The 72,089-nt window shown below is 42.8% G+C and overlaps 3 protein-coding genes across 3 annotated transcripts in view; all 3 read left to right on the top strand.

Annotated features, from left to right (window-relative positions):
- The window catches only part of nrp2a (neuropilin 2a), a 66,323-nt gene extending 62,770 nt beyond the window's left edge, over window positions 1-3,553 (top strand). The window contains exons 16-17 of the mRNA XM_090240536.1: window positions 819-878; window positions 1,111-3,553. Coding sequence (XP_090096662.1) covers window positions 819-878; window positions 1,111-1,427 — 377 coding nt within the window. The 3' untranslated portion in view covers window positions 1,428-3,553. The remainder of the gene's footprint in view (window positions 1-818; window positions 879-1,110) is intronic.
- Window positions 3,554-18,928: 15,375 nt separating this feature from the next.
- Window positions 18,929-62,605, top strand: abcb6a (ATP binding cassette subfamily B member 6 (LAN blood group) a). The gene is given in 21 exon segments (XM_036983062.2): window positions 18,929-19,094; window positions 33,786-34,313; window positions 39,948-40,091; window positions 42,822-43,011; window positions 43,253-43,345; window positions 45,100-45,292; window positions 46,069-46,190; window positions 46,441-46,550; window positions 46,786-46,851; window positions 49,914-50,039; window positions 50,807-50,883; window positions 51,121-51,184; window positions 51,823-51,908; window positions 54,964-55,021; window positions 55,182-55,286; window positions 55,560-55,734; window positions 56,126-56,238; window positions 59,805-59,899; window positions 60,199-60,267; window positions 60,539-60,650; window positions 60,652-62,605. Coding segments are annotated over 20 exon segments (2,562 nt in total). The 5' UTR covers window positions 18,929-19,094; window positions 33,786-33,797; the 3' UTR covers window positions 60,700-62,605.
- A 116-nt stretch (window positions 62,606-62,721) lies between these two features.
- On the top strand, window positions 62,722-71,348 carry cnppd1 (cyclin Pas1/PHO80 domain containing 1). Its single transcript, XM_021608940.3, has 8 exons — window positions 62,722-62,958; window positions 63,441-63,543; window positions 63,640-63,721; window positions 63,809-63,929; window positions 64,612-64,740; window positions 67,026-67,087; window positions 67,712-67,829; window positions 68,628-71,348. Exons 1-8 carry the CDS (start codon window positions 62,896-62,898, stop codon window positions 69,279-69,281), a joined length of 1,332 nt encoding a protein of 443 aa, XP_021464615.3. The 5' UTR covers window positions 62,722-62,895; the 3' UTR covers window positions 69,282-71,348.
- Window positions 71,349-72,089: the final 741 nt, after the last annotated feature.

Genomic DNA, 72,089 nt, shown 5'->3' with positions numbered 1-72,089 from the left:
ACACACACACAGGCGCACATACACCCCTCCCCCGGCACACACACACACTGTAACCCCCTTCCCACACACACACACACACACACACACACACACACACACCAGCAGCCAATAGCCGTTGCCCCTGGAGACCACATTAATGATTCTCGTTGAGGGCTCCAGTTAAGGTGTTTCTTGCCAAGCAATTACTCCCACCTCTGTCCACATGCCAAGTGTTGCACACACACACACCTCGCGTGATGACAACAAACCTGAAGTTAAAGTGCCGTTTTCAAAAAACAGCGCCCCGGGGGAGGGCGGGGGGGGGGTTGGGCACTTCTTAGCACCACTCTCAGTGCTGACACTCGTTGGTGTCTCGTGATGATCACACCACATCACAACGCAGTGGGTGGAAGCCAGGAGGGAACTGATTATATCTTCATCTGTTTAGAGCTCAGTGCATAATCTATTTGTAGGATGATGATGATGATGAGGAGGAGGAGGAGGATGATGATGACGATGGTCAAATTGTTTGCTGATACTTCACTTGGGCTCCGGAACCTCTTTGTGAGCAATGTGAAAAGTGTGATTTGAAATAGTTCAATGAATGTGAATATGGTCTGTGGTAATAAAGTGGTATTTTTCTACGTTGTGGTACGTGTCTGTATGCCATTGGACTTGAGCAGCCCCAACACATATTATAGTCATTAATTAGTCATTACAGTGAAGGAAGATTGACGTAGACAGCTTACATTATTGCACGAAACCAACATGTACTGTATGGATACTTGGCATTGTACATACGTTGTACAATCGTTCTGTTGTATCTTCTTCTCTCATAGATAAGAGGCCAGAGTTTGGAGACAGCAGACTTTTTAATGGCAGGGACCAGTTAGATGGAGGTAAGTGTTTCCACCGACTACAATGTATTTTAAGTGTCCATTACGGCAAAATGTTTTTCCAAATGTCCTCTCTCTCTCCTCTCTCTCTCTCGCTCCCTCTCCCCTCCTCTCTCTCCTCTCCCCTGTCTCTTCTCTCTCTCTCACTCGCTCCCTCTCCCCTCCTCTCTCTCATCTCCCCTGTCTCTTCTCTTCTCTCTCTCTCCTCCATCTCTCTCTTTCTCCTCTCGTCCAGGCTGGGCGTTCCCCAAGGAGTTGCATACGGCGGCCCCGTCCTCCGAGCAGCCGGAGACGCTCGTCTCCTCCTCGGCAGAGAAGGACAACTCGTGGCTGTACACGCTGGACCCCATCCTGGTCACCATCATCGTTATGAGCTCCCTGGGTGTGCTGATGGGAGCTGTGTGTGCCGGCCTGCTGCTCTACTGCACGTGCTCCTACAGTGGCCTGTCTTCGCGTAGTTCTACCACGCTGGAGAACTACAACTTTGAGCTGTACGACGGCCTCAAGCACAAGGTGAAGCTCAACCAGCAGCGCTGCTGCACCGAGGCATGAGGCGAAAGAGTAGAGAGGGGTAGAGGAAAGGAGAGAGGCGGCCATTTTGAGGAGATTATCTCCTCTTTTGTTTTCTCTGCGTAGCTTGGACTGTGAATTTCCTTTCTGAGATGAAGGACAACACCTGCCAGATGGAAGAGCATTTTGGGGAAAAGCCACTTTTTAGACTGATCTTGAGACCCCTCCCCCTACTTCAATCAAAGTGGTGCAGTCCAGTGTGGGGTTTTCTGGACCGAAGCCAATGAGGGAAGGATTGGGTATTTCCCAGAGTGGTCCCTATAGCGGACTGTTCCATTGACAGGGGAGTTCAAATATCAACACATATCAATGGGCAAATACCTACTACCCCCCCCCCCCCCCCCAAAAAAAAAAAAAAAAAAAAAAAAATCATTCAGAACTCCATATAAATACACCATAGTTTTCTTGGTCTAGTTTATAAACTGGAAAGATGTTAGGCTATAAACTCCTTGACACTGAAAACGCCTTAGACAGGTGCTTAGATAGTGTTTCTCTATCACCTGGACACAGTGGCTTAGACATGTGGACACAGTGGCCTAGAACCTAGTGAAGTGAATTCTTTCTGAAGCGTTTTTTTTTTGTTGTTGTTTTTTTTGTGTTAGACTCTTGCGTCTCTGTAACACATCAGCCTCAGTTCTCCACCCCATTTTCTGACAGGCCTGTGGTATTTTTAAACTAATCGCCATCTTTGGTGTGTGTCTTTTTGTTATTTGTTCAAGCCTTCTCTGTTTTATTGCTTGTTTTATCTCGCTGCCAGCCTGTAAATGCTGATAAAATAAGGAGGGAGGAGGAGGGGGTTCTAATCACGTTCTCTTCTAAACGTGTTCTGTTGAAGATCGAAAGCAAGGGAGTTTATTGTCAGATTTAGTTTCAGGCTGTTGTTGCCAGTGGGTTGCTTCGAAAAGTAGGTTGACGGTCGTGTTTACAGTAAACTGTGGCTAGGTGAAGTAAAAACGTCAAGGTTGAAGATGGTTTTGGTCAGTGCAGCGTATGGATTGCTGGGAAATCCAGGCAGAGACTGAATAGCCGTCGACAAATGAGAACTGATGAAGAGAGAAGAAAAAAAGTAATCAATGGATCACTAAATCCTAAAATCAACCTCTCCGGGGACAATGTACTCTGAACGAATCGACAATAAAACGCAAAGTGGGATACAAAAAAAAAAATATATATATATTCTAGACCATTGCTTGACAGTGGACACACATCTGAGCTTGAAGTCAGCGATTGGTAGAGGAAGCACCAGTTGGAAGGACACCATTCCCTCAGAGTGGACTGATGTGGTCTTGGTGTCATGATTTGTGCTCTCCTCGTCTGATGTTTGTTGCTCTTTTTTCCCACACTTTGACTCCATTTTGCATTGTCACGGCCAGGCTGGCGTTTTAACAGGAAACGGGTTCACGGGGAGAGGTAAAACCAGGAGGATTTAAACACACAATCTGCTCCCTCTGGACTATCTAGCCTTGCGAAGGAGGAGAGGGAAAGAGAGCAGTAAATATTTCCACTGCACCTCAGACTTCTCACTTTCACACACACACTGATCACACACACGCATACACAGCGTGCACCATGCTAGCGCGCACACACACACACACACACACACACACACACACACACACACACACACACACCGAAGAAATAGTATCCTGGTCATTCTGATGCGATGCTGGGCATGTATATGTCTGTGTGCGTCTGGAGGCACTGGAGTGGACCCAGGCTAGTTGGGGGGGTTGCTGGGCAATGAGGTGGAGCCTATCCCCTTCTCCCTTCTGCCCTCCACCCCACCAAACCCACATTCCCTCTCCTATCCCAGAGGCTCCCATCACTGGACCCCACTGACTCTCTTCCAGGTGCCTTGGAGCTTCTGTGGCCCAGCTTGCCTTTGTAGCCCGTATCAGATTACAGATACAGGACCGCAGCCCAGTCTGTCTGGGCAAGGAGGGGCCAAAACACACCTCCCTGGGCAAGAGAGGGGCTAAACCTCACAAAGGACCACTCTGACTCTGGTCAGACCTAATTGTTGCTTGGGGGCTTTGTACAGAAATGCTCTTTTTATGATTGTTATTAATATTGTTATTCTGATTATTTAATAAAGGATTTATACCATACACTGGGGTTTGGTGGCCATCGCTGGATGTGCTCATTTGTCTTGCTTTGTGTGAGTTTCAGATGGGTTGTTAGTAGGAGGAGACTGAGGTAACCTCGGCTTATACACGCACACACAGTACATTGTGTTGTCTATAGCCATGTACACACTTAAACACTCAGGACAAACACCCTCACAGGCACATTTCTATTCACACACTGTACACCGTTTGTATTCACAAACACTCTGTATAGGTCACACGCGCACAGGCTTTCAAACATGAACACAGACATGCATACACACAGTGTCAGCCAGCCATAGTTTTCCTCTCATCTCTCCATGGCCTCCCGTTAGCCCAGACCTCTAGTCGCCCTTGTTTAGGAGCTCCAACATTAAAGCTTTTGAAGTGCCCGACGTCTCATACACACAGAGCACACACACACATATGATTACTCTGCTTCCTCCATTTACATGGCTCCCCATCTCCTACACATGGTTTTGTTTGGCCATGTCAGCCCTCATACCTAAACACTTAACACAACGGGAAAGTATGGCCTGTAACATATCCGTGACTGCAAGGATTTCTCTGGTTGGTATTGATAAGAGGGAGGAAATGGCTACAGTCTTAACATGAACAGACTGTGAATTTAATTTAAAGGGAAAGTTTAATGAAATGACATAGTTGAGCGAATTATCACTTGAGGTGGGAAATTTGGCTCCCAACCAACCCAAAAAAAAGGTAATCGTCACAACTTTTCATGTCCCTCACAATGGATTGACAACACTCGCTGTTCGATACTTCCTGGGGAACCGTGGCTCAGCTTTGAGTGGGCTCTTTACTGAGGTAGCAACACCCACTGCTCTACAACCAGTGATTCAGAGCTTTGACACGATGTTACCCAGCCAAAGTGGGTGCGGCTGTTAGCACGCTCTGCGGTGCAACATAACAGCCCAATTATGGTCCCTAAACACAACACCCGAACCAACAGAGGAGCGCACTACCATCTGTTAGTAAGTGTGATTGATCCCAGCAGAAACGAGCTAGCACACCAGACACAAACCATGACCGAACCATCAACAGGAAATTACCAAAGAAGCCTGAATGTCGTTGTTCTGTCCGGGGGGGGGATCCCTCTGTTCTTACAACTAAAATTATTTAAAAAATCAAAAACGTTTTTCCAAATGATGTTTTTTCCCTTTTCTCTATCAGTTGGAAATGAAATACGCTACAGGAGCTTTGTCCTTTCCTGACATCAGAGAGACGTCTCGTCTTCTAACGTTGCACCCGGCCAGACCAGCCTTCAAAGCATCTGTAAACTGATAGGGCCAGATTAAGAGAGGCCCCGTTCGAGGGTCACAGCAGGAAATGTATCCAACACTACTGCTAATTCATCTCTACTGTTATGCAATGGAGATGAAGGCAGGGCCGGTAGTGGACGCACAGCTCCCAGCTCATTACTCATTCTGTAATCACTGTGTCTGTGTGAGGGCTAGCTCCAACCATTTATTTGTGTCTTGATTATATGTAGAGAGTGTTGTGTGGTGAGATTGGGCGTTGCTGTATATTTTGTTGGTTGTTGGTACATTTGTTGAATGTAGGCTAGTTGGTTTTAGTGGATTTTCTCTGTGACTGAACCGACAGATCAGCGAGAGACCTACTGACACTCTTAGCGAGTTGGATCAGAACGAGACAGAGTGACAGTCCATTCCCCCTATCAGTGATGAACAGGTGCGGACCCCAGAGAAGCACCGAGATACTGACCCAGTATCCCTTTCAGCAGCATCCAGACCCCTCACATCACTCCCTCCCACCCCCACACACACTCCTTCTCCCTTCCACTGAGCCGCCCCCCTGTCCCACAAGGCACGCTGGGAAGTTGGCCCAGTCACATCCCGTCCTGTCCTGTGTGCCAATGGTTCAAAGCTTATATGTGGGTCAGAGGAGGGGTGTACAGGGGATCTGGGCTGCTGCTGCCATAGAAATGGAATTAGCTTCTAGAATAGAATATCCCATTCAAGTCAATGTTTTGTGATAGGTGGACCGGCGGCCACATTGAGTGTACCCATAGGAGTATTTCCATGGACTAACCATGGACTAATTACTTCCCTTCTAGTAATTCTATTTCTAGGACCGCTACCGCCCAAACACATCCACAGCCACCTACCTAAACATTTACAGAAAGACAGGCTGTCAATAAAACAGAGTGATGGCCGCTAATAAAAAGAAGAGGATCCCATCAGCTTTCTATAGGCTAGGCCAAATATATTTATTTCTCAACTTTCCTAATATTAAGCACATTGCTTCTCTTCACAACAGGAGTATAGCCTACCTGGCTGGCATGAAAATGAACCATGGGAAACGCATCCTCCATTCGCTATTTAAGTGCACAGATCACAGGTATTTTTTCCCGCTGACCCTGTTTCGAGACGGGTGCATGATAATGGTCCGTTCGAAATCAAAACAAATTTCACACATATATATATGTATTTAGTATATGTAAAGATGAGATTAAATCAAGAATAGTGAGATGGTTGACAATATTAGCCTGTCACTTGTGAATGATATATTATCACGTGTGAATGAAGCCCAGCTTGTGTGCAGTAAGGCAAGAAACAGCGCATGCTTTTTTTTGGCGACTTTTTCAAATCATAGTCAAACACGTCATGTAGCCAGCCCAAAGGCCTATATGTTTTGATGGGGTTTGTATCACAACTAAAGTGGCCAAATAACTTGTTAAAATGAAGCACATTAATTTGCCTTACAACAGGTGTAGAGCCTAACTGACATACATACGCAGCGTGTAAGTTTGGGGAAGATAATTTTCACCATAAAAATGCACCTTTATAATAAAAGCATCACATGCATAATTGCATTTGTGGTCACTTTTGAGAATGGTGGTTTCCTGCTAGTGGAACATTCACGTTGATAGCCTGTGTGTGCATTGGTGTGCTTATAATGTAAAGAAATAGCCTACTAGTTTATCAACATTTTAATCTAAATGTTCTCATCTGTTGAGTCAGGCTCATTGCGTAACACAGGCGTGTTGAGGCTAATGGTTGTATTAATTTGGGATCTATTGCATCCCACAACTGTCCCAGACTTTGTTTGGAAGATTTATTTCTCGCACAGAATAAAATAGGTCTACTTTTGAACTATGAGGGATAGTAGATTGACATAGGCTAGTGATTTTGCTGTTTGTAAGGCCTACTCATCTTGTTGGCTGACGAAAAATAAATATGGACAGTTCTTCCAATATCTTCAATATGCGCCTCGGAATTGGATAAGGACACGCGCAGTTGCATCTACGATGTCTGTCTTCACTTGTAGCCTATGAGAAAGACCCAATCATGTGAAGAGAGCCATGTAAGTGAGAGGTGCTTCGGCATGCAGCCAGGTGAAGGGAATTATATTTATTATATTTAGCCCAAGGGCACAACGACCACTGGCCGCTTGTCGAACTACTAAAGTTACATTAATAACTCTAAATTTTGTGAACCACTCAACACAGAATAGCCCCATGTGCGCACTCCCTCAAATCTTTTTGAGGAAATGTGCTTTCTATTTTATTCAGCTACCTTCTTTATACTATAAAATAATATAAAATAATGCCACGGAATTCTAAGAAAATCTTGTCTGCTCAATGAACTAGTGTAGCACACAGCCATATGACATAGCCAGATCAGGACCTAACATAAGGACAACTCAGAGGATGCTATTCTGTTCTTCTGAAATAGAAAACATTTTCTTCATATCATGTTTCTTTAGAACTGTCTAAAATAAATAATTTATTGTGAAGGTGTAGGCTATATTAAATGGATTTATTAGACTTTTTAAAAATGTAGATATTCCAAAGGTCTACATCAGTGGCTTGTAGGTTATGCATGGAAGCTAGGAGATGCTAAATCAATTACCATGAGACAGCCAGTTATTTGCTTGACAATCACCGGCTGGAAAAAAAATGAATGACTTCCACAGCCCTAGTTGTGATACAATAGATATTTTTGTGATTCAACTGAGAGTTTGTCTGCACAAAACTGTTGGCACACACAACCATTGTGCGTGGTGTCTCAACAACCATTGTGTGAACATTTTGCGCAGAAAAACGTCCATTATATCAAAACGGTCTCAAATGTATTGTTCATCCGTTGTACAAACGGAGTGTATACAGTGCCACCACAGACAATACATGAGACAAGCACATCAGAACACATCGATGTGGCCACCTAGGATAACTGTAGTTTTAACTAAGCTTTGAAGAAAGTAACTATTGTTTCAGGGGAACAAAAAGTTTATTTCGAGATGACTATAACTATTTGTGTGTATTTAAAAATAATGACTTTTTTTTTTTTTACTATTTGAAACAGATCTCATAAAGTGACCATGTTTTCAAAACGACTTGAATCAGGGATTGGAACCGAAATTATCTTCGACTCGTTTAGTTGTGAACAGAACGATTATTTGTTTCATTCTGTTCCACTGTTCCCGACCCAACAAAATAAAGTTCTGAACTGGTTAGATCCAAAAGAAAATAACGGTTTATATCGTTCCTTCATGTTCCTTTTTAAACCTCTGAAATAATTTGGTTTTTTACATTTAGCTCGACATTAAATTACTTAACCAATCAGTAAGGACAGAGCAGCTTGCTATGGCGCAGGCAAACTATTGACATGCATTGGACAAGACGAGTGTAGCGCGATGCAAAATGCATTTTGCGGGTGGGGAGAGAGAAAGTGGAGGAGGCTTGGCTTTAAGCGCTGGGGGCCTTGTTGTTAGGGCATTGATTATCTTAAATCATTGGGTAATAATACGGCAACCAGACCTGGACAGAAAATAGTTGTATTTTGTAGTTCATTTAAAAATTCCAACTTTTCAAAACTCAATGTATTCAAATATACAGCACCAGTCAAAACCTAAGACACACCGACTTTGATTTATTTTTATTATTTTCGACATTGTAGAATAATTGTAATAGTGAAGACATCAAAACTATGAAATAACACATATGGAATCATGTAGTAACCAAAAAAGTGTTACACAAATCAAAATATATATTTATCTTTGAGATTCTTCAAAGTAGCTTTGCACATTCTTGGCATTCCCTCAACCAGCTTCACCTGGAATGCTTTTCAAACAGCCTTGAAGGAGTTCCCACATGTACTGAGCACTTGATGGCTGCTTTTCTTCACTCTTTCTTCACTCTGCGGTCCAACATGTGGAGATCATCTGTTAATCTATTCTGCGTCTCACAAAGGCACGGCGGTTGAAACCAAAAATCTCAAATTTGGACTCATCAGACCAAAGGACAGATTTCCACCGGTCTAATGTCCATTGCTCGTGTTTCTTGGCTCAATCAAGTGTCTTCTTCTTATTGGTGTCCTTTTGTAGTGGTTTCTTTGCAGTAATTCATCCATGAAGGCCTGAATCACGCAGTCCCCTCTGAACAGTTGATGTTGAGATGCGTCTGTTACTTGAACTCTGAAGCATTTATTTGGGCTGCAATCTGAGGTGCAGTTAACTCTAATGAACGTATCCTCTGCAGCTGAGGTAACTCTGGGTCTTCCTTTCTTGTGGTGGTCCTCATGAGAGTCAGTTTCATCATAGAGCTTGATGGTTTTTGTGACTACACTTTTTATTTATTTATTTATTTACTTTACCTTTATTTAACTAGGTAAGTCAGTTCAAAGTTATTGAAGTTTTCCGCATTGCTTGACCTTCATGTCTTAAAGTAATGATGGACTATCGTTTCTCTTTGCTTATTTGAGCATTTCTTGCCATAATATGGACTTGGTCGTTTACCAAATAGGACTATATTCTGTATACCACCCCTACCATGTCACAACACAACACAACTGATTGGCTCAAAGGAAGGAAATTCCACAAATTAACTTTTAACAAGGCACACCTGTTATTTGAAATGCATTCTAGTTGACTACCTCGATAAATTGGTTGAGAGAATGCCAAGAGTTTGCAAAGCGGTCATCAAGGCAAAGGGTGCCTAATTTGAACAATCTCAAATATGAAACATATTTTGATTCCATATGTGTTATTTCATAGTTTTGATGTCTTCACTATTAGTCTACAAAGTAGAAAATAGTCCAATTAAAGAAAAACCCTTGAATGAGTAGGTGTGTCCAAACTTTTGGCTAGTACTATACATACTGTAGTTTATATGGAACTATTTGATTTGATATTCAAATACAGGTCTCAGAAAAACAAATAATATTTGATAGTATTTTGAAGACCTCTGAAAGAAGGTATTTGAATATATGCCACATGATTTGAAGGCTGCCAAATGTTTGAAGAACCAAAAACCTCAACAGTTAGTTGAATTAGTCTAAATATATGATCATAAGCACATGGTTTGGAGGGCTCTTAGATATGAATATTGATATGATATACATGAAGGACATGGAATCACCTCAACGTAAGAGTAGACCACTTTTGCTGCATCAACATTACTGTCAAGTATTTTTCTTAATGAGTAAGACACAAGGTAATACAGTAAGACTTGACATCAAGTTCTTACACGTGTAGTAACTAACTGAATTGCCTAGTTAAATAAAGGTTAAATAAAAAACAAGGAAAAAAAACATCTCTTTTTTTTTCAAGATTGCATAGCAGTTGGACATGTTTTTGTTTTGTCCCGAGTAAACAGTCTGTTTCTTCTGTTTGTTTCGTATATATTTTAATCTCACTTTCTATCTACGAACTAAATATACTTTCCTGCAACCCGCCTCACCCAATGTGGTATGGATCTGCTATTTTTATATGTTATAACTGGATCCTCCACCAGGAGCTAGGCAGAGAACTAGCTACTAGTCTTTGTTAGCCACGTTTAGCGGTCCTCGCCTTTAGCTCGGAAACCAGCCTGCTTTAGCTCGGTCAATACCTGCCAGTCTGCACAGCGCTATATCAACCCAGAGCATATCGGACTGCTTTTCTCTACCACATCACCGGATTCCTGCCGCTCTGGATCATTACACTGGATCATTGCAGCTAGCTAGCTACAACCGAGTGGCCAAGCACCAATTAACCTTGAACTAGCCTCGAGCTAGGCCCATTTCCCGGCTGGCAAACAAAGTATACCAGCTAATTCTAGGGCTACAATTGGCCTGGACCCTTTATTGTCGACACGGAGCCCGCCAATCCATCACGACTGGTCTGCCGACGTAATCGTCCGATGTGGTTTCAACAGGCTTTTCTGTTGAGATGTCGCCAAAGACCCATCTGCTATCCCTGGCCCGCTAGCTTTCTGAACACCGTGTCTCATTGGACCTTATGATCACTCGGCTACACAGCTGATCCCTGCTGGGCTGTTCACTAACACGGTACCTCATTTTGTTTATCTGTCGGCACCAGCCTCAAACTCAGGTCCTGAGTTAGGTATGTACCTAACTGACCCTCTCTGCCCATTCATCGCCATTTACCTGTTGTTGTCTTAGCCCTCCCGATCAACACCGGTGATTGCTTTACACCTCTCTCTAATGTCAATATGCCTTCTCTACTGCTGTCTTGGCTAGTTTTTACTGTTTTATTTCACTGTAGAGCATTCACTCCCACACAAAATGTCTTAGATAGCTTAGATAGACCTCAACTTGCTTAACTGGTGCCTCCAGAGATGCAACCTCTCTCATCGTCACTCAATGCCTAGGTTTCCCTCCCCTGTACTCACATCCTACCATAACCTTGTCTGTATATTATGCCCTGAATCTATTCTACCACGCCCAGAAATATGCTCCTTTTATTCTCTGTTCCAAATGCACTAGATGACCAGTCCTCCTCCTCTGTTCCTCTAGTGATGTAGCGGTTAACACAGGCCCTGTAGCCATCAGTACTACACCTATTCCCCAGGCGCTCTCATTTGTTGACTTCTGTAACCGTAAAAGCCTTGGTTTCATGCGTGTTAACATCAGAAGCCTCCCCCCTAAGTTTGTTTTATTCACTGCTTTAGCACACTCCGCCAACCCTGATGTCCTTGCAATGTCTAAATCCTGGCTTAGGAAGGCCACCAAAAATTCGGAAATTTCCATCCCCAACTACAACATTTTCTGTCAAGATAGAACTGCCAAAGGGGGCGGAGTTGCAATCTACTACAGAGTTCTGTCATACTATCCAGGTCTGTGCCCAAACAGTTTGAGCTTCTACTTTTAAAAATCCACGTTTCCAGAAATAAGTCTCTCACTGTTGCCGCTTGTTATATACCCCCCTCTGCCCCCAGCTGTGCCCTCGATACCATATGTGAATTGATTGCCCCCATCTATCTTCAGAGTTCGTACTGTTAGGTGACCTAAACTGGGATAGCCTTAACACCCCGGCCTTCCTACAATCTAAGATAGATGCCCTCAATCTCACACAAATTATCATGGAACCTACCAGGTACAACCCTAAATCCGTAAACATGGGCACCCTCATAGATATCATCCTGACCAACTTGCACTCTAAATACACCTCTGCTGTCTTCAACCAGGATCTCAGCGATCACTGCCTCATTGCCTGCGTCCGTAATGGGTCCGCGGTCAAATGACCACCCCTCATCACTGTCAGACGTTCCCTAAAACATTTCAGCGAGCAGGCCTTTCTAATCGACCTGGCCCGGGTATCCTGGAAGGACATTAACCTCATCCTGTCAGTAGAGGATTCCTGGTTGTTCTTTAAAAGTGCTTTCCTCACCATCTTAAATAAGCATGCCACAAAAATGTAGAACTAAGAACAGATATAGCCCTTGGTTCACTCAAGACTTGACAGCCCTTGACCAGCACAAAAACATCCTATGGCGTATTGCATTAGCATCGAATATGCAACTTTTCAGGGAAGTCAGGAACCAATATACACAGTCAGTTAGGAAAGCAAAAGGCTAGCTTTTTCAAACAGAAATTTGTGTCATGTAGCACTTATTCCAAAAGGTTTTGGGACACTGTAAAGTCTATGGAGAATAAGAACACCTCCTCCCAGCTGCCCAAAGCACTGAGGCTAGGAAACACTGTCGCTACCGATAAATCCAAGATAATTGAGAATTTCAAAAAGCATTTTTCTACGGCAGGTCATGCTTTCCACCTGGCTACCCCTACCCCGGCCAAGATCTCTGCACCCCCCGCAGCAATTTGCCCAAGCCCCCCCCCCCCCCCCCCCCCCCCGTTCTCCTTCACCCATATCAAGATAGCTGATGTTCTGAAAGAGCTGCAAAATCTGGACCCCTACAAAACAGCTGGGCTAGACAATCTTTACCCTCTTTCTAAAATTATCAGTCTAAATTGTTGCAACTCCTATTTACTAGCCTGTTCAACCTCTCTTTCGTATCGTCTGAGATCCCTAAAGATTGGTTAGCTGCCGCGGTCATCCCCCTCTTCAAAGGGGGAGACACTCTAGACCCAAACTGTTACAGACCTATATCCATCTTGCCCTGCCTTTCTAGAGTCTTCGAAAGCCAAGTTAACAAACAGATCACAGACCATTTAGAATTCCACCGTACCTTCTCCACTATGCAATCTGGTTTCCGAGCTGGTCATGGGTGCACCTCAGCCATGCTCAATGTCCTAAACAATATCATAACAGCCATCAATAAAAGACAGTACTGTGCAGTCGTCTTCATTGACCTGGCTAAGGCTTTCGACCCTGTCAATCACTGCATTCTTATCGGGAGACTCAATAGCCTTGGTTTCTCAAATGACTGCCTCGCCTGGTTCATCAACTACTTCTCAGATAGAGTTCAGTTTGTCAAATCGGAGGGCTTGTTGTCCGGACCTCTGGCAGTCTCTATGGGGGTGCCACAGGGTTCAATTCTCAGGCTGACTCTTTTCTCTGTATATACAGTGCCTTGCGAAAGTATTCGGCCCCCTTGAACTTTGCGACCTTTTGCCACATTTCAGGCTTCAAACATAAAGATATAAAACTGTATTTTTTTGTGAAGAATCAACAACAAGTGGGACACAATGAAGTGGAACGACATTTATTGGATATGTCAAACTTTTTTAACAAATCAAAAACTGAAAAATTGGGCGTGCAAAATTATTCAGGTCCATTAAAAGCGCAGAGAGCATCATGAAGAACAAGGAACACACCAGGCAGGCCCGAGATACTGTTGTGAAGAAGTTTAAAGCCGGATTTGGATACAAAAAGATTTCCCAAGCTTTAAACATCCCAAGGAGCACTGTGCAAGCGATAATATTGAAATGGAAGGAGTATCAGACCACTGCAAATCTACCAAGACCTGGCCGTCCCTCTAAACTTTCAGCTCATACAAGGAGAAGACTGATCAGAGATGCAGCCAAGAGGCCCATGATCACTCTGGATGAACTGCAGAGATCTACAGCTGAGGTGGGAGACTCTGTCCATAGGACAACAATCAGTCGTATATTGCACAAATCTGGCCTTTATAGAAGAGTGGCAAGAAGAAAGCCATTTCTTAAAGATATCCATAAAAAGTGTCGTTTAAAGTTTGCCACAAGCCACCTGGGAGACACACCAAACATGTGGAAGAAGGTGCTCTGGTCAGATGAAACCAAAATTGAACTTTTTGGCAACAATGCAAAACGTTATGTTTGGCGTAAAACACACCATCCCCACTGTCAAACATGGTGGTGGCAGCATCATGGTTTGGGCCTGCTTTTCTTCAGCAGGGACAGGGAAGATGGTTAAAATTGATGGGAAGATGGATGGAGCCAAATACAGGACCATTCTGGAAGAAAACCTGATGGAGTCTGCAAAAGACCTGAGACTGGGACGGAGATTTGTCTTCCAACAAGACAATAATCCAAAACATAAAGCAAAATCTACAATGGAATGGTTCAAAAATAAACATATCCAGGTGTTAGAATGGCCAAGTCAAAGTCCAGACCTGAATCCAATCGAGAATCTGTGGAAATAACTGAAAACTGCTGTTCACAAATGCTCTCCATCCAACCTCACTGAGCTCGAGCTGTTTTGCAAGGAGGAATGGGAATAAATGTCAGTCTCTCGATGTGCAAAACTGATAGAGACATACCCCAAGCGACTTACAGCTGTAATCGCAGCAAAAGGTGGCGCTACAAAGTATTAACTTAAGGGGGCTGAATAATTTTGCACGCCCAATTTTTCAGTTTTTGATTTGTTAAAAAAGTTTGAAATATCCAATAAATGTCGTTCCACTTCATGATTGTGTCCCACTTGTTGTTGATTCTTCACAAAAAAATAAAGTTTTATATCTTTATGTTTGAAGCCTGAAATGTGGCAAAAGGTCGCAAAGTTCAAGGGGGCCGAATACTTCGAATCGCAAGGCACTGTATCAATGATGTTGCTCATGCAGCCGGTTATTCTTTGACCCACCTCTATGCAGACGACTCCATTCTGTATACATCTGGCCCTTCTTTGGATACTATGTTAACAACCCTCCAAACGAGCTTCAATGCCATACAACACTCCTTCCGTGGCCTCCAACTGCTCTTAAATGCTAGTAAAACTAAATACATGCTCTTCAACTGATTGCTGCCCGCACCCGCCCGCCTAGCATCACTACTCTGGACGGTTCTGACTTAGAATATGTGGACAACTATAAATACCTAGGTGTCTGGCTAGACTGTAAACTCTCCTTCCAGACTCACATTAAGCATCTCTAATCCAAAATTAAATCTAAAATCGGCTTCCTATTTCATAACAAAGCCTCCTTCGCTCATGCTGCCAAACATACCCTTGTAAAACTGACTATCCTACCAATCCTTGACTTCGGCGATGTCATTTACAAAATAGCCTCCAACACTCTACTCAACAATTGGATGCAGTCTATCACAGTGCCGTTTGTTTTGTCACCAAAGCCCCATATACTACCCACCAATGCGACCTGTATGCTCTCGTTGGCTGGTCCTCGCTACATATTAATCACCAAACCCATCTATAAGTATTTTCTAGGTAAAGCCCAGCCTTATCTCAGCTCACTTGTCACCATAGCAACACCCACCCGTAGCATGCACTCCGGCAGGTATATTTCACTGGTCATCATTGCAAGAATTGCAAAAATCACTGAAGCTGGAGACATATCTCCCTCACTAACTTTAAGCATCAGCTGTCAGAGCAGCTTACCGATCACTGCACCTGTACACACCCCATCTGTAAACAGCCCACCCAACTACTTCATCCCCATATTGTTTTTGCTCTTTTGCACCCCATTATCTCTACTTGCACATCATCTGCACATCTATCACTCCAGTGTTAATGCTAAATTGTAATTATCTCGCCATATGGCCTATTTATTGCCTTACATCCCTAATCTTACTACGTTTGCACACAATGTACATAGATTTTTTCTGTTGTGTTATTACATTTGTTTATCCCATGTGTAACTCTGTGTTGTTGTTTTTGTCGAACTGCTTCGCTTTATCTTGGTCAGGTCGCAGTTGTAAATGAGAACTTGTTCTCACTGGTTAAATAAAGGTGAAATAAATAAAAAATATAAAAAAAGAGATGCACTGCAGTACTTAATGCGGCTGGTGGCCACACCAGATACTGACTGTGTCTTTTGATTTTGACTCCCCCTTTGTTCAGGAACACATTATTCCATTTCTGGCCTCCATTTCTGGCCTGCCTGGTTAATTAAAGGTGAAATAAAAAAAAGTGTTACTGAGACTGCTAACAGTAACAAAATATGGCTATTAAATGTCTAAAGGAAATCAAATATCTGAAAACTGCATTCTTGAATCAACTACAGCCAAGGTAGTTGGAAAATCATGTTAGTTTGTATTCTGGGTTCCTTATCCCTTTAAATATAGTATAGTGTGTGTTTGAAACAAGAACACTTACCCTCAGATGGAAAAAGCTTTCAACCTTTTCAGTGGCATGTTGAAAGAGTCATACAGTACTTGACTGTAAAAACATATTTATACTTATCTGTACAAAATATCATTGGTTAATTGTTTTGATTTTATAATGTACACCTGAGACAATGGACATTTACAGAATGTTTCAATAGAAATGTCCTATTGTGTTTTTATTTGTGTTCTTATTTGAATTCTGGTGCCTCTCTGCTCACACAAGCTTGCTAGCTAGCTAGGTAGTCCAATGTTAAGCCAACTCAAGTTCAAAGACATTCAGAGTTCTTTCATAGAACCCGCTCCTCCGTAGGTATAATTCTGTGGGCCTGAGTCAATAGGGAGTGAGTCAATATGAATCTGGGGGAAAAACAAAGTGACATACTGTATTTCATATTGAAAACCAGCAATGAAGTATGTCAAAAATGAAAATCATTTACTTTCAATAGAAATGAGTCAGCCTAAACAACGGGGGGGATTTACTGAGCGCAACTTGAGGCCCATCATGCAGCCGATTGTTCTCAAGAGCTTTCTTTTGTTTTTATTATGTGTCAGGCAGACGTTTGTCTTTTGTTTTGTGAATAATAATTCTCATAATTTCCCTCAAATTACTTCTCTTTCCTTACAGACTCCATTCAATGGCACTTCAATCTGTTTCGGGAATAATTTACAATTTTGTTACCAAAAAAAAAACTTTGAGCCTATAAAGTTTGCCCATAAATAAACTGCATCTGAATTCACTCTTCTTCAAACAAATTATTTAGCCAATCTAGTCATATTCCAACTGTTTAATCATTTTTGAAGTGCAAAGCTTGGGTGACTCGTACCTTAGGTGTACTATTTGTTTGCAGTATAAAGGGGCTGGTACGGGTATGTTAACTTTATGCACTCTTTTAATTGTTGACTGATGGTTTGTTCTGTTCATTTTCACTCACTGAGTGAGCAGGGGGTTTGTTGACGGTACGCTCCCATGCCTTGTAGGAGGTATGTTCCCAGACATTGTGTGTGTTTGTGAGCCTGCATGCGTGCGACACACATAAACACACACACATTTGTCCACGTGGGCAAATGTGTGTGTGTGTGTGTGGACTTTATGTAATGACTGTGATGATACCCCTCTCTCTCTGACTGATTCTGTGCTTCTCTAAGTAACAGCACCCAGGGGAGAGGGTATTTACAACCCCAGTCAGCTGCTCAGACTCAGTTTAGCATCATTCAAACCACTGCCTCCTAAATGCACACACCTGAACTTAAACCCACTCAGGTACGCACACACACATGAAAGCATGCACACACACACACGTGCACTCGCACAGGTAAGCATACGCACACACACACGTGCACTCGCACAGGTAAGCATACGCACACACACACGTGCACCCAAATCAGAACCTCTTTCAATCACTTGAATGAATGATATGGAAGTGTGCATGAGGAATTTGAGGAAGACATTTGGAATGTAGAATTTATCTTTGCAAATCCCGGGAATGTTCCTGCATGCGGTATTGTTTAAGCGAGAAGATGATAATAACCCAGTAAGGAGATAGGAATCTCTAGGCACAGTGTGGCGAGACTCCATACACACACACACAAGTACGTACAAGCGTACGCACACACTGAGAGAGGAGGGGGTTTAAGATAGCTAGAAGATGGTGCAAGGATGAAAAGAATAGCTGGGGATGAAGGTAACGGAGAGAGAAGACAAAGGAAAGGTCTGTTTGTGATAAGGTCTTGTTTCATTTTTGTTATACCTACAGTAAAATAGAATTGATAGGAAATAGGGCCCAATGCTGTTATCAGTCTCTCTCAAGATTTTATTTTGCAGTGCCTCAGAGGCAGTCTAAATCCCAAATGGCACCTTATTCAATATTGGCCCTAGTAAAAAAGTGCACTATATGCAACAACAAAAAAGTGATATCTAGAACCTAAAAGTGTTCTTCAGCTGTCCCCATAGGAGAACCCTTTGAAGAACCCTTTTCTGTTTCGGGTAGAACCCTTTTCGGTTCAATGTAGAACCATTTCCACAGAGGGTTCTACATGGAACCCAAAAGGGTTCTACATAGAATCAAAAAGGGCTCTACCTGGAACCAAAAAGTGATTTCCTATGGGTACTTCCGAAGAACCCTTTTGAAACCCTTTTTTTCTAAGAGTGTAGGGAATAGGGTGCCATTTGGGACAAAGACAAAACAGAACTGGGACAGTGGGACGCTAGCTGTAAACAGTTCTCTGTAGGATAAGCAGGCCTCACAAAAGGCCTTCCTCTCATGAATAGACCGCACACAAACAGGCAGCACTGCACTTTCCATAAATACACGACACAAAACAACAAACACCCCAGAGTCGCCGGGCAAAATCTATCTCTCCAAATACCACGTAATGCATCAATATCCAGTCTTTTATTTTTTAAACTGTATAAAAAGGCGTCACCCGAGGCGTATTTGTGTGAATGCCCAGTGGAGGGACCCTTGGAGCTCGCCACCACGTGCCTGGCCTGTCCTGCAAACAAAGTTGGGGAGGAAACACAGACTTCACACGTGTGTGTTTGAATGGGAGTTGTGTGTGTGGGAGGAGGCTGTATGTGTGTGCACGTGCATTTGCTCACACACACGTGTATACATTCGTGCATATTCAGTGCTCTCCTGAGCTCTGTATTTTGAACGGGAGCCGCCCAACCTGTACTTGTTGAAACAACAATGGCTGTCAAAATGAATGCAGTTGTACAGCAGGCAAAAAGGGACACAACGTGATTTACTATGAACAAAAGAACATAAGGACAGAGGTCAGTGGTGAGTCAAACTTAACATTCAGTATCACGTTTAAAGGAGAAATGTGTGCCCAGAAATGGCCCATCTGGCATGCAACATTAGCACAAAAAAATTCAGCTACGGAGTGATATTTTTTCCAGATGTTCCTACTCTTTGAATACACAAATTGTAACGGCTGAGTTAAATATGTGCATATTTGTGTAAAACATCAATGGCTCTTTGAGCTATTCAAGGTGATTTTCACATAGTAGTGGAAACAACAGATCATTCCCCACTGTACGCCAGACTTGGAAAGAAACTCAGCTTCGCTCTACTCAAGACACTGGCTCCCCGCTGGGCTGAGTCTGGGCGAGGTTGTCGAAAACTCAGAGACGTACCATAAAAGAATTTGCCCTACGAATATGACTCGTGAAATCTGCTGCATTCAATGTTTGTACGAAAGAGTATGGGCAGATAAGATCCGTGTGTGTACATGCCTGTGCGTGTGACATCATGTATGTACTGCGTGACTATGTGTTAGTGTACATGTACTTGCGTGGTTCAATGTAGGTTTGTGTGGTAACGTAACATGAAACATATTGGCAGGGGAACATGCCGGCCGGGCACACACCGTTATTCATAAAAAAAGTAGATGTTTCCTGAATTCCCATGCCCCCAACCAAATAAATAACCGGCCCTGTTTGACAGAGTGAGAGCCCCTTGTCTCCAGATGCTCTGACCTGGAGTGTCTGCCTGCACGCACTGACACACACAACCCCCTGACACTCACACACACACACGCCTGCCTGTCTGTCTTGTATCCATCTGCACTACCCAAGGCCTCCCCATCCCCACCAACCCCACAGACAGACAGAGGATCGCATTGCCTGCAAACGATCACACACCAACATGATGGATGGCTATCCCTTCTCGGTAATGCATAAATGCATTATCTGTCACAGCCTGCCCGAGGCAGAGGGAGTAGCTCTTTTTTGACGCTTAGGTGGCCTGGCGTGGCCTAGCGGTATGCCAGCATGGGTTTAAATCCAGCCTCTACTCTTTCAGCAATCCCTCTATCTCCCTTCCACCTCTGTCTTTATCCCTAAAACATACAAAAACAAACAATATATGTAACAACGTTTTACACTTACAGTACACTCAGGCAGTTTCTCCAGCCACCTGTCAGACCGGGAGTAGAACCCACTCTTGCGGAAAGAAGATACCCCTCTTCCAAGTGCCAGATCACAACCCTCACACTCAATTGAACAAATCCTATACTTCTTATAGATCATTATTCATACGGTAGTTGCTATTATAGGGACTATAAATGCATAGGACCCTTAAGAACCCACTGTTCACTTTGGGGACCCTGAACTGTGTGACTCAGTTGGTAGAGCATGACTCTTCAATGTCAGGATTGTGCGTCAAATCCCCTCATATGACAATGTAAGCAGGCGCCACTGTACATTCCTTTGGATAAAAGCATCCTCCAAAATGGCATATATTATTACATTCTGTACTGTTACTAGATGTAGGCTGCATCTGTAAAAGTGCATGATGATAGAAATGAAAGCAATGTCCAAAGGTGACCCAGGACATCACGGCGAAGTCAGACACTGTAGCAATGTGCCATGCTAGCTCACACGTTAGCCTTCTTGACAGAGGGGTGGGAGAGGCCACCGATGTGATCATCAAGATGCTGCAGCCTATACATGTACACAGAACAAAAATATAAACTCAACAAGCAACCATTTCAAAGATCTTACAATTACAGCTCTTATCAGTCCATTGAAATACATTCATTAGGCCCTAATCTATGGATTTCACATGACTGGGAATACAGATGTGCATCGGTTGGTCACAGATACCTTTAAAAAAATGTAGGGATGAGGATCAGAAACCCGGTCAGTATCTGGTCTGACCAGCCTTTGTCTCATGCAGTGCGACACATCTCCTTCGAATAAAGTTGATCAGGCTGTTGATTGTGGCCTGTGGAATGCTGTCCGATTCCTCTTCAATGGCTATGCGAAGTTGCCGGATATTGGCGGGGAACTGGAACATGTTGTCCAAAGCAGCCTAAAAATGCTTAATGGGTGACATGTCTGGTGAGTATGCAGGTCATGGATTAACTGGGGACATTTTCAGCTTCCAGGAATTATGTACAGATCCTTGCAACATGGGGCCTTGCATTACCTCATGCTGAAACATGAGGTGATGGCAGATGAATGACACGACAATAGGTCTCAGGATTTTGTCACGGTATCTCTGTGCATTCAAATTGCCATCGATAAAATGCAAATTGCCATCGTTGTCCCTAGCTTATGCCTGCCCATACCATAACCTCACCGCCACCATGGGGCACTCTGTTCACAATGTTGACATCAGCAAACCGCTCGCGCACACAACACCATACACGCTGTCTACCATCTGCATTAGTACAGTTGAAACCTGGATTCATCCGTGAAGAGCACTTCTCCAGCGTGCCAGTGGCCATCGAAGGTGAGCATTTGCCAACTGAAATCGGTTACGACGGCGAACTGCAGTAAGGTCAAGACCCTGATGAGGACGACGAGAACGCAGATGAGCTTCCCTGAGACGGTTTCTGACAGTTTGTGCAGGAATTCTTTGGTGGAGCAAACCCACAGTTTCATCAGTTGTTGGGGTGGCTGGTCTCAAACCATCCCGTAGGTGAAGAAGCCGGATGTGGAAGTCCTGGGCTGGCGTGGTTACACGTGGTCTGCAGTTGTGAGGCCGGTCGGACGTACTGCCAAATTCTCTAAAACCAGAGCTGGGTTATGGTAGAAAAACAAACAGTCAGTTCTCTGGCAACAGCTCTGGTGGGAATTCATGCAGTCGGCATGCCAATTGCACGCTCCCTCAAAATTTGAGACATCTGTGGCATTGTGTTGTGTGAAAAAACTGCACATTTGGCCTTTTATTGTCCTCAGCACAAGGTGCAACTGTGTAATGATCATGCTGTTTAATCAGCTTCTTGGTATGCCACACCTGTCAGGTGGATGGGTTATCTTGGCAAAGGAGAAAAGCTGACTAACAGGAACACCCAAGATGACCGTCAACAATGCAGTATAGTGACCACGGCTGCTTGTCATACAACATTGTATTCAAAACGTTTATGTTCAATTAGTTACAGTGTAGGAGTATCACTGTATTATTATTTAAAGGGACATCCCACCAAAATCACTACCAACAGAATACAGTGCCTTCAGAAAGTATTAAAAACTATAAGGGCATAGCAGGTCAATGGCAGGCAGACAAGACAGGCTGTTATTCTGACAGAGGAGACCTGCAAACTGACTTCTGTTTTCTACAATAAAATGACATGTTCTTTCCTTTGCCAGTTGCCAATGCTTTCAGACCCTTGGTTACTGTCACTCTAGCTATGATACGAGATTGCCCCTAGTGACCAAAACGAACTATAGCATGGTAGTCAGGGTAATCAAATGAGTAAAGATGTACGAAAGCTGCTGCTTGTCAAGAAGAAGTCCATGGCATACTACCTTACTGTGCTACCCACCATCTCATTTACAGTGGAGTTAATCGATCCCTCGTTCAAGCTACCTCTCTTTTTTGTCTCTCTCACAGCCACTCTCACTGACGTGTTCATTAAGCTTATCTTAACTTTGGCACTATCTCTCTCTTCCTTTCCACTCTCTCTTCATATCTCCCTTTCTGGCTCTTTGTGTACGCAAATCTCCCTCCAACTCCCCCTTCTATCTCTCTCTTCCTGTCACTCTCTCTTGAGGAGTGTGGTAAAGGTTCAGTGTTTGCAGAACATGTCTATTTGTGTTTGCCAGCGGCAGCCTGACGGAGCGAGAGAGATCTTCTTCCACTTCCCTCTTCTCCTTTCCCTTCCTCTTCTCCCCTTTTCGCCCCATCTTTTCCTCTTTCATCTCCATTTCTCACCCCTCCTCTTTCTTCCTCTCCTCTCTCCTCCTTTCCCTTCCTCTCCCACTCCTCATTTAAGAGGACAGTGCTTACAGGGACCAACAACATGTCCTTCTAAACCCCTTCACCTGTGTGTAAAGTGTATTGACTACCTAAAGGCTGTGGTATAGTGGTTAGTGGTCATACCTACAGCCCTCATGTATCAGTGTCTACGATTCACGTTCCGACCCACTTCCTATGGCACACTATTCCTATTATTCCCTTTCTCTCCTGTCCAATAAAAATATGAACTAATACTTTATGAATTTTAGGCAGGTTATTGTGTTTAAAACGAGATAAAAGATTACCCTCACAGTGGAAACCGACATGATCAAAGTTGGTTTCTCAAGGCAGTGTTGTTCATTATGATCTTACACAGAGTTGATATTGGCAGACTGGCTTGTCTCTTCGGGGGGAGTTCCAGAAAATATGAAGAAAGACCACCTTTGGCGTGCTCTCCTACTTATTCAAAGATACAGTAGAAGTAGAAAATGATTTCCCCATATTTTCCGGGTAGATTTATAAAAGCCTGCGGCATTTGTGGTGCTAAACATGATGTCCTGCTCGTTCTGGGTTTCTGAAATTTGACACCGGCATTTTGTCATGTCATGGGGATGGAACATCTACACAAACTGCGTCCAATGTGGACAACCAAAGGTGTTAAGATCACAATCTCAACTGATTCAACCGAGGATATGAGCTGAAAACAAAACAACCCTCCCCTCCAAAAGAAAGTTAAACCTTTTTGGTCTCTGTTGAGATCTGAATGGAACATTTCTCCATACTCCAAAGTGCAACAATATAGGCCCATCATTTTATCTCTGTGCCAAAGCTTTAGATTGATACACCCCCTATCCTTCTCTCACTCTGCCCATCAAACTGTGTCAGTCAGCCACTTTAGTTCAGATGGAAAACAAAGACATGGGGGGGAGAAGAATGAAAGAAATAAAATATGTACCTAAAAGAGGCCTTTACGATCCTGCTGTGCTGCACAGTGGAGGTTGAGCCAGGCCCCACAATGAACGGGAGATATGAGCGCTGTGAGTCTTGTGTCCCAAATGGCACCTTATTCCCCATGTAGCGCACTGCTTTTGACCGGAGCCCATAAGTTGACATTTTTTGGACGCACATTGTGACAGACAGGCCACGGCAGCCATCGAATTCACTGGGGACAATGGAGACGTGTGAGCGGTAGCTGACTGACAGAGGGCCCATTTCCACTCAACACAAAAGACCGGAGAGATGAAGCAGATAAGCCACTCTCTAGACCTTATGCGAGCGGGCCAAATGATAAGATTTCCCTTTCTCGATTCCTACTTACGTGCGCATGCTGCACAGCGATGGACCCAGGACTATAGTCTCAGCTTCTTTTTTTTTAAAGGTTCTTTTATCCCCCTTCTTTTTAAGCAGCTCAGATGTGACAGCTGCCTTTTCAGTCCATCTCTGGTCTCCTTTGTCCCACGGGCTGAATTGAAAGCAGGATAGTGGTGATAGGCTATAGGGCTTAAAGAGTGGCTCTCGTCATGAAAAAGTCGATATACTGCGATTTCCTCTCCAGGATTAGGCCTGCTGCATTCTGTAGAATATAAAGCATACTTACACAACAGAAGTATCTAATTGAAGGTATCTTCTTAGAAAGCGTATAACTGCCATTTATTGTAATATCAGGTGTTGTTCTATACCACATTGCATTTACTTTTTTTTCTCTAAATACTCAACACCACTGACAGTAAATTGTTGACACCTCATGGACCTAACCTAGTGATCTGCAGCAGTACCCATAGATTTTTGGAGAATATAACTACTGCTAAATGCCTTATGAATCTATTACATCTGTCTTCTCCTATCATAAACCTAAATATAAGGTTACTCTTTTCTATTGTAAATTATTACAGGTATCGGTGAAGAGAGATTGTATAATTTCACTCCTGGGCTACTGGGTGTGCAGGCTTTAGGTCCAGGCCTGCAGTAACACACCTGATTTTGTTTTATGGTCCAGAGAGAAGACTTTGCTTAGTTCAACTCCTGTTCAATTCCTGAATCAGGTGTGTTCGTGATGGGCCAGAACCTAAGCCTGCACACCCAGTTATTGTAAATCGGTCGGGATGAGAGCATCTGCTAAATGATGAATTGTGAATGCACAAAAACATGTGTTGGTACAATGATGTCTCTGTGACAGGGATAGAGTGGATAAAGCAGCACCTAGTCAGGTTAGAAGTAAGAAAGAGCATTTTCAGATTCGAACATTAAAAAAATGTATGTGGAAACCTTCAGTTGTCAAGAAGCAAGAAACAGGCCCATGACGCAATCATGGTTCACATCAGTATTTTCAATCTGTTATGTGTTGACCCATCAGTGACCTTTACCACTGCACTCTGCTCTCTCTTCACCGACATCTCAGGCACTCAGCATTTCACAGAAAGAAATGAGTCGATTTTGGGCTCAACATCACAGGGTCACAAGTATTGTAACATCAAGGCATAAGCTATATTAAAAAAAAAAGGAATATCAATGTTTTTGCTATATTAAAAGAAGAGTTCAATTCACGTAATAGGGTTGATCTTTAATGTAATCACTAATCACCTAAAATAAATAATCATCTTCAGAAATGACTTTGTCAAAGCAACAGAGTAACTAGCGAGACTTTACAATGATGGTGAAAACTTGGATACCTTTTTGAGTTCAAATCTACATGATTTTTGGTACTTTAGCAAGTCTTTATTAATATAAGGGATCTGATGTGTTACATTTTCCATGTGGTCTTTATTAAAGGGAGCTTCATTTAATGTAACAGGCTTTTAAAAGTTCTACTTTCAATAACAAAGGGACACAAAAGTGACTCTGTTCGTTGAACAACCCGAAAGAAGATATCAAAAGTGCTACTGGTTGTTTAAGATATGTAAATGAAACGCGCTACTGAAGCAAGAAACAGGCCCACGGTGCAATCATAGTTCACATCAGCATTTTCAATCTGTGTTCTTTTAACCTATCAGTGACCTTTTCGCTGCACTCTGCACTCTCCTCTCTGACATGTCAAGGCCCTCAGAGACAGAGTTGAGTAGATATCATGCTCAACATCACAGGGCCACCAGTATCGCAACATCGAGGCATAAGATAACTGAGCAAAAGCAGATATATAGCAAATGGTTTGTCACAACACATTAGCAGAGACCGAGTGTGTTTAATGGATTCTGTCACAAAGCTTAGCATTCTTCTGGCTGGTCTGATGGGAACCATCCATGCTGTCTAAGAAATATATTAGATTAAAGGAGGAGAAAATGATGCTTTTTACAACAATGTCAAATCAAATCAGATGTTATTGGTCACATACACGTGTTTCGCAGATGGTATTGTGGGTCTAGTGAAATGCTTGTGCTTCTATCACTGACAGTGGAGTAATATCTAACACGTACTATCTAACAGTTTCACAACATATACCCAAAATACACGTAAATCTAAGTAAGGTATGGATTAAATCATTTATTTACTAACTAAGTAATTCACAGAAATGCATTAACAAACAGTTTATAGTTACAAGGAAATGATAACGGAGTTTCCCTAGTGGTATCACGGCTTGGTGTACAAAGGGAAGTGGGGGTCGACTGAGATGACAACACACAGTTGATAATTATAACAATTGAAATGATAATCCTTTGAACAATTGCAATCAATGTATATATTTACGCTCAGTGTGTCGTCGGGGTCTCTGTTGAAAAGTTTGTTTCTGTTGGAGAGTTTGTCCGCCGTCTCTGTCGTGGTTAGAATGGATAGTTCAGAGTGACATTCATTCATGTTGTTATGGATAGATGTTTCGGCGGTTGTCGGTCTTCGCGTTCAATGGTAGCTACAGACTAGTAATTAATGTCAAAGACTTGTTCTTATTCTGTCGGTATCGATAGTCTAAGAGTTTAAGAACAAGTGTATCTTTAATTATATGTAAAACATGTATCTTTCGTCAAAGTTTATTATGAGTATTTCTGTTATATGACGTAGCTCTCTGTAATTACTCCGGATGTTTTGGAGGCATTGGGGGGGGGTCAGATGGGTCCGCAAGCACTTTTGGGACATGAACGAATCCGCAAAGCCCTTCATGGAGGAAGTAAGGGGCCGGGTGCTGCTGGCTGACAACGGATCCTCTCTCCATATGACCAGCCTCAGTCAGCATGATATGGGAGAGAAGGCTGTGCTTCCCTGTTTCAACCCTGACCCCAATGGGACAAAGACATGGTGGGGGAGAATCCTCAGTCATCAAGGGAAGCAGACATCGTACGTTGTGGATGGAAATGTTGTCAGGAAATGACTCCCTAGTCATCCCATCACCGATGCTCAACCACTCAGGGTTTTATGATTGCCAGCAGAAGCCGCCATCAAGAGTCATCATATCATATGGTCTAATGGTGTGCCCTAAGTCTTAGCCCCTCAAAGAGTTTTGAGGCGAGGTTGCCCTTACATGCAGCTGATGTCCCAGAATATGACCGGGTGGAGTGGTAGAGAAAGACTACAAAGGTGGGCAATGTTATTCTGGAAACAAGATGTATGGATAAGTATAAACAATTCCCTAAAGATTTGGAGGGCAGAATGAATATATTTCGCCCTTACATCTCTCTGGTCCTCTCTAACCTCTCACCGGAGGACAGTGGGGATACTGGTGTGCTCTCATCTCTGACCAGAAGAACATGGTCTGTTTATCAATAACTACAACCCTTTTGATTGAATGGTAGAGAGACCCGTTTGGTATCGACGCCACAACCTATGCTGTGTACTCTTCACTGCCTGTGCTCTGCTGCGGAGGGAATTTGCTGTGATCACTGTGGACCTTAAGAACAGGAGAAGAGACCAGGCTTCCCCGAAGACCAGGAGAGGTTACCAGGCTTCCCCGAAGACCAGGAGAGGTTACCAGGTTTCCCCGAAGACCAGGAAGGGTTACCAGGCTTCCCTGCAGAACATGATGTCTGCAGCCAAGACGCTTGCCAGCAGAACAGCAGAGTGGAAGAGGAGAGCGAACAAAGGGGAGAGAGAGAGGATAGTGAAGAGAAAAGAAAGTGAAGAATAAAGAGAAGACTAACATTTTAATCTATTTTTTCACTTGCTCAAATTATCCAAATCGGTTTAATGTACACATGTTTCTATTTAATTTAATAATGTGTTACTTCCATGTAAAATTTGCTTTGAATGATTCTTGTTAATAGTTTGTTACTTACATGTAAAATTGCTTTCAAGGATTTTGTTAATACCTATATGTTAAGTTTATTTTAAGGAATTTTGCTAAAGCCACAATCTCGAAGAAGTCCTGCACTTCATTTGATTTGTCATTTCAATTAATGATATATACCCAGCTAATTGAATATAATGCCTCGTGAGCTTAATACAACTTTCTTACCCTATCATCATAACCCAAACTACAAGGTTATTAAAGACAAAAAAACGGCCTAATTCACAATAATGTGATTTGTACCTCATACAAATGGATTCTTCACACACCACACTAAGATATTATCCAATTCCACTACATTTCCCCCCCCAAAAAAAATTATAACATGAAAGTAGACCATCAGGTTTGTTTAAGTGAGCTGTTTTGTCTTGTGGTAATGTGGTGCTTGCCTGTATTTCCTTAAACCTTTATTTTAGCAATTACATGTCATTGAGATTTTTCTCTTTGTAATAGTGTCCTTTTTTTTGTCTTTCTACGTTACACCCAGGGACACACTGCTTAATGGCAGGGTGGCGGATTGTGTTCCCTTGTCACCGAGAAATGCGTACGCCAGCTGATTGACGGAGCTCTGGGCCCCCTCTATGCATTTGTTTATATTCTGGTCCCAATGGAACATCCAGCTTCTCCGCTGCATGATGTCAGCTGGCGCAGAACACCGAGCAGTTTGTGCCACTTCATGCCTTGCTCTCAGAGCCACCTAATGTGACAGTCAAATCATGTATGTAAATAGTTCATTTCTAATGTTTGGAACGAGGTGTCGCTGAACAACCACAACGTTCGTCTTTGCACAGCAGAGACGTGAAAGATATGAAATGCTGGCCTATGTTTCCCAATCAGAGTTTCATTCAGATTATTAGCTAAATCTGATCAGATTGTATTGCTTGCAAGGTCGCGTGCTTCAGGTATCGTGTGGATGCTAGTTGAATTGGTTTGAAAGATATTCCGACCTCTCCAACATATTAACCCATGTATTTAATTGAAACCGCTGTTACAGATGTAGATTTATTTTACATATATACCACCGCTGTGTTATGAACATGTGATTTAAAGAATGGCGCTGCAATGGATAACTGACGTTTTATGGTCTCCTGATCAAATCTTCTATTTCGTGGGGGGGTTCTGTGCTGATTGTAACTTTTTTTTTATACATAATGTTTTCGACATCGTTTTTGTGATGTATACGCTGGGAGTCGGAAAGCAAGTGCAGGTGGGGAGTTTAATAATAAACAGAACGTTGAATAATATATCAAACACGAGTAGCGTATAGACAGGAAACACATAAACAGTACTGACTGGGGAAAGTACCTAAGGGGGTGCCAGATATAGGGGATGATGATGTGTAGTTGTGCGTAATGATCGATACCAGCTGTGCGTAATGATGGATCCCAGGACCGATGATTAGTATACCGGCGACGTCGAGGAGGACAGCATCAGCTAGGGAACCAGGAACCACCGACCTGAGAAGGGAGATATGAAAAGAAGTTGAAATACGGTAGTCACTGGGAAGCTGTAACCTATACGTCACCTCGTTGAGCCTCTGGAGAACCTTGAACGGCCCCACAAACCGGGGGCTCAGCTTCTTCCAGGGCAGGCGGAGTGGGAGGTTCTTGGTTCTTGATCCCCAGGCTGCTACACAGGGGTCTCACTGCAGTGCCGGTCTGCCAGGTCCTTTTGATGGTGGAGAGACCGCTGGAGTCTCACGTGAGCATTGCTCCACACTTCTTTTGTGCACCTCATCAACCCCAGGAGCTTCAGTCTGGGACGGGGTCCACGGAGCCAGGGACGGCTCAAAATCCAGAACACACTGGAAGGGGGTCAACCCAGTGTAGGACTACTGTAGCAAGTTATGGGAGTACTCCGCCAAAAGGAATCGAGCCCACTCTCCCTGCCGGTCCTAACAGTGACTCCTCAGGAACCTCCCCAGCTCTTGGAACATCTTCTCCACCTGCCTGTAGGACTGAGGTCTATACCTGGAAGTGAGGCTGGCTGTGAACCCGAGCTTCTCCATGAAGACTCTCCATACACGTGATGTGAATTGGGGGCCACGGTCGGAGACGATGTCCTCCAGAAGGCCAGAATGCCGGAAGACCTGCTGGAATAGTTCCTCAGCAACCTGGAGTGCAGTAGGGAGACCAGAAAGAGGGATTAAATGACAGGATTTAGAAAATCTATCCACAGAGGAGGGGAGATAAGAAACCGTCAGAGGAGGGGAGATCAGTATCAAAGTCAATGGATAGATGAGACCAGGGACGCTGAGGCACGGGAAGGGGAAGGAGTTTCCATGCTGGAGCCTTCCGGGGGGATTTGGTTTGGGCACATACGGAACAGGAGTTGACGTAATGAGTGATGTCCTGCGCCAAGGTGGGCCACCAGTACTTCTCAGAGATGGATTGGGTAGTACGAGAAATACCTGGATGTCCAGCTACGACAGATGTGTGCGCCCAGGTCAGCAGCCGGTCCCTTATCCCTATGGGAACTTGGAGGCGCTCGGGAGGACAATTAGTGGGTGCAGACTCCCTCCCCTGAGCCTGGCAAATGTTCACATCTATGTCCCAGACCACAGGCGCTACGACTCGGGAGGATGGGATAAGAGGTGCATTCTGGACAGGACCATCTCCCGAATCGTAGAGATGGGACAGAGCATTGGCGTTGGTGTTTTTTTAACCTGGCGATAGTTCAGCGAGAAGTCGAACCTTGTGACGAAATGTCCTTGACCTGACTGCATCTACATTCTTGTCATCCATCCTCACTCCCTGCGGGCTGACTTGGTATCCTAAGAAAGAGACAGCCTTCTGATGAAATTGGCACTTCTCAGGCTTGACGAACAGGTGATTAGCCAGGGGAGAAAAAAAGAAAAAGGTGGTTAGCCAGAAGGCGTTCCAGTACTGCTTGAACATGAGTGATGTGATCCTTCAGGGTAGCTGAGTAGATCAGGATGTCATCGATATACATGACCGTCTGGCGTCCCAGCATGTCCCTGAATACCTCGTTAATGAATGCCTGACGGAGCATTGGCTAAACCAAATGGCATCACCAAGTACTCGTAGCGACCAGACATCATGCTAAACACATTCTTCCATCCATCCCCTTCCAGGATGCGGGTGAGATTGTATGCACTCCGCAGGTCCGGTTTGGTAAAGAACCGGGCCCCCACGGAGCTGTTGTATAGCTGCAGGCACCAACGGGAGAGGGTAACGGTACTTAGGTGATTTCATTGAGTCCTCTGTAATCTATACATGGACGTAACCCTCCGTAACCATCCGTCTTGGCCAAAAAGAAGAAACCAGCCGACGCAGGAGAAGTGGACGTGCAGATGACACCTTGTTGGAGCGCCTCTTGGAGTAGACGTGACCGTTTCCTATAACCGAAAATAGCTTCTGGACACCAGAACAGTGATCAATTTGGATTTCGATTAGTTTGAGGAGCAGGCCCCAATTCCCAAAACTCTGAAAAAAAAAGACTGTGCAAGAGAGGCCGACATGCGGACACCGTGACGAAAATGCGTCAGCGAGTACATCAACCACCTCTACACTCCGTTCTATTGGCTCCGTTGAAGACTATGCTATCAATGGGACCTGAAAAACTATAACATCCGATGTTTTGTGTTTTTCAGAGTCAGTAGAAAGGCCTCTTTAGTGTCCCTGGTTTTCATAACTGTGACCTTAATTAATTGCCTACTGTCTGTAAGCTGTTAGTGTCTTAACAACAGTTCCACAGGTGCATGTTCATATATTGTTTATGGTTCATTGAACAAGCATGGGAAACCGTGTTTAAACCCTTTACAATGAAGATCTGTGAACTTATTTGGATTTTTATGAATAATCTTTGAAAGACAGGGTCCTGAAAAAGGGACGTTTCTCTTTTTGCTGAGTTTAGTACCCTGTGTTATTATTACATGTATTATTACATGCTATTACTTTTCTATTATTTCTCTATTTCTTTCTCAATTAATTGTTGGGAGGGGCAGAAAAGTAAACATTTCACTGTTTTTCTGCACCTGTTGTTTACAATGCTATTGACAAATATAAGTTGATTTGTAATGCATTGAAAATTCTACCTCTTTTGATAGGAATTATCAAAGGTATTTTCTTGTCCATCTTATTTTTCTGTTGCTAAGAGATTGGTATATTGACTGACTGCATACTGTTGGCCTGTTCCTGTCTGTTGGCCATGACGAGACCCAGCGTTCAGATGGCATTTCTGTGTGAGGTAGGATGTCTTTGTATATACTGTCATCTACTGGCCATATATGAGATTGCGTAACATTATATTTGAACATGCGTGTTCTACGCGGCGCTAGGACCCGGTTCAGGCAGTTGTGTCATTGTGAGAAAATGCCGATTGCTGAGTCATGGAATACGTCGCTCCACGCAAGCCGCAAGAAGAATAAGAACAGTTTACAAGTGGATACAACAAGATGACCATTATTGTTATTTTTGACTTGTAAAATCTCTTTGCGTAAAACGAGTTTTTTGTTGGGAGCTTCAATTCACTAAATTGCTTTCCAGCACCAGCTTGTCTTGAGAATGTGAGTGTTGTATTAAAAGCAACAGATCTAAGCTTGCTAATGTAGATAGCTAGCTATCTTGATAGGCCAGACCGATAACGCCACACATGTATTTATTCAATTTTTATTTAACTAGGCAAGTCTCACAAATGGTAGCTAGAGAGAAACTCTATTGCTAAGGTTATTTTGACGCTCTGTTTTTGTTGTCACATTTTTTAAAATAGGTTCTGTCTGTCAAAGAGCGGGCCACCAAGAAAAACACGCTAAACAATGCCACCGGAGCAAATGCATCTTGATGCCCATGACAATATCTGTAGTGCTCAAGAAATGAGTCCATGAGAGCAACAACATCTGAAGTATTTGTTTAGAAAGTTCAATATCATATGACAACAAAAGCATAAACAATGGAGTAATAGGGGTAAATAGTTTTGTGCGGGTTATGATAATAAGGTACAGTTGTCGGCATACCACTGTAACCTAATTCTAGTATGTTATTTTGAATGAATATCAGTTGATGAAATGTGATGTGTTTTAAGTGCCTTGACTGAATCAGAATTAGTCCACCGCCCACCCCCAGATGACTGGCTGGGGTGCTTTTAGGAGCCATGACTGAAGCACTAACCATATTGTCAAGTTCACAGCCCGATATAGCAGGGTTGGCCTGGATCTCTAAGGCCTATTAGGTCTGTTGAATGATTATACACGAGGAAGAAATGCTTGCTGTGTTTTGCTTCAAAGTACAACACACACACTTCAAGGAGATTCAATCTACTCTTAACCCTGATTCATTAAGTAGGGTATAGCAGCAACGATCTGTCACGAATGAAAGAAGTTAGATGAGTTGAATTCCATCACGAATAGCCGTTTAGAGTAGGATACAAATAAGATCCGGTGAAAATACTGACTGCATGAAAACGAATTTCATGCAGTCAACTGTATGATTTCCTTTGCCTGTCCTGCTTTAACATCCATGCGGACCAGGTTGATGATCCTGAGCCCTATGTGTAGGCTTAATGTGGTAATATGTCTGTTATAGTGAATACTCTCTTTCCCTTCCCTGTCTTCCCAGCTTCCAGCCACCATGGTAGCAGTGCAAAGCTACTGTGAAGCCAGTGCTTCCATCTCTGAAGCCTGGCTGGAGGGCGGCATCTCGCCCTGCTTCTACTTCACCCTGGTGCCCACCGTCTTGCTTACCCTCTCCTTCTTCTTCGGCACCTTCCACTGCGTCTGCTACCGCCGCTACGGCACCGAGATGGAGCCCAAGTTCGTTCCGCGCTCGCGCCTCTATGGCCTCCAACTGGCAGTCTCCCTGCTCCTGCTGCTGCAGTTCCTGGGGGGGCTGGTTTGGAGGGCGGCCGGGGGAGGGGAGCTCCCTGGCTATGTGGTGCTGTACGGCCTCCTGTCCATGCTGGGCTGGGCCTGGGCCGTGGCCCTGTTAAGGCTGGAGAGGAGGAGGGTGCTGGTGAGGGACCGGACACGTGGCCACAGCACGGTGCTGCTGCTCTTCTGGGCTGTGGCATTCTCAGCGGAAAACCTGGCCTTCGTCTCCTGGGCCAGCCCCTACTGGTGGTGGGGCCTGGAGAACACACAGCAGCAGGTGAGAGAGAACCAGTGGTATTGTTGAGGGTTTAACATTATAGAATGTCCCCAATATCAAATCAAATTTATTTATATAGCCCTTCGTACATCAGCTGATATCTCAAAGTGCTGTACAGAAACCCAGCCTAAAACCCCAAACAGCAAGCAATGCAGGTGTAGAAGCACCTGCATTGTAGAAGCAATAGAGCTAACGTAACTCCTCCCTCTACGTATCACTCAAAGATACACGTCTTTTCTACATAATGTATTTCTATCTGAATGTTTCACAAACTTGCCTACTGAACGTGGCACTGGGGTCTGTTCAGGAGGGTGTAGCGTTAGAGGACCTTCCCGATAGAAATGTATTTGTGTTGAAAAAACATGTTTAACTGTCAGGTTAAGTTGGAAATGGTGTTAGATCTGTTCCTTGCATTTCTGTCTGCATTGTTCAAACGTTTCACCTCTTTGAATTAACCCCACAGCTCAACCCTCAGTGAGGATAAACTGCCATCTCACTCCCTAGTTTCATAGAGGTTGTTAAAAACGTTAGCATATAATGTTACTGGCTATTAGTATTAAACTTAACATTGAGTTTTAACACTCCATTACACAAGTGTAATAGTGGGCTTTCTAAAAAGTAAGTTAGTCTACCCATAGGATGTGATACTGTATCTGCGTAAATGAGACACATAGGCTAGGTTTAATGTTTCGTGAATCCCATTTCGTAAAGACGGTTGTGATTGTAAAAAAAAGATATATACAGTGCCTTGCGAAAGTATTCGGCCCCCTTGAACTTTGCAACCTTTTGCCACATTTCAGGCTTCAAACATAAATATATAAAACTGTATTTTTTTGTGAAGAATCAACAACAAGTGGGACACAATCATGAAGTGGAACGACATTTATTGGATATTTCAAACCTTTTTAACAAATCAAAAACTGAAAAATTGGGCGTGCAAAATTATTCAGCCCCTTTACTTTCAGTGCAGCAAACTCTCTCCAGAAGTTCAGTGAGGATCTCTGAATGATCCAATGTTGACCTAAATGACTAATGATGATAAATACAATCCACCTGTGTGTAATCAAGTCTCCGTATAAATGCACCTGCACTGTGATAGTCTCAGAGGTCCATTAAAAGCGCAGAGAGCATCATGAAGAACAAGGAACACACCAGGCAGGTCCGAGATACTGTTGTGAAGAAGTTTAAAGCCGGATTTGGATACAAAAATATTTCCCAAGCTTTAAACATCCCAAGGAGCACTGTGCAAGCGATAATATTGAAATGGAAGGAGTATTAGACCACTGCAAATCTACCAAGACCTGGCCGTCCCTCTAAACTTTCAGCTCATACAAGGAGAAGACTGATCAGAGATGCAGCCAAGAGGCCCATGATCACTCTGGATGAACTGCAGAGATCTACAGCTGAGGTGGGAGACTCTGTCCATAGGACAACAATCAGTCGTATATTGCACAAATCTGGCCTTTATGGAAGAGTGGCAAGACGAAAGCCATTTCTTAAAGATATCCATAAAAAGTGTCGTTTAAAGTTTGCCACAAGCCACCTGGGAGACACACCAAACATGTGGAAGAAGGTGCTCTGGTCAGATGAAACCAAAATGGAACTGTTTGGCAACAATGCAAAACGTTATGTTTGGCGTAAAAGCAACACAGCTCATCACCCTGAACACACCATCCCCACTGTCAAACATGGTGGTGGCAGCATCATGCTTTGGGCCTGCTTTTCTTCAGCAGGGACAGGGAAGATGGTTAAAATTGATGGGAAGATGGATGGAGCCAAATACAGGACCATTCTGGAAGAGAACCTGATGGAGTCTGCAAAAGACCTGCGACTGGGACGGAGATTTGTCTTCCAACAAGACAATGATCCAAAACATAAAGCAAAATCTACAATGGAATGGTTCAAAAATAAACATATCCAGGTGTTAGAATGGCCAAGTCAAAGTCCAGACCTGAATCCAATCGAGAATCTGTGGAAAGAACTGAAAACTGCTGTTCACAAATGCTCTCCATCCAACCTCACTGAGCTCGAGCTGTTTTGCAAGGAGGAATGGGAAATAATTTCAGTCTCTCGATGTGCAAAACTGATAGAGACATACCCCAAGCGACTTACAGCTGTAATCGCAGCAAAAGGTGGCGCTACAAAGTATTAACTTAAGGGGGCTGAATAATTTTGCACGCCCAATTTTTCAGTTTTTGATTTGTTAAAAAAGTTTGAAATATCCAATAAATAAATCAAATCAAATCAAATCAAATTTTATTTGTCACATACACATGGTTAGCAGATGTTAATGCGAGTGTAGCGAAATGCTTGTGCTTCTAGTTCCGACAATGCAGTAATAACAAGTAATCTAACTAACAATTCCAAAACTACTGTCTTGTACACAGTGTAAGGGGATAAAGAATATGTACATAAGTATATATGAATGAGTGATGGTACAGAGCAGCATAGGCAAGATACAGTAGATGGTATCGGGTACAGTATGTACAAATGAGATGAGTATGTAAACAAAGTGGCATAGTATAGTATAAAGTGGCTAGTGATACATGTATTACATAAGGATACCGTTGATGATATAGAGTACAGTATATACGTATGCATATGAGATTAATAATGTAGGGTAAGTAACATTTATATAAGGTAGCATTGTTTAAAGTGGCTAGTGATATATTTACATCATTTCCCATCAATTCCCATTATTAAAGTGGCTGGAGTTGAGTCAGTGTGTTGGCAGCAGCCACTCAGTGTTAGTGGTGGCTGTTTAACAGTCTGATGGCCTTGAGATAGAAGCTGTTTTTCAGTCTCTCGGCCCCAGCTTTGATGCACCTGTACTGACCTCGCCTTCTGGATGATAGCGGGGTGAACAGGCAGTGGCTCGGGTGGTTGATGTCCTTGATGATCTTTATGGCCTTCCTGTGACATCGGGTGGTGTAGGTGTCCTGGAGGGCAGGTAGTTTGCCCCCGGTGATGCGTTGTGCAGACCTCACTACCCTCTGGAGAGCCTTACGGTTGAGGGCGGTGCAGTTGCCATACCAGGCGGTGATACAGCCCGCCAGGATGCTCTCGATTGTGCATCTGTAGAAGTTTGTGAGTGCTTTTGGTGACAAGCCGAATTTCTTCAGCCTCCTGAGGTTGAAGAGGCGCTGCTGCGCCTTCTTCACGATGCTGTCTGTGTGAGTGGACCAATTCAGTTTGTCTGTGATGTGTATGCCGAGGAACTTAAAACTTGCTACCCTCTCCACTACTGTTCCATCGATGTGGATAGGGGGGTGTTCCCTCTGCTGTTTCCTGAAGTCCACAATCATCTCCTTAGTTTTGTTGACGTTGAGTGTGAGGTTGTTTTCCTGACACCACACTCCGAGGGCCCTCACCTCCTCCCTGTAGGCCGTCTCATCGTTGTTGGTAATCAAGCCTACCACTGTTGTGTCGTCCGCAAACTTGATGATTGAGTTGGAGGCGTGCGTGGCCACGCAGTCGTGGGTGAACAGGGAGTACAGGAGAGGGCTCAGAACGCAACCTTGTGGGGCCCCAGTGTTGAGGATCAGCGGGGAGGAGATGTTGTTGCCTACCCTCACCACCTGGGGGCGGCCCGTCAGGAAGTCCAGTACCCAGTTGCACAGGGCGGGGTCGAGACCCAGGGTCTCGAGCTTGATGACGAGCTTGGAGGGTACTATGGTGTTGAATGCCGAGCTGTAGTCGATGAACAGCATTCTCACATAGGTATTCCTCTTGTCCAGATGGGTTAGGGCAGTGTGCAGTGTGGTTGAGATTGCATCGTCTGTGGACCTATTTGGGCGGTAAGCAAATTGGAGTGGGTCTAGGGTGTCAGGTAGGGTGGAGGTGATATGGTCCTTGACTAGTCTCTCAAAGCACTTCATGATGACGGATGTGAGTGCTACGGGGCGGTAGTCATTTAGCTCAGTTACCTTAGCTTTCTTGGGAACAGGAACAATGGTGGCCCTCTTGAAGCATGTGGGAACAGCAGACTGGTATAGGGATTGATTGAATATGTCCGTAAACACACCGGCCAGCTGGTCTGCGCATGCTCTGAGGGCGCGGCTGGGGATGCCATCTGGGCCTGCAGCCTTGCGAGGGTTAACACGTTTAAATGTCTTACTCACCTCGGCTGCAGTGAAGGAGAGACCGCATGTTTTCGTTGCAGGCCGTGTCAGTGGCACTGTATTGTCGTTCCACTTCATGATTGTGTCCCACTTGTTGTTGATTCTTCACAAAAAAATACAGTTTTATATCTTTGTTTGAAGCCTGAAATGTGGCAAAAGGTCGCAAAGTTCAAGGGGGCCGAATACTTTCGCAAGGCACTGTGTGTGTGTATATATATATATATATATATATATATATATATATATATATATATATATATATATATATATATATATATATATATATATATATATATATATATATATATATATATATATATAACAAAGCATTTTCTCACAAGAAGACTGCTAAAATAGAAACTGCCATTCCAACTATGACACAGCAGTGGAAGGGGGAAGAACCATTATCATTAGTCAGCTATGAGTAACTCTAGAAGTGCTGAGTCATTGCCCCATCTTGCCATTCTTCTTACCTCTCCCTCTGGCCACACCCCCAAATAAACATTTTGTAACCAATCAGATCACGCCTTTTCTTAGTCCCTCCCTATGTCTGTCATTGGTTGTCCCACTCAGCTACTAATGTCTCCCAGTTGCATTCAGAATGCATTAGTTGAACACATCTTCATTAGCTTTTTACCAAGCATTCACCATCTTAGTTCTTCCAATGGGTTGTTATACCACAAAGTATATGACACAGTCCACTGTTTACTTTGTGTCATAATGTGTACAGTAGTTTACTTTGTCTAGTCAGTCTGACTGTAACCACTGATTCACCTCTCCTCCAATCCTGAATGATCCAACAACTCCTGAGTAAATTACTTTTGAATGAGAACCTCGGCCTCACATTGAAGTTGAAGCTGGTTCGAATCCCAGAGCAGACTAGGTGACAAATCTGCCGATGTGCCCTTGAGCAATGCATTCAACCATAATTGTTCCTGTAAATCGCTCTGGATAAGAGTGTCTGCTAAATGACTAAAATGTAAATGGTATGGGTTGAATGGAGTATTGAAATGTGTTTTATGCAGTTATGCTTGTCAGTCAGCACTTATTTAAAGAAATACTACACTCCAAAATGTTTTTATTTTGACGGCTGACATTCACCGTTTGGTATTGTATTAACAGTCCCATTGGGATTGAATTATCAATGGACAACATACTAAAATGTAGTTTATGAGTGCAAGATTCCTTTAAAGAGTCAATCTACAATTGCTACATCCATTTTTGGATGATGTATACCCATTGAGTCTTGAAGATTATAAATGATATATGCCTCATGAGCTTAGTTCAACTGTAACACCCCATGAGAACCCAACAGATGAGCTTGTTTTACTTTAATGTTTAGAAACATTGTAAATGTAAACAAACAGTGTATAACCTTAAAAGATGGTCATTTTGATACTATGGATGGTCGGTCCTTTCATCCGTTGAGTGGTTCCATTTCTCCAAGCCAAAGCTGCAGATTGCCCCGTTAAAGGTTCAGTCATGACTTAGCATTTTTCATTCGTTACCTCAGGTGGAATTTTCTCTGTGGTTGATGCGCTACGTCGGCACGGGCACACTCTTCTTCCTGGGCCTGAAGGCCCCGGGATTACCACGGAGACCGTACATGCTCCTGATCAACGAGGACGAACGCGACGTGGAGGGCGGCACTGGCCAGGTAATCTAGTAATCAAATCAAATGTTATTTGTCACATGCGCCGAGTACAACAGGTATAGATAGACTTTACGGTGAAATGCTTACTTACGAGCCCTTAACCAACAATGCAGTTTTTACGAAAATGGAATTAAGAAAATATTTACTAAATTAACTAAAAAAATTATAATAATAAGTAACACAATAAAATAACAATAACGAGGCTATATACAGTGTACCAGTGCCGAGTTAGTGTGCGGGGGTACAGATTAGTCGAAGTAATATGCATGTACAGATACAGTTGAAGTTTTCCCAAACGCCTGAAGGTACCACGTTCATCTGTACGAACAATAGTACACAAATATAAACACCATGGGACCACGCAGCCGTCACACCGCTCAGGCAGGAGACGCGTTCTTTCACGCAAGTGCAAATCAATCCCAGAACAACAGCAAAGGACCGTGTGAAGATGCTGGAGGAAACGGGTACAAAAAGTATCTATATTCACAGTAAAAACAAGTCCTATATCGACTAACCTGAAAGGCCGCTCAGCAAGGAAGAAGCCACTGCTTCAAAACCGCCATAAAAAAGCCAGACTACAGTTTGCAACTTTACGTAGGGACAAAGATTGTACTTTTTGGAGAAATGTCCTCTGGTCTGATCAAAAATAGAACTGTTTGGCCATACTGACCATAGTTATGTTTGGAGGGAAAAGGGGGAGGCTTGCAAGCCGAAGAACACCATCCCAACCGTGAAGCATGGGGGTTGCAGCATCATGTTTTGTGGGGTACTTTGCTGCAGGAGTGACTGGTGCACTTCACAAAATAGATGGCATCATGAGGGAGGAAACTTATGTGAATATATTGAAGCAACATCTCAAGACATCAGTCAGGAAGTTAAAGCTTGGTCGCAAATGGGTCTTCCAAATGAACAATGACCCCAAGCATACTTCCAAAGTTCTGGCTTAAGGACAACAAAGTCAAGGTGGCATTCACAAATCCCTGACCTCAACCCTACAGAAAATTTGTGGGCAGGACTGAAAAAGCGTGTGCGAGCAAGGAGGCCTAGAAACCTGACTCAGTTACACCAGCTCTGTCAGGAGAAATGGGCCAAAATTCACCCAACTTATTGTGAGAAGCTTGTGGAAGGCTTCCCGAAATGTTTGACCCAAGTTAAACAATTTAAAGGCAATGCTACCAAATACAAATTGAGTGTACGTCAACTTCTGACCCACTGGGAATGTGTTGAAAGAAATATAAGCAGAAATAAATCATTCTCTCTACTATTATTCTGGCATTTCACATTCTTAAAATAAAGTGGTGATCCTAACTGACATAAGACTGAATTTGTACTGGGATTAAATGTCAGGAATTGTGAAAAACTGAGTTTAAATGTATTTGGCTATGGTGTATGTAAATTTACGACTTCAACTGTAGGTAGGGGTAAAGTGACTGCATAGATAATAAACAGTGAGAAGCCGCAGTGTAAAGAAAGGTATAGAGGTTCTGGATGTCAGGATGCTCTCAATGGTGTAGCTGTAGAATGTTTTGAGGATCTGGGAACCCACCAATCTTTTCAGCCTCCTGAGGAGGAATAGGCGTTGTCATGCATTCTTCGCAACTGTCTTGGTGTGTTTGGACCGTGATAGTTTGTTGGTGATGTGGACACCAAGGAACTTGAATCTCTAGACCCGCTCCACCACAGCTACGTCAATGTGAATGGGGGCGTGTTCGCCCCTCCTTTTCCTGTAGTCCAAGATCAGCTCCTTTGTCTTGCTCACGTTGAGGGAGAGGTTGTTGTCCTGGCACCACACTGCCAGGTCTCTGACCTTCCTATAGGCTGTCTCGTCAGTGATCAGGTCTACCACTGTTGTGTCCACATCAAACTTAATGATGGTGTTGGAGTCATGCTTGGCCATGAAGACACTTGCCAGTTAGTTCACACATGCTCTGAGTACACTTCCTGGTAATCTGTCTGGGGCCGCGGCCTTGTGAATGTTGACCTGTTTAAAGGTCTTGCTCACATCGGCCACGGAGAGCGTGATCACGCAGTCCTCCGGAACAGCTGGTGCTCTCCTGCATGCTTCAGTGTTGCTTGCCTCGAAGCGAGCATAAAAGGCATTTAGCCTGTATGGTAGGCTCGCGTCATTGGGCAGCTCACGGATGGGTTTCCCTTTTGTAATCCGTAGTAGGTTGCAAGCCCTGCCACATCCGATGAGCGTAAGAATCCGGTGTAGTAGGATTCTATCTTAATCCTGTATTGACGCTTTGCCTGTTTGATGGTTCGTCTGAGGGCATATCAGGATTTCTTATATAAGCGTCTGGATTAGTGTCCCGCTCCTTGAAAATAGCAGCTCCATGGGAAATGTACGTACGGTCACTGTGGGGACGACATCATCTATGTCCTTATTGATGAAGCCGATGACTGAGGTGGTATATTCCTCAAGGCCATTGGATGAATCTGCACTAACAAAACAGTCCTGTAGCTTAGCATCCGCTTCATCTGACCACTTCAGTATTGAGCAAGTCACAGGTACTTCCTGCTTTAGTTTTTGCTTGTATGCAGGAATCAAGAGGATAGAAGTATTTTTTCTCTCTGGTTGCACATGTGACATGCTGGTAGAAATTAGGTCAAACCGATTTAAGTTTGCCTGCATTAAAGTCCCTGGCCACAACCCTTTTTGTTGTTGTTTATTGTCCCTGTCTGTATTTATTAAGTTCATAATAACCCCTAATATCTCTATCTGTACCCCAGCTCCTGTTGGATGGGGCAGAGGAATCCCAGTCTACCTGGCATGACTTTGGGCAGAAGGTGCGTCTGCTGGTGCCCTACATGTGGCCCAGAGGCAGCATGCTGTTACAGGGCCTGGTGCTCCTCTGCCTGTGCCTGCTGGGTCTGGAGAGGGTCATCAATGTCTTTGTGCCCATCTACTACAAGAACATTGGTGAGAGAGCATCCCTCGTTTCGTAACATCTCCCCTATATCCAGCTTTTATCTGGATGCCTTTTTAAATTCCTACTTGTTGCTGTCACAACCTTATTGGTTGCGTTGCAGGTTGTCTTTATTGGTGCTGCACTGCACATTCTCAGAAGTATTTTGTGTTATCATTGAGGCTGACTTGATAATCTACCCAGAAAAACTGCAGAAAAGATGACCTGGGTTTGTCAACCCTCTTTCTGTCACAGTGAATGAGCTGACTGATGGAAGCAGCTGGAAGACCTTGGCCACCACTGTGTGTGTCTACGTCTTGCTCAAGTTCCTGCAAGGTGGAGGGGCAGGTGAGTGCAGAGCTCTAAAGTGCGACCAATTTGGTCAATAATATTTTGCTTTGCTTTGCGGCTAGGTTTTGTTTTGGGAGCACTGTGCAAGTAAGAAAACATTTCCCAGATAATCGTTGTAATGATAAGACTTAGCTGTACTGTTGTTTCCGAGTGCCTTAGAGAAACAAGCTAGTGCGGATTCGTTAGCGCCATTGTTGCACCATTACTACAGCGAAAGCGGCTTGCTTCTTGGCTTGCTTCTCGGCTTGCTTCTCGCCCAGATCAAAAGATCTGACCCGTATTACCGCCGCAACATTTTTATCTTCCTATAGCGGATAGCTGGGGCCACATTTTACATTCATAAACCATGTTGTGGGCTGTTCGAAAACTATTCGCAAACCATTTGTTGACACTTTGTTCAGTCATATTACTGCACTGGCTAGCTAGCTAACAACCTGGTAACTTGACCAGTATATCCAAACATTTGGGGGCACAGAAAGAAAGGAAAAGGAATCGCTTCTTCAGGAGATCAATGAATATAGCAATGAATGAATGAGAGATATCTTGCCTGTCATTATCACAAACCTGACTTTTTAAAGGGAAAGTGTAAAATGTTTTATCTTATGCATCTCAAACAATATGGTGTAATAGCAGACCACAATTCAGGGTGTTTCCTGATGTGGTCATTCCTTGATATTGTCGTTTGTCAATTCTGGTGTTATGCGATGGATGGTTTCTCAACACATGATTTGTTTACATAGCAGGTTAGGATAATTAGAGTGGCAGGTTAGGTGAATTAGCGTGGCAGGTTAGGAGAATTGGCATGGCAGATTAGGTGAAATAGCGTGGCAGGTTGGGAGAAGGTTAAAGTTAGGAAAAGGGTTAGGCTACAATGCTACAGTTGTCAACTACTGTTGTCCCCGACGTGAAAGAAAAGGCCACGGACCAATGGCGAGCATCAATGGGTGTAACTTGATATTGAGAAACACCTGTATATGAAAGAAAACAGCCCTAATTACTGTTTGCAATTACACCCTTTTCTCTCAGTAGGAAAATTGTGCTTTTACACAATGTTGAAGCCTAATATTCCACAAATGACTGTAATTTCAATGACGTTTCAACGTATCAACGTTTTAGCTTTTATAATAAACAAATGTATTTACAGTGTTACATATTTGTTTCTAAGGCACAACATGTGCTACAAAAGTAGCTATAATTCATAAAAGCCTAATATAGCCTATATATCAATCAATTAAAATATATATTTTCTGGTGCTCCTAAATTTTTTAAATTGGGAACACCAATGCTACAAAATAAATGTGTGTGTGTGTGTGTGTGTATGTATGTATGTGTATATATATATATATATATATATATATATATATATATATATATATATATATATATATATATATATATATATATATATATATATATATATATATATATATATATATATATATATACATATATACATATATACATACATACATACATACATACATACATACATATACACACACACACATTTTATATATATATATATATATATATATATAAATTAATTTAGAGCCCTGGGTGAGTGGGAATTTCACCTCCATTTTGTATTTCTCTGCTACACCCATTCATTCCTTGAGTACTGTTATTTTAATTATCTCTCTTGTTCCCTCACTCTCTATCTTCTCTCCCCTTTCTCCTTCTCCCCAACCCCACTCGTACCCCCCTGCCCTCTCTCTCTCTCTTCACTTTCCTGTACCTCACTCTCTCCCTAGGTGCTTCCGGCTTCGTCAGTAACCTGCGCTCCTTCCTGTGGATCCGCGTGCAGCAGTACACCAACCGGGTGGTGCAGGTGCGTCTGTTCAGCCACCTACACTCACTGTCTCTGCGCTGGCACCTGGGGCGACGCACCGGGGACGTCCTGCGAAGCATTGACCGCGGCACCTCCTCCATCAACAGCCTGCTCAGGTGGGTCTCCTAATAATAAATTGTGTGTGTGCGTGGTTTTCCAGTCCACACTTTTACATTTTTTTTTTAAGGTACCTGTGACCAACAGATGCATATCTGTATTCCCAGTCTTGGCCTATTGAATTTATTTTCCTTATTAACTTTAACTCAGTAAAATCTTTTAAATGGTTGCATGTATGTAAATAAGATTTCTGTATTTCATTTTCTGTAAATTAGCAAAAATGTAGTTTTTTGTAACTTTGTCATTATGGGGTATTTTGTGTGTGTTTTTAGATGGGTGAGACCAAAAACTCTTATTTAATCAATTTTGAATTCAGGCTATAACGCATCAAAATGTGGAATAAGTCAAGGGGTATGAATACTCTCTGAAGGCACTGTTATTTATATATATATATATATATATATATATATATATATATATATATATATATATATATATATATATATATATATATATATTTTAAATATTTTTTGGAACGGCGGCAACAATTTAGCATCTTGGTTTGATCTTGGTGTGATTACCTGATCCTTAAAGCTTTGAGAGACTTCCTCAGGGGTTTACTCAATTGTCAAAAAGAGAGATTAATCTGTTCTCCTTTCCACCTTAAAATTGAGTCAACATTCCATTTCTTCCATCACTACCAACCAGTGTGATTTTGTGACCCAATTTTGATCTCCCTGTAGTACGTCTCAGTCTTTTAGGGTCATCCTGACCTCTGGACAGTCTGTGTGTTAATTCAGAGGTAAACCTGGCCTCCCGCTCTTTCTCTCCACAGCTACATTGTATTCAGCATCTTCCCCACCATCGCAGATATTGTCATCTCCATCATCTACTTCATCACCTACTTCAACGCCTGGTTCGGACTCATCGTATTCGTCTGTATGTTCCTCTACCTCAGTGAGTACAAGGCCTCCTTTCCGGAGCTAACTTAGTTATTTCTATAAAGTAGCAATCATCCGATCTGAGTCAAATATGTGAAATACTTTCAAATGACTTGACCTGCACCAATGAATAGTCCCAAAAGCGTCAATTAAATTGACTCCAAGCTGAATCAATCACACCTACTTGAAAGGATTTTACATATTCGACTGAGGTCTGGTAATACCAATGTAGTATTTCATAATGGTCCATCAATATATCTCTTCAGCTCTTACCATCATCATCACGGAATGGAGGACCAAGTACAGGCGAGACATGAACACCCAGGACAACAACGCAAAGTCCAAGGCAGTGGACTCCCTGCTCAACTTTGAGACGGTACCGAGATGGTGTCATTGACCTTTAACCTCAATAGTTGGATTGTGTTCATTAGGGCACGCAACAGAAAATGTTTAAAAACATTTTTGAATGGAAAACGTAAAAAGTCCAGGTAGTCCCTCCCAGTTTGTCAGTTTTGATGCCAAATGGACACATGAAGATTCCCTCAAACATATTGCTTTTTTTGCAGCTTCAGAGTTTCTTCATGGCTGTGATTGTAATGTTTATCTAACAGGTGAAGTACTACAACGCTGAGAATTACGAGGTGAACCGTTTTGAGGACGCTATTCTGAAGTATCAGGTAATCCAGGCTATAGATGTAAAACTTTGAAGAGTTGAAAATATAGATATGTGTAAAGTTACACCAGAGCGTTTGCTTGGGTTACTAAGGAGAATTCCAGTTCCACATTTTATTTGTCACATGCACAGTCCCAAGTCCCCAGCGAAAATCGGCTTTTCATTTATATGACGTTCATTTATCTGTCCAGCCTTTCATATTTTACCTCACAAAGTTTTTATTTTTTTATTTTTTTATTTTTGTTATCAGGACAACCAGGGCTACAAGTAAGGCAACCAGGGCTACAAGTAGGACAACCAGGGCTACAAGTAGGACAACCAGGGCTACACAAAACAATTTGACATAAACAGTTGCATTAATAATGAGTTTTATTGACAAATGTCAATAATAAAAAATAAGGTCAGCCAAAGCAAAAACCTGATAAATGTATTTATATGAATACTGCAAGTACAGAAGTTGTTCATTGGGAAATGAATATCCAACTAGTCAGTGACAACTGTGTGGAGTTTGTTACAGCAACTATGTACGCTTATTACCTTATTATCCTGGGATTTCCTATGATCTTCTATGTAGAAGAACCCCTTACCTTCTAACGACTTGTGTGGCCTGTGAGTGTTCGTGGGAGTCTTAGCCTTTCCTATACTGTATAGCTTTTAATAGTTTGTAGCTCCAAACCATTCAGACTCTACAGATGTTTTTGTTTAAAAAACCCTGCCCTGGTCCCCTTCGAGATCCACTCTTGTCTCACAAATACCGCCTCAACCCCCGTTAATCACAGACTATGGATGCAGAAGAAATAGACAAATCCAATGTTACAACCCAGGAGTCTGTATCTCAAACAAACAAACTATAAAATTAGTTAGAAATTAAAGTCCTAAATCACACCTTCATTATGATGGGACTCATTGTGTTTATTTGCAAGCCCTACCCAGCAGTGCAGTATTCAATATCAAAAAAGTATAACTGATAAGAAAATGTTTTATAATAACACAAGAAGTAAGTGCGGAATCTGTATACAGAGTACATTTACAATGTTCAGGGATACTGGAGTATATGAAGTAGATATTCACATGTAGGCAGTGATTAGGAGAAAGTGACTGGTAGCAGGATAAATAATAATATTAAACAGGATGGCAGAAGCATGTGGGTGCGTGGTGTGTGTGCAAGAGTGTCAGGTGTGACAGTGGGATGGATGCACAGTGCCTTCAGAAAGTATTCATACCCCTTGTCTTATTCCACATCTTGTTTTAAGTCTGAATTCAACATGGATGAAATAAAACAAATTCTCACCCATCTCCACACAGTACCCCTTGGCAGAGTGAAAAAAATGACAGATTGGAAATGTGTCTTGAGACATTTTTTCAAATGTATTTCAAATTAAATACAGAAATATAAAATGTATGTGAATATTTACACTCAGGAGTCAATACTTTGTAGGAGCACTTTTGGCAGTGATTACAGCTGAGAGTCTTTCTGGATAGGTCTCTAAGAACTTTCCACACCTGGATTGTGCAACATTTGCCCATTTTTATTCTTATAAAAATTATTTTAGCTCAGTCAAATTGGTTGTTGATCATTGCTAGACAACCATTTTCAGGTCTTGCCTTAGATTTTAAAGTAGATTTAAGTCAAAACTTTAACTCAGCCACTCAGGAACATGTACTGTCTTCTTGGTAAGCAACTTCAGTGTAGATTTGACTTTGTGTTTTAGGTTATTGTCCTGCTGAAAGGTGAATTCATCTCCCCAGTGTCTGGTGGAAGGCAGACTAATCCAGGTTTTCCTCAATGATTTTGCCTGTGCTTAGTTCCGTTCTGTAAAAAAAAAGCATTCTGGAAAAACTCTCCAGTCCTTAATGATTACAAGCATACCCATAACATGATGCAGCCACCACTATGCTTGAAAATATGGAGAGTTACAGTACTCAGTTAATTGCTCTGATAACATTTCTTGCATTATTACTTTAGTGCCTTGTTGGAAACAGGATGCATGTTTTAGAATATTTGTATTCTGTACAGGCTTCCTTCTTTTCACTCTGTCAATTAGGTTAGTATTGTGGAGTAACTACAATGTTGTCCATCCTCAGATTTCTTCTATCACAGCCATGTAACTGTTTTAAAGTCATCATTGGCTTCATGGTGAAATCCCTGAGGGGTTTCCTTCCTCTCCGGCAACTAGAGTTAGGAAGGATGCCTGTATTTTTGTAGTGACTTGGTGTATTGATACACCATCCAAAGTGTAGCTAATAACTTCACCATGCTCAAAGGGATGTTTGCGGGGGGTTTTTATCTACCAATTTTCCAATGCCTCTTTGCAAGGCATTGGAAAATCTCCCTGGTTCTTGTGGTTGAATCTGTGTTTGAAATTCATTGCTTGACTGAGGGACCTTACAGATAATTGCATGTGTGGGTTACAGAGATGAGGTAGTTGTTCAAAAATCATGTTTAACACTTATTGCACACAGAGTGGGTCCATGCAACTAATGTGACTTTTTAAGCACATTTTTACTCCTTAACTTATTTAGACTTGCCATAACAAAGAGGTTAAATACTTATTGACGCAAGACATTTCAGCTTTTCATGTTTAATTAATTTGTAAAATTGTCAAATTATAATTCCACATTATGGGGTATTTTGTGTAGGCCAGTGACAAAACATCTAATCGAATCCATTTTAAATTCAGGCTGTAACACAATAAAAAAAAGGCATTGTAGATGTAAACAGGGCTAAAAAGTGACTGGTAGCAGATATATTTAAATACTTATGGAAAATGATAATATATACATGTAACAGTGACCAGTAACATGATGAATAGATATATATGAAATGTGTTTGACCACCTCAGCATAGTTAAATAGAGCTTTCCATCATTAATGATGTTCTAGGATTTTAGAACTGCAACCAGCAGACATTGCTTTAGGTTTTGTATCTCTATTTTCCTGGTTCTAGGTCTGTTCAGCAGTGCAAACAGACAGCACAAACAGATCTGGGACCAGACTATAACTCTTTTGATTGTAATGTTGCATTTCTGGCCTGTTTGTCTGTCTGTCTGTCCCCTCCCGTCCTAGATCTCAGAATGGAAGACACAAGCCTCTCTGGCCTTCCTGAACCAGACACAGAACTTGATCATCGGTTCCGGCCTATTGGCCGGGTCACTGCTGTGTGCCTACTTTGTCCAGGAGGGCAAGTTTAAGGTACTGAGCTCGGAGCCCTTACTAGCTTAAAGGGAAAGTTGAGTATTTTATAAATTAATGTTAGATGGTTCCTCACCTTGACAATAGTCTATGAGCCAGGACTGTAATCTATAATCCATGTTTGGTTTTTGTTAAATAACCACTTTCCCGGGTGAGAAACAATTTAACATGAAGTTGTGAAATACTGAAGTTCCCCGTTAAAGGCCTAGATACTCATTCTACTACCCTTTTCACACTATCGAGCCGACCGAAAACAAACTGCCCTGGCTCTTTTCACATTGTCCGTATCAGCACGGTTCCAGCAACTACGGGTAAATGTCTGGATGTGTAACATGACCAGTGCAGCTTAGTTTGGCTCGGAAGTGTGAAAAGCCCTGTTGACCCACCTCAAACTCTCTCCACTCTGTTGTTTTTCGAACTCTGTCCTACATTAGATTAGAAAACGTTATTGTACTCTAATTAGGAAATTATTTGTAACTTGCCCAGCCGACAAAAGCAATCAATACAAATGCAAAACAGACATTGCATCACTACAAGGCCATGCAGCCTTGCTACTGTATGCATGTTTGAACATGTGCTAAAAACTTCCCTTTGACACAGTGTTGTGGTATTGCATGTTTTTCTCAGTAATACATGTGGTGTATGAAGTATACATTCAAGTCAGCTGCTGTGAACTTTAGCCTGGTTAAACCAAACTGAACGAAGTGAAACAATAGTGAGCCAAGTGTTCAGTCTGGTTTAACCAGGCTAATGCACTCTATCTCCAGGTTGGAGACTTTGTCCTCTTCGGCACCTACATCATCCAGCTCTACACCCCTCTCAACTGGTTTGGAACCTACTACAGGTGAGAGGTGTTATGGGCTGGGTTTCAATTCTACTTCCTGTCATCCTTCCCTAGTCTCTTATGCCTATCACTTACAGCTAAATGGACTGGATAAGTTTCCATCATATTGCTTCCACATGTCTTACTAGATCAAGAAAGACACAAGCAAATTAAGCTAGACTATTGACGCAGTTCGATGAAAGGCATTGTTTACACAACAGGTGCTCTTTATAATACATACGTCCTCATCCTCCACAGAATGATCCAGAGCTCCTTTATCGACATGGAGAGCATGTTTAAGCTCTTTACAGAGGAAGAGGAGGTAATTTTGAAATTGGTTATCAATGACCAGCTTTTTGGTGTGTATGGGAGATTCTCAATTGGAAAAGCCTGTCCTCTCCTCCACTCCTCCATCCTCTGTGACAGGCAACCGATAAGTGATCGAGAATTGCCAATTCGTAAGTAGGTAGTCTTCTCCCATCCTCGATTACCTACTTCGACAGAGGATGCACAATAGTGTCCTCGTGGCAGGTAGCATGGAAGTGTTTTAAAATCCCTTTGAATCAGCTTTTGTTTTCTCGGAGGAGAAGAGCATGTACACATTTAAAAACAATGCACTACGTATCCTTTTATCTATAAAATGTCTTGCACCACTAGAATATTTAGTTTTTAATCACTTTACACATTTATTTTTTCTGTACGCATCATTTTCCGGGTGATACGTGAGTGGAGAAAGAGTCTCATTTCATGAAAAGCTTATTTGTTTCCATGTTCCTTCTCCTCGCCACCTCTTTGATTACTTTCAACGTTTTTCAAATGAGGCGAGGGTAGAAGAGAGGAGGCAGGAGGTAAGCAAAACCAATCGAGATTCTCCCTATGTCAGAATCTAATCTTTGCATTTCATTATGGGAAATTTATTTCTTTGTCGTTTTTATGTGCTTTATCATGATTTCTCTTCAGGTGAAGGATGCGGTGAACGCAGGGAACCTTCTCTATAAACTGGGAAAAGTGGAGTTTGAGAATGTATACTTTAACTACACTGACGGGTAAGTCCTAAAATTAAAAAAATGTATATTCAGGTCTCGTTTGGACTGGTGTGTAGGCTATACCAGTTGTGGTAGTTCCAGCTTTCTCCTTTGAACGGGGACGTAGGTCTGGGTGCCTTGTAAGGATCCGACGGTGAGTGGGTAATCTACCTTTACAATCGGTCCTATGAGCCAACAATCAATCATTGGATAAAAAAAATAGACAAACTACGAGCACGTTTATCGTACCAATGGGACATGAAAAACTGTAATATCGGCCTCCCGGGTGGCGCAGTGGTCTAAGGCACTGCAGTGCTAGCTGTGCCACCAGAGACTCTGGGTTCGAGCCCAGGCTCTGTCGCAGCCGGCCGCGACCGGGAGGTCCATGGGGCTTAGCACAATTGGCCTAGCGTCGTCCAGGTTAGGGAGAGTTTGGCCGGTAGGGATATCCTTGTGTTGTGTTTCGAAACACAACCCAACCAAACTGCTTCTTAACACCAACCCGGAAGCCAGCCGCACCACTGTGTCGGAGGAAACACTGTACACCTAGCGACCTGGTCAGCGCGCACGGCGCCCGGCCCGCCACAGGAGTCGCTAGGGCGTGATGAGACAAGGATATCCCTACCGGCCAAACTCTCCCTAACCCGGACGACGTCTCATCGTTGTAGCGATGAGACAAGACAGTAACAATTGGATACTATGAAATTGGGGAGAAAAATATATATTTAAACTGTAATATCCAAGTCGTGGCTGAACGATGACATGAATAACATACAGCTAGCAGGTTTTACGCTTTTTCGGCAGAATAGATCAATGTATATTTTTAAACAACAGCTGGTGCATATTTTGTCTATGTATATTTTTAAACAACAGCTGGTGCATGAAATCTAAGGAAGTCTCAAGGTTTTGCTCTCCTGAGGTAGAGTATCTCATGATAAGCTGTTAAAATCTCTTGGTAAATAATGTGGTCATCTATATTTTTCTTACTGTCTATTTACCACCACAAACCGATGCTGGCACCAAGACAACACTCAATGAGCTGGCCATAAGCAGACAGGAAAATACTCATCCAGAGGCGGCGCATGGAAACTTAAATCTGTTTTACCTCATTTCTACCAGCATGTTAAATGTGCAACCAGAGGGTTTTTCCCTCTGACCACCTTTACTCCACACACAGAGGTGCGTACAAAGCGCTCCCTCGCCCTCCATTTAGCAAATCTGACCATAATTATATCCTTCTGATTCCTGCTGACAAGCAAAAACTAAAGCACCAGTGACTCGGTCAATAAAACAAGTGCTCAGATGAAGCAGATGCTAAGCTACAGGACTGTTTTGTTAGCACAGACTGGAATATGTTTCGGGATTCCTCCGATGGCAGTACACCACATCAGTCACTGGGTTCATCAATAAGTGCATTGATTATGTCGTCCCCACTGTGACTGTACGTACATACCTCAAACAGAAGCCATGGATTACATCTAAAGGGTAGAGCCACCGCTTTCAAGGAGCGGGACTCTAACCCGGAAGCGATTGTTGCCTTATAAGAAATCCCGTTATTGCCCAGTGACACAAGCCTACCAGACGAGTTAAATAACTTATATGCGCTCTTCGAGGCAAGTAACACTGAAACATGCATGAGAGCATCATCTGTTCTGGACGACTGTGATCACGCTCTCCATAGCCAATGTGAGTAAGACCTTTAAAGAGGTCAACATTCACAAGGCCGCAGGGCCAAAAAAGATTACCAGGACGTGTACTCCAAGCATGCGCTGACCAACTGGCTAGTGTCTTCACTGACATGTTCAACCTGTCCCTGACTGAGCCTGTAATACCAACATGTTTCAAGAAGATCACCATAGTGCCTGTGCCCAAGAACACTAAGGTAACCTGCCTAAATTACTACCAACCCGTAGCACTCACGTCGGTAGCCATGAAGTGCTTTGAAAGGCTGGTCATGGCTCACATCAACACCATTATCCCAGAAACCCTAGACCCACTCCACTTTGCATACCGCCCCAACAGATCCACAGATGATGCAATCTCTATTGCGCTCCACACTGCCATTTCCCACCTGGACGAAAAGGAACACCTATGTGAGAATGCTATTCATCGACTACAGCTCAGCATTCAACACCATAGTGCCCTCAAAGATCATCACTAGGCTAAGGACCCTGGGACTAAACACCTCCCTCTGCAACTCGATCCTGGACTTCCTGACCGGCTGCCCCCAGGTGGTAAGGGTAGGTAACAACACATCCGCCACGCTGATCCTCAACACGGGGGCCCCTCAGGGGTGCGTGCTTAGTCTCCTCCTATACTCCCTGTTCACTTATGACTGCACGGCCAGGCACGACTTCAACACCATCATTTAAGTTTGCCAATGACACAACAGTGGTAGGCTTGATCACCGACAATGATGAGACAGCCTATAGGGAGGAGGTCAGAGACCTGGCTGTGTGGTGCCAGGATAACAACCTCTCCCTCAACGTGATCAAGACAAAAGGAGATGATTGTGGACTACAGGAAAAGGAGGACCGAGCACGCCCCCATTCTCATCGACGGGGCTGTAGTGGAACAGGTTGAGAGCTTCAAGTTCCTTGGTGTTCACATCACCAACAAACTATCATGGTCCAAACACACCAAGACAGTTGTGAAGAGGGCATGACAAAGCCTATTCACCCTCAGGAGACTGAAAAGATTTGGCATGGGTCCTCAGATCCTCAGTTCTACAGCTGCACCATGGAGAGCATGGTTGCATCACCGCCTGGTATGGCAACTGCTCGGCCTCCGACCGCAAGGCACTACGGAGGGTAGTGCGTACGGCCAAGTATACCAGACGGTGTCAGAGGAAGGCCTTAAGAATTGTCAGTCTCCAGCCATCGATTTAATTCTACCTACATGTACATATTACCTCAAATAACCGGTGTCCCCGTACATTGACTCTGTACCGGTACCCCTTTTATATAGCCTCGTTATTTTACTGTTGCTGTTTAATTATTTGTAACTTGTATTTTTCACGTATCTAAATAACATTTGTATATTTTGTGCTTCTGTGTGTGTGTGTTTTTTTTTTAAGGAAGGAGATCCTTAAGGATGTATCATTTACTGTGCAGCCAGGCCAGACTGTTGCATTGGTAAGATTGGATTCCAAGCTTCCGATCATTACCCAGATATTCCGCACACTTGAGCAGTGTTTGATTTCTCTCTATCAGTCATGTGATGGTTTATGTCCGGACCATGTGTAGTACAGATGTTTCTTGCTTCTCAACAGTTTGTGTTTGTTGACATCCCTAGGTTGGCCAGTCAGGGTGTGGTAAGAGCACCATCCTTCGCTTGCTCTTCCGTTTCTACGACGTCCAGGGAGGATGCATCCGCATCGATGGCCAGGACATCTCTAAGGTGAGTAATTTGCCCAGTTGCAAGAGAATAGTTCCCAGACATACTGCCTTGTTAGCACATGCTGTATATAACATTAGGTTTGTTACACATTGGTCTTCTATTTCAGTTATACAGTATTGTTAATATGATACACCTGGGTCGTGTTCATTAGGCACCAAATTAAGAAAAAAACATTATCTGGATGTTTGAAAACGTTTTTTTCATTGCGTGACCTAGTGAACTTGACCTTATATTAATATAGTGTATTCTGAGCCTCTTGGTATCTGGGTGCAGGTGAAGCAGGTGTCTCTGCGTGCCCACATCGGCGTGGTGCCCCAGGACACGGTCCTCTTCAACGACAACATCCGCAACAACATCCGCTACGGACGCATCTCTGCCAGCGACCACGAAGTGGAGGAGGCGGCGATCGCCGCGGACATTCACGAGAAGATCCAGACGTTCCCAGAAGGTACGGAAATAAAACGCTCTCTTTCGATGGTTTCCCGGACACCAATTTAAGCCTTGTCCAAGAATAAAAAAATGATTTCAATGGAGATTCTCTATTGAGTCCAGGGCTAGGCTTAATCTGTGCCTGGAAACCAGAGCTGTATGTTGTCATTATATTTATGTTTGTAGTTAACCTGAAAGTGGCTTATGGGTTTCAATATTGTTGTTTTAAGGGTTTGTGTAGGTGTTTTGAGTTTACCAACCACATTTGCCGAAGCATTTTGACATCTAAATCTCCTCAAACAAGTGGGGAGCTTTGCGGAGTTCACACAGTAGCTGTCGGGCTGTCATTGTTACTGTATGAGGTGAGTGACGTTTGTGTCTGTGTTGTCTCTGTCTGTCCCCCTACCCAGGATTCGACACCCAGGTGGGCGAGAGGGGTCTGAAGCTGAGCGGGGGGGAGAAGCAGAGGGTGGCTATCGCCCGCACCATCCTCAAGGCCCCTCAGATCATCCTGCTGGATGAGGTAAACTTTCAGGAAGGTCCAACAGGAAGCTCAATGACCCTGTTCAGATAGGTATAGGGTGAAGATGATCTTGGGTCAGTTGCATTTTTTTCTTCTATTTTTGGTTAGGTTTAGGATTGTGTAGGGGAAGCTGGTCCTAGATCTTTACCAAGGTGAAACTTCACCCCGGAGCGTTCAAATACTTAAAAAACACACACTTCCTCCCTCCTCTCCTTGAAGTTTTCGCTGAGCTTACACAAATTGATAGGTGAACAAATGGTTGCAAAGGGTAATAAACTTTCTGGTAAATATCTGGAATTTTTCCATGGGAATTTTGCTTAAATTCATTAATAAAAGTTGGTATTTTGGTTAAATTATCCCCAATTCAATGCAATTGCAACTCTCTACATGCACAGTGCATTCTTCCATCACATGTGCAGATGATTCTCAAGATCTTGCACACTAATGAGATGCTATTGAGCCCACACTACTACACTGTCTAAGCCAAGGACTACATGCTTTCTGGTAAGTTTTGATTACAATACTGGGTGGGGTGAATATATTTTATATGACATACGTGATTTTTTGTTAACTAGTAAATAGTAGCCTACAGCAAAGTGTGTTTAAATCATTTCTAAGTTAACAATACCTGCTAGTTAGCTTTTGCTACCATGTGGGTTTTAGCTTGCTTGAGCCTGCTATCTGAGGAGTGTTAATTCACCTGTTCCCAAACATGTTTCATTTAAAAAAAATGTATCTTACAAAGGAGTTGTTTAATCTAACTGCTTAACTATTTATCTGTACATGGAATTGTATTTTTTATTTTTTTTTACTATATTTTTTCTAGTCTTTATAGGAAAATGCCATGGGCACTATCTGATGTGTGGATACATTTCACTGCAGCTAATGTAGAAGGAAAAGCTGTGTACATTTGCAAATACTGTGCCAAATTATATGTGAAGAATGCAACAAAGATGCAGAATCATCTGGCCAAGTGCATAAAGTTCCCTCAGCGCTCACAACAAGCAGCCTCTGACAAAAGTCCCTCTACTTCTATTTGAGGGGAAAATGATGAATCAAACACCTTATCGATAGCAACAGCTCATGGTCCTCCTGAATCAGAGGTTACGTAGTCAGAGAAATGCTGATGAATGTCTTGCTCGAGCTGTGTATGCAACTGGTTCACCTCTGATGGTTACAGGCAATGTGTATTGGAAGAGATTTCTGAATATCCTTCGCCCAGCGTATACCCCTCCAACCAGACATGCTTTATCTACTCATTTGCTGGATGCAGAGTTCAAGTGAAGGTCAAGTAAATCATAGAGAAAGCAGACTGTATTGTAATCATCTCTGATGGGTGGTCGAATGTTCATGGGCAAGGAATTATTAACTACATAATCTTCACCCCTTAACCAGTAGTCTACAAGAGCACAGACACAAGGGACAACAGACACACCGGTCTCTACATTGCAGATGAGCTGAAGGCAGTCATCAATGACCTTGGACCACAGAAGGTATTTGCACTGGTGACAGACAATGCTGCGAACATGAAGGCTGCTTGGTCTAAAGTGGAGGAGTCCTACTCTCACATCACACCCATTGGCTGTGCTGCTCATGCATTGAATCTGCTCCTCAAGGACATAATGGCACTGAAAACAATGGATACACTCTACAAGAGAGCCAATGAAATGGTTAGGTATGTAAAGGGTCATCAAGTTATAGCAGCAATCTACCTCACCAAGCAAAGTGAGAAGAATAAGAGCACCACATTGAAGCTGCCCAGCAACACCCGTTGGGGTGGTGTTGTCATCATGTTTGACTGTCTCCTGGAGAGGAAGGAGTCTCTCCAAGAAATGGCCATATCACAGTCTGCCGATATGGACAGCCCCATAGAGAGGATCCTCCTGGATTATGTATTTTGGGAGAGAGGGGTAAGCCTGAAAATCCTGAAACCTATAGCAGTAGCCATTGCCTTTAAACAGCCTGTAACATTCCAGAAAAGTATATCATGGCTTTAGAAGCTTCTGATAGGCTAATTGACATAATTTGAGTCAATTGGAGGTGTACCTGTGGATGTATTTCAAGGCCTACCTTCAAACTCAGTGCCTTTTTGCTTGGCATCATGGGAAAATCTAAAGAAATCCGCCATAAAAAAGCCTGACTACGGTTTGCAACTTTACATGGGGACAAAGATTGTACTTTTTGGAGAGATGTCTTCTGGTCTGATGAAACAAAAATAGAACTGTTTGGCAATAATGACCATCGTTGTGTTTGGAGGAAAAAGGGGGAGGCTTGCAAGCCAAAGAACACCATCCCAACCGTGATGCACGGGAGTGGCAGCATCATGTTGTGGCAGTGCTTTGCTGCAGGAGGGACTGGTGCACTTCACAAAATAGATGGCATCATGAGGTAGGAAAATTATGGGGATATATTGAAGCAACATCTCACGACATCAGTCAGGAAGTTCAAGCTTGGTCGCAAATGGGTCTTCCAAATGGACAGTGACCCCAAGCATACTTCCAAAGTTGTGGCAAAGTGGCTTAAGGACAACAATGTCAAGGTATTGGAGTGGCCATCACAAAGCCCTGACCTCAATACTATAGAACATTTGTGGGCAGAACTGAAAAAGCGTGTGCGAGCAAGGAGGCCTACAAACCTGACTCAGTTACACCAGCTCTGTCAGGAGGAATGGGCCAAAATTCACCCAGCTTGTGGAAGGCTACTCGAAACGTTTGACCCAAGTTAAACAATTTAAAGGCAATGCTACCAAATACTAATTGAGTGTATGTAAACTTCTGACCCACTGGGAATGTGATTAAAGAAATAAAAGCTGAAATAAATCATTCTCTCTACTATTATTCTGACATTTCATATTCTTAAAATAATGTGATGATCCTAACTGACATAAGACTGATTTTTTTACTGGGATTAAATGTCAGGAATTGTGAAAAACTTAGTTTAAATGTACTTGGCTAAGGTGTATGTAAACTTCCGACTTCAACAATATGTTGAAATGTTTTTGGGAGATGCAATGGATAATTGGATCATTCAGTATTCCCTTTTATTATTCAGTGAAATCATCCCATGTGAAGAGTCAACTAATTTAATTAAAGTTCCATTCTTAACTAAATTGTATTTTTTATTTCTATTGGAAGGATTTAATCATTTTCAATTATGTCTACTTATGACAAGGTAAAAGGTTTATGTTTCTGTCTCCATATGATATGGTAAATATATCCAATTCAAAAAACATCTACATTTAAATAGTATTAATATTACTTTGCATATATTTGCGTTTACTCCCATATTTTCCCACGGAAAGTTTCCACCTCTGAATATTCCTCAAAATGTGCAACCCTAGGTGAACGCATTGGCTCTATCACTTAGCTTTCACCAGTCCAGCCATGTCAGATCAGATATTTCTTCAAGAACGAGAAGAAGCAAAGATGCATTCTTAACATATTTGAAGAGGGACAATGTTTGCCCCCACACCACTGATCACCTTTCGTATTGTGTTACAGTGGATTAATACGAGTTCACCGAACTCGAATATGTTACTTATCTCGTAAAGTTTTCCCTCTGCACAGGCCACATCTGCTCTCGACACACAGACGGAGCGCAACATTCAGGCATCGCTCACCAAAGTGTGCTCCAATCGGACCACCATCGTCGTGGCTCACAGGTATGCAATGGCTCTCAGTTGGAACAAGATGCATGTATAGAGGGAACCCATACAGTATGATCAGTGGAGGCTGAGGGGAGGACGGCTCATAATAATGGCTAGAACGGAGCGAATGGAATTGCGTCATGATGTGTTGGATACCATTCCACTCCAGCCATTACCACGAGCCTGTCCTCCTCAATTAAGGTGCCAACAACCTCCTGTGATTAGGACACACACATTTCCCCCCCTCTAATGCTGAGTTTGTATGGTTTGGATCTGTCCGGTCTGTAGTCAGATTGTGAATTGTCTGTCTTCAGGTTGTCGACCATCATCGGTGCCAACCAGATTCTTGTACTAAGTGATGGTCAGATAGCAGAGCGAGGACGGTGAGTTGAATGGTTGAAAGAGTGTTTGTTCGATTGCTGCACACTCCACAAGCCTATTCCAATCAAAATATTGTTTTATGCTCTTCAAGAAACAAACATCTGAAGAATGTATGTAAATGCCAAAAATGGGACAGGCCAATGTTGGATGCTCACACAATAGTCATATTCTCAACACCATATAGTGGGAACATCTTGACATTGTACTTGATGATGGTAATGGTGATTGTGTGTCCCCATTGTAACTACATATTCTCTACTTTCTTCCTCCCAGGCATGATGAGCTGCTAGCTAAGGAAGGGTTGTACTGTGACATGTGGATGAAGCAGCAACAGGCACAGGACTCCGACTCAGCCTCTGACACCGAAGCCAAAGACAGGAAGTCTTGAGAAACTACAGCCCCCATCAGTCACTGCAGGCCACAGGAGCCACTGAGTCTTGAGTGAGAGGTTAAGAATATGTAGACATTGTGAGGAGACAGAGGAGGACAAAGAGGGACGCAGGGAGAAGATTAGATACCTCAAAAGGCTGTTTTGTATTTTTTAGGGTATCCGTCCATCGAGGTTAATTCTGTTATGAGTAAAGTTTTAAGCACATATTTATTGGGTATTTTATGTTTGATCATTCAATCAAAATGTTTGTACCGTGAATGCCTCAGGCCAGTTGTTTTTAAGTGTATTCAGGATCGTGTTCATTAGGTTAATTAACAGATTTTTTTTATTAAGTAGTCCCCCCCCCCCCTTTCTGCAAGTTACGGGCACGTTTAGAAGCCAAATGTTCCCTCCCCTTCCAAAATTTGAACGATGCAAACACCTGCAAAATCATGATTTCTCCAAATGATCTGTGGCTGTTGTCTCATCCCACAGTCTGTTGAAAAACACTACTGTACCAGTTATGTTACGTGCGTCTGTGCAGGAGTGATTAGTGCGGACTGATTCAGTATAATCCGTCTTCTTGCTGTCTGAAGTCGTTTGATTGCAGCCGTCCACAGAAGCGGCAGCAAGTCCAAAGTAGACGAATACCTTAAGCGCAGGTATCGGCAGTTTGGCACAGTCTCACGACACTTTAAATGGTTGACTAATGTTTAGGGGTTGAGAAGTGAATTTGTTGTATTTACAGCAGATCTTATTGAACAGGTTCATTGTAAATGAGATTTTTAGAGCTGCATCAATTTTACTCCAATCAGACTTGGGCATTGTCATGTACAGTACAGTCAAGGTGTTGACTGATACATGTAAAACTTTGAATTGTCACCAATGGTGATCAATAAGAACTACTGGCAGTATATTAAAGAGAACAGAATCGATAGAATTGACAAAATTAGTAGCGGAAAAGCAAACCTTTATCTATGAATGAACCCAATCCTCAAGCCTGTATGCTGCTACCCGTTTTGAGTACAGAACTACTGTCAAGTGTATCTTTATTTTAATGGAAGAAATTAGTCTGTTTGAATTTGTAAATATCTATGCCTTGCATTCCCAAGGCAGTGTGGAGTTTGTCAGTATCTGTTGATAATAATCACACTCCATTTATTCATTGTCAAATTCTGTTTAATTGATTTTAAAAAGGGCCATAAGGGAAGATCTAAGCCATTTAGCTGAACTTTAGTTTATTTGATAGAGAATGGGGACTTTAAATCTATGTTAAGTCTCCTAGGGTTACGGGTTTGGGGTTGAATTGGAAACTGTCTGCATTAATCAAGGGGACGTGAAAATGGACATACTTACCATCCATATAGTGCACAGCAGACTTTACATCATGAAAAGTTATTGCAGACTGTGAAATAAATAGATGAATCCCAAATGCATTTGAGCATTTGTGACTGCAGAAGTAATACCAAAGAGCTAGAGTTGTTATGCTAAAATAATTGCTCCACCACTACAGCAGTCAAACATTTGTAGGTGTACAATGTGCGCAAACTGGTGCAGTCAAATTATTTACACTAATGCACCATGAATTTGAAATGTTATCTGTGACATGAGTGACATTGACACCACAGGAGGTTGGTTGGTGGCACCTTCATTGGGGAGAACGGGCTTGTGGCAATGGCTGGAGCGGATAGGTGGAATGGTATCAAATACATGTGTTTGATGCCGTTCCATTTGTGCCTTCCAGAAGTGTTTGTAAAGATATTAACTTCTTTGACACAATGTCAAACTTTTTTGAAATGTGATTTGGGGGCATAGTTTGTCTGTAGTGTGATCTTTGCCTTTGGAAGAGTGACAATGTGTGTGTGTGTGTGTGGCATCTGTCCATGCCTGGAAGTCAAATACATCAATGGTTTGTTTTTTCTTTGTATATATGTTAATAAATGGTACAATTAAATATGTATAATGACAAAGTGGGCTCTGTTTTTGCTAATTTACCATATTGATAGCTTTTATATTATGAGACATTTTGTATCCATACAGTACGTTGCATAACTGTTCTCAAAACTGTTCCCTCCCTCCCTCTCAGCTGCTGATTGGTTTTATAAGCGGGCTTGTCAGACGTCACAACGGGGGTTACTGTTGTGCTAGGTAGCTAGCCTGAGTAATACCAGGCGCCGTTTTATATATATATATATTTTTTTTTTCTCCCCCAGCTCGAGTTTTCTATTTCTACTATTTGGCTAATGTTGGATAGACCAGCATGGATTTCGACGAATTGTTTAGTGAACGAACATTTCAGTTTTCTGACTTTCAGGAGTTTACGGTAAGTTAGCCTATCATGGTGAGTGACGCTAGCTGAGTTGGCTAGTTTAGGTGGTTAAATATGACCGCAAACGGGCTGATGTGACCTATTTGGTAATAATCGCATTTTAAATATGCATACCAGGTTAAACAAAACGTGTTGTATGCCTTATAATTTAACATCAAAACACGGCAAGGTTAACGCTTACTGGACAGTATTGTACTAGCTCACGCGTTTAACGAAGCTAACCAGCCTGGTTAGCTACATGTGATCGTGGCTGTTCTGGATTTAGGTGACAACTCGTGAAGTTGAAGCGAACGTTAACCTCGTAGAACGGTAGCCAGCAAACACAATAGGATAACCGACTATAAGAGGCCATTTGTGGGATTGCGAACCGTGTTGACATGACTTGGTTGTGTAAAGTTGGCGTTATTTCAGGTTCGTTTTTGTCATGTCGGCCCTTCGCTCAATGATTTACTTTGCTCTCTGATCTGCCTTCACAGTTTCTTCCTGGACATCAGAAACTGTCAGAGAGAGTGCGGAAGCGATTGTACTATAGCCTGGAGCAAGACGGCTCTCCAGATTCCCTTTCCTGTCCTGTTACAGGTTAGCTATTCTGTCTGTTAGGTTATGTCCTGTCCGCGTGTGACTGTGTTGTGAATTTGATTGATTTGATTCTTATGTTCGGAAAATGATTTCTAGATATTGCTGTGGAACTCCTTCAGAAATCTGCCCCGAGCCCAATTCGAAAACTACACAAGAAATATGCTGCTCATGTCGCGAGGTATGTTATCAGTCAGTGTTGACACTTGTTATCCTTTCTGGGCGTGTAATGGTCTCCATAACTTAATGTAGGTGGTCTGTTTTTCAGGGAGGCGTGCATCTCTCCATGTGCCATGATGTTGGCCCTGGTCTACATCGAAAGGCTACGACACAGGAACCCCGAATACCTGCAAAAGATCTCCTCCTCGGACCTCTTCCTTATCTCCATGGTATGTGGGCCAAAGGTTGGATGCGTCTGAAATGGCACCCTATTCCCTTTGTAGTGTATTGCTTATGACCAGACCCAAGATCTGCATTTCACTGTTTGTCTACACCTGTTGTTTACGAAAGCATGTGACACATTTTTTTTTGATTAATTGGAATGGGTGCCATTTGTGACTCACCGGTTGTCCCGCCAGAATTAGGCAAAGGCTATTTAGCCCATGTGATAAGTATTAGGTCCTCTCACCAGAATTAGGCCATGGCTATGCATGTGATGGGCACAGTACAGCTTGTTATGAACATGGGTCTCTGTAATTGCTGGGCATGTAGGGCCCAGACCCATATACTACACCCAATTCTTGTTCAATTTAGAATTTCCCGCAGCCACCCGCAATGTGTTTTTAGACCAGGGGTAGACGTAAGAGTGTGTCTGGGAAAGCATCCTGTCATGTTATCAAATCACATTTTACTCGTCACGCTCAGTTTATAGCAGGTACAGAAGATGCAGCAAAATGCTTATGCGATAGCTTCAACAATGCAGTACATCAGTCAAAAAATAACAAGTAAATAGAATTAATCAGATGGAACCTCCTGTGTAGTATGTGTGAGGAGATGGCTGCAAACACAACTTGCTTTCTATGACATATGGACTGATCTTAACCTCCTAATCCTGTGTCGCCTTTCCTCCAGATGGTTGCCAGCAAGTATTTGTACGACGAAGGGGAGGACGAGGAGGTGTTCAACGACGAGTGGGGGGCTGCTGGGAAACTGGACGTCCAGACTGTCAACACTCTGGAGATGAATTTCCTCGACGCCATTGTAAGTTATACGTAGTATTACATACTACACCACAGGCCCAGAAACGTGTGGTCCTACTCAGAGCCATATATTTAATAGTGGTGCGTGGATCAACCGTTAGTTTCCCCCCCCTGGCAGAACACTTTTTTGACAGAAGGTGCAGGATTTTTATTTTTTTGCCTGATTTTAGATATGTTTCTGCTAAAAAAATTCTGACATTTTGGTAGGCTTTTTTTTAGCCATCTTGTCTATAATTAGATACATGCAGCTTCTCTTCTGTCATTGTTTCCCTAGAAGACTAAATAAACCCTTGCTCACCAGAATAATGTCATAAATCGATAGAAGGAATGCTTCAAATTAGTTGACATTGGTAAAAATGTTCTGTTGTCTCTGCTTCTTTAATGGAGCAAAGACGTTCAGGAATATTCATGTTTAAATATTTTCTGTGTAAATTTCCAAATAGCATCAGTGTGACTGACTGGTTGTAAGGAAGTAGGAAGCTGTGAAAATGACCCAACGGGTTTCTGAAAAAATGTCAGTTCGGCTTGGGTGCATATTTAATGTGGTTGAAATACTATCAGCTTTTATGAAGCTGATAAAGATAGATATCGTCTGTAGAGGTGCTAACTGCTCATTCACTTTCTCTCAAGATGCTGAAAGAAAGAAATCATATTTCTCTCATCCTTTTCGAGTCAAAATGTTTCCTACATTTGGTGTATCATTTTATTGCAAGAAATGCTCAATTCTGCTGGAGTTAATATTACGGCTGTGTGAGAGGTTATAAACCTAAAGTCAGTGTCCAGATTTCAGTTTCCATTTAACCCATCTGAACAGTAGGCTACAGTTCCCTTGAAGTGCCATATTTGAAGTATAGCGCCTCCCAATCATCACGCATAACATAGCATAACATAACTATCATCCTCTTTTACCACTTCACCAAATCTTTTCCATTACTTTTCTTTCTATTCTTTATTTTCAACTCTCCATTTTGTAGCTTTTCTCTTATTGAATTTAACTTGACATTGTCACTTTTTCTGCCTGGCCCCTTCCCAAAAGCATTTTACGATTGGGGTGTATCCAGGGGGGTGTAACTTTGAAAGTTTCTTCAAGTGCAGTTCAAAAAACCATCAAGCTCTATGATGAAACTGGCTCTCATGAGGACCACCACAAGAAAGGAAGACCCAGAGTTACCTCTGCTGGAGAAGTTCATTAGAGTTAGAGTAACAGACACATCTCAACATCAGCTGTTCAGAGTTCAATTTGACCTTCATGGTCAAATTGCTGCAAAGAAAACACTACTAAAGGACACCAATATGAAGAGGGCCAAGAAACACGAGCAATTGACATTAGACCGGTGGAAATCTGTCCTTTGTTCTGATGAGTTCAAACTGTGTCTTTGTGAGAAGCAGAGTAGGTGAACGGATGATCTCTGCATGTGTGAATCCCACCGTGAAGCATTTAGGTGTGGAGGTGCATTGCTGGTGACACTCAGTGATTTATTTAGAATTCAAGGCACACTTGACCAGCATGGCTACCACAGCATTCTGCAGCAATCCCATCTGGTTTGCGCTTAGTGGGACTATCATTTGTTTTTCAACAGGACAATTGCCCAACACACCTCCAGGCTGTGTAAGGACTATTTGACAAAGAACGGAGAGTGCTGCATCAGATGACCTGGCCTCCACAATCCCCTGACATCAACCCAATTTGAGATGGTTTCGGTTGAGTTGGACCACAGTGACGGAAAAGCAGCCAACAAGTATTCAGCATACAATATGTAGGAAGTCCTTCAAGACTGTTGGAAAAGCATTCCTCATGAAGCTGGTTGAGAGAATGCCAAGAGTGCGCAAAGCTGTCAAGGCAAAGGGTGGCTACTTTGAAGAGTCTCAAATATAGAATATATTTAGATTTGTTTAACACTTTTTGGTTTCTACATGTGGTGTTTTGATGTCTTCGCTATTATTCTACAATGTCAAATGGTACAAATAAACAAAACACAAAAACCTTTTGAATGAGTAGGCGTGTCCAAACTCTTCAAATTAACTAATGGGTAAAACTAAGGGGTAAAACTCTGGAAAGTTGAGTGAAGTTCGCTCTCGTGCTTCTCTGCGCAAGCTGCGCATCCCCCCCCCCCCCTCCCCCTGTCATCCACACAATATTTCATGACCCTAGACCCGCCTGCTGTTATAACCACAGGGACTGTAGTTTGTGTCAACCCGCGCATTACTCATTTTTAAATCCCATTGTACTGTATTTGTATGGCCATAATTTACAATCTGATAGCTGCTCTCACTTCTGTGTTTCAGGAGTGGAGCCTCTTCACTGAGCCCGGGGACTACTTTGGCATACTGAATCAACTCGAAACCAGGTTTGTGGTTCTTGTTTTCACATAGATAGTTTTTCATGCTAGTGCAGGTTTCCCCAACTGTCGCCCTGCGGGCCGAATTTGGCCCGTGGGTGATTTTATTTGGCCACCTAAGTTTGTTGTTGAACATAAAATAATGTAAAAACACCAGCAAAATATTTCCATGCGTTTTTAATTCTGTAACTGTTCCAAAATTATTCCTATGCATAATAGAGATACAAATGTATGCCAGATTTGAAATGATTGTTTTAGTCAAATATTTTATTTGTTTGGGCTTCTGGTAAAAAACAAACAAATTGGCCTGTGTGTCAGGGTGGGTGTGTGACTTCTAATGCATTAGAAACACAAGAAGCTATGAAGGGTTAGGAATGTCATAGAGACTTCTATTTTCGTAAGCCCCATGATTTTTTCAGAGAAGAGCTAAATTAGTAGTGTCAAGTTGTTGTGGTAATTTGCCTGGCATAGGGACTGTAGATCTGATACAGAGCTAGCTGCTAGTTCAAACAAAGGGTTGGTTGTGTGTGTCACATGCGCGTAGTCATTTGTTTGCCAGGCTCTGTTCTACGTCCATCTCTCTCTCTGTGTTTGCATAGAGTGTGTATTAACTCAGGCCTGTTGTGACTCCAGTATTGCAGAGAAGCAGGGGATGAAGCGAGGCTGGTTCACCTACACCGACCTCTGTGTGCTGCTGGAGCAGGCGGCGTGGCGACAGGCACTGACGGCCATCTACCTGCACTTTGCCAAGGTGAGGAAGGGTCAGAGGGCAGGGGCAGTGGGGTGCACTGAAGGACTGAGTTGTGGGTCATGCTCAGTATGGGCACACTGTAGCAGAACATTTTGAACTAGAAAATAGCATTTCTTATTTGACACGTTCAGGTAGTATGTTTTTTTTTCCTATTTTGTGCCGAATGGACACGACACTAGTCTCAAACACACCTGAAAGTAACATGTCAATGTCATGAAAATTCTTACACAGGGACACTCAAAGTCCATCTTAAATGAATCATTGTTTATTGTCAGCGCGCTGGAGAGGTTCCATCAAACTTAATGCACCATAGTGAACATCTGTCAGAAGCTCTGCTGGGGCAGTCTCAGCAGTTGTCTTATATACGGATATACACACCAGTTATATTTGCATAAGTAATTCAATACTGGGTCATGCATGTGACCAATACCTCGCAAGGCTTCTCCTCTCTATGCTGGGACCTTGAAACTGAAATATCTTTCGTTTTCAAAACAAGGTTTGGGCCTACTGACAAATTGTAGATACTGATAAGTGAGGATTTGTTAAATCAGTCACTTACATGAACACAGAAATTGGTTATTAGAACAACACATGAATAGAACACAGAAATTAGTTATAAGAAAAGCACAAGTATAACATTTCCATCGCATCAATTTCCGAAAACTGCAAATTGCAGAAACCCACGTAAACTATGTGTTGATTGAAAGAAGCAACACTTTTGAAAGTAGTCAGTTTGGGGGGGAAATGAAAAACATAATGAAAGAAATCTACTAAATCCACGTCCTCACCTCTCTCCAGGTGACCTGCATGCTGGGGCTGGTGTATCTGACCAGTGTTGCGGGCCTTATCGCCACCAGCCTCCCCAGGAGCAGCCAGCCCCTGGCCCCAGTCCGCCAAGTCCCCCTGCTGAGCTCCAGCCTCTCTCCACCACCACTAGGCCTGCTCCCAGTCCCAGAGACCACCAGTCCAGCATCCGACCTCCCTCGCTGCTGCGTCTTGGGCAACGACAGTCACAACCGCCGGCCTGGCACTCTGCACACCCACGACGACCACAACCACGGCTCGCCAACCTCCTCCCAGACCTCTATACTGTGTCTATGGGGCTCTATCCTCACTTCGCTAAGCCACACTGACCCACACCCCCAGCCCGACACTGAACCAGCCTTGTCCGCCTCCCCTCTGCACTGCCCCGGCTGCCAGGTTACAGTGGGGAGCCTCCCTCCTGGCTCCATCCAGTGCGGCCCACAGAACACCTCTGCTCCGCTACTAGAGCCTGGACACCCTGGTCACCCGGCAGCACCGTGGCTGGCCCCTGCCCCCCTCCTCTACGGAGCCGCCCCGATGCTCCTGGACTCCCGTCTGACTGGCATGGCGCCGCTCCGTGTCGGACCCTGCTGCCCACAGTTCATGCTGCCCATCGAGAAAGCCCCATCTCTCCTCATGCCCAGCTAGACGCAGACGGACAAAACAAGCCACTATCGTTACCCTTCAATGACGATGACGCCGGACTCCAAATGAAACCAGCTGGTTTTTCAGAATGCATCCGTTGCAGTGAAAGGAAAGTGAATTTTTGTTTTGTATGTGCTTTTTTTTTGCATATACTGTCTAAATTTGAGATAAGGGGCCCCTAAAGGTGAGTAGCACATTTTGTACAGTGGTTTGCCAGCTGAATTGGTGTAAATAAGTAAGATGAACTCATAACAGCGTGAGATTTGAGTTCTGTGCTCAGGCACTTATCTTTTCCAATGTATATTTTTCAAAGGTTGGATCACGCAGCTTTTCAATAGGTGTTTCTAGAAGGTGTGTACATGGCAAACTAATATTTCATGTTTGGTTTAAAAATACACAAATATGTCTAAGCATGGCTACCATACTCGCACAGTGTTTGTTACTACCTAATCTTTAGCCTGGGTACCAGATTTGTTTGTGGAATGATGGAACAAACAGACTGGTACCCAGGCTACCTACACTTTACCTATGTTTGAAAATGGGGGGATTGTGGGGGAATTGTGGGGGTTGGGCTAAGTCATGTTGTTAGATGGAAGAGTTCAGTTTTGATGTGACATCATAGCCATTTGAGAATGTTGAGAAAGTAAGTTGTCTCCACAAAAGCAAGGCTGCTTTCTAAGTCAGTACTGTAGTGCTTTAAGAAGGGAGTCAATTTAGCCTGGTGCCAGATCTTTTTGTGCTCTTGCCAACTCTTGCTCTCCTTGTCAAGCCAAACATTGCATGACAAGGAGTTGGATTGATGGCACAAACAGACTTGCACTCAAGCTAGAGACAACTAGCTTGCCTACATTTCATTTGCCATGGAGTCTTTGGGTCATTATTTTTCTCAGTTACTGCAGTTATTTTTAAAATGTTAACATATTTATGCTTTTTGGGGGGTTTGTTAATAATAACTAGACCAGCAAAGCCACAGATGGATACTGGTCCCTGCACTGAACAACAGTAGAGATTCATTTATTTTTATTATTATTATTATTATTAAAAAAACATTAAATTCATATCTCAGTATGGCTGCCCCTCAAGTCTTGTTCATTAGGGCACATCGTAGCGAAATGCTTTAGACCGCTTTGCAACAGTAAACAAACATTTGTTTCTGAACATGACCCTGAACTCTGATAGCACTGGGTGAGATGCAACTCTGAGAGTGTAGCCTTTTTAGTAGTTTTTTTTTCAAGTAACTATTTATTTTACCATGACAGAATGCAGTGGCTCTCTCTGATGTCATGTTTTTCCAACAGAATGCAGTGGCTCTCTCTGATGTCATGTTTTTCCAACAGAATGCAGTGGCTCTCTCTGATGTCATGTTTTTCCAACAGAATGCCACGCAACTAAAATAGGTCATAACCAGTTTACTGTTTGCCGTTGTTTATTTTTTTTAAATAAGCGTTTTGAATACGACGGCGCCTGACATCAAACATGATTGTTTTGGAAATGTATCTAATGATTGCAATTTTCATCCAATAACCTTTTCATGGAAACCTAACATCCTCATATGGGTGAGTTGTATTGTGCAAAACACAACTTTTCATTAAAACATTATTTTATTTTTTTTTAAGATCTGTTTTTCAATTTTTGCAATTAATTAGTATCCCTCTTTAACATACCCATTTTGGTCGGGGAGACCTGACCAACAAAGTCACTCATACACCATTTTGTCTTCTCTTCCTGCTCAAAAATGGAGAATGTCTTCTTTCTGCATAGAAATAGAATTCCTCGAATGGGGATATCCATTCTTGAATGGGGATGTAAATTCTAAGTCATACTGCTTCTATGTATCTCATCCTGGAAAAACAGTTAGCACTTCTCATATTTTTCTACTCAAGATAGTTTCTTGCTAGGGAATTTATGATTATTTGAACATTTGACTTGGTTTTACATTGACACGTTTCTAAATAAAACCTTTTTCAAATCGGACTGAGATTTTGAAGCATGAAATCCTTGAATTTTGTAAACCATGTACAAAACATTCAATGTGTAGAAATCTGTAATAAAATGTTTGACCCTTTAAAAGGATTGGTTTTCATTTGTCATTTATGTCTGTATCGCTGTCCACGTGGTCCACTTTGACAGACAGTATGTAATGTGAGTTGTCAACATTGTGAGATGAATAGCTCAGTCTTGGCACGCGCGCACACACACACACCCTAGAAAGCAATATGCCATTTGAGCTCATCTAGGGAACTGCAAAGGCGCTGATCTGCATGTGTGGTGTCAAGCAAGGCGACATTAACCTGGTCACAGATTTGTTTGGGCTGTCTTACCAATTCACACAGTCTTTGTCAAAACTGCACAAATAGATCTGGGACCAGGCTAAGGCACTATCACCTAAGCCATCATCTTTTGGAATCTCAATTGTATTTCTTTCATTCGTCACATCTTCGTCTCCTCAAAAATGCAGTGGAGCAGAATATATGGGGTTCCTACCCTGTGGGCTGTATTCACAAAGCAATTCAGAGAAGGACTGCTAATCAAGGATCAGGTTTCACCTCTTATTGTCATCTAACTGCTAAGGACCCTGGGACTAAACACCTCCCTCTGCAACTGGATCCTGGACTTCCTGACGGGACGCCCCCAGGTGGTAAAGGTAGATAACAACACATCTGTCACGCTGATCCTCAAAACAGGGGCCCCTTGGGTGCGTGCTCAATCCCCTCTACTCCCTGTTCACTCACGACTGCATGGACTGAGCACGACCCCATTCTCATCATCGGGGCTGTAGTGGAGCAGGTTGAGAGCTTAAAGTTCCTTGGT

The sequence above is a fragment of the Oncorhynchus mykiss genome, chromosome 7 (assembly GCF_057628025.1).
Source record: "Oncorhynchus mykiss isolate SJ-2025 chromosome 7, ASM5762802v1, whole genome shotgun sequence".
NCBI lineage: Eukaryota > Metazoa > Chordata > Actinopteri > Salmoniformes > Salmonidae > Oncorhynchus > Oncorhynchus mykiss.
Note: the sequence above shows the minus strand (reverse complement) of the source record. Positions and strands in the feature narration are given on the sequence as shown.

Coding starts and splice junctions, on each gene's coding strand:
- cnppd1 (XM_021608940.3), top strand. CDS start 62,896: ATGGATTTCGACGAATTGTTTAGTGAACGAACATTTCAGTTTTCTGAC. Junction 63,544..63,639: donor CCTTTCCTGTCCTGTTACAG/GTTAGCTATTCT, acceptor AATGATTTCTAG/ATATTGCTGTGGAACTCCTT. Junction 63,722..63,808: donor TATGCTGCTCATGTCGCGAG/GTATGTTATCAG, acceptor TCTGTTTTTCAG/GGAGGCGTGCATCTCTCCAT.